The 71,252-nt window shown below is 49.5% G+C and overlaps 2 protein-coding genes, 1 long non-coding RNA gene and 2 pseudogenes across 3 annotated transcripts; 1 reads left to right on the top strand and 4 right to left on the bottom strand.

The window, feature by feature from the left end:
* Positions 1–14,651: 14,651 nt before the first annotated feature.
* Btnl4 (butyrophilin-like 4) lies at positions 14,652–28,143 on the bottom strand. Its single transcript, NM_001166354.2, is given in 11 exon segments — positions 14,652–15,382; positions 15,701–15,727; positions 18,945–18,971; positions 20,564–20,590; positions 20,672–20,692; positions 20,900–21,100; positions 21,214–21,495; positions 22,798–23,148; positions 24,268–24,362; positions 25,296–25,482; positions 27,761–28,143. Coding segments are annotated over 9 exon segments (1,617 nt in total). The 5' UTR covers positions 24,353–24,362; positions 25,296–25,482; positions 27,761–28,143; the 3' UTR covers positions 14,652–14,786.
* Positions 27,756–43,863, bottom strand: Cyp21a1-ps (cytochrome P450, family 21, subfamily a, polypeptide 1, pseudogene; annotated as a pseudogene).
* LOC147998534 (uncharacterized) lies at positions 35,839–43,212 on the top strand. The gene is made up of 2 exons (XR_015645582.1): positions 35,839–36,239; positions 41,671–43,212. It is a non-coding gene; the product is annotated as an uncharacterized LOC147998534 (long non-coding RNA).
* On the bottom strand, positions 47,789–62,104 carry C4b (complement C4B). The gene is given in 41 exon segments (NM_001002805.2): positions 47,789–48,033; positions 48,168–48,300; positions 48,573–48,656; positions 48,746–48,844; positions 48,920–49,009; positions 49,124–49,226; positions 49,787–49,861; positions 49,985–50,075; positions 50,206–50,386; positions 50,469–50,562; positions 51,504–51,563; positions 52,079–52,246; positions 52,323–52,555; positions 52,740–52,911; positions 53,004–53,120; positions 53,242–53,398; positions 53,508–53,583; positions 53,739–53,948; positions 54,062–54,151; positions 54,237–54,288; positions 54,800–55,003; positions 55,128–55,267; positions 55,456–55,526; positions 55,618–55,729; positions 55,832–56,026; positions 56,278–56,352; positions 56,705–56,831; positions 57,133–57,291; positions 57,966–58,151; positions 58,249–58,434; positions 58,572–58,748; positions 58,835–58,950; positions 59,268–59,400; positions 59,494–59,599; positions 60,139–60,235; positions 60,342–60,424; positions 60,639–60,727; positions 60,807–60,877; positions 61,081–61,282; positions 61,705–61,897; positions 62,003–62,104. Coding segments are annotated over 41 exon segments (5,214 nt in total). The 5' UTR covers positions 62,068–62,104; the 3' UTR covers positions 47,789–47,891.
* On the bottom strand, positions 62,794–65,300 carry Stk19-ps (serine/threonine kinase 19 pseudogene; annotated as a pseudogene).

Here is a 71,252-nt window from a genome sequence, read left to right as displayed (position 1 = left end):
ATCCTTATAGAGCTCAAGGCCCAGGCTACCCCAATCTCAGTACATCAATATCCTATGTCCCAAGTGTCATGCCCAACCTTGACCGTCAAGGAAGACACGATCAGCAAAGATCTTCTTCAAGCAGTTTTACTCAGGAACCTTGATACAGTCTTCTGACCCCGGGAAATCCCTGCACCACACTTAAATAGCTAGCACTATCCAATCCTAGCAAGCCACGTGGGGACAGCAGATAGGTTGTACTATGAGGAAGCGACCAGGCCAAGCAGGAACAGCCAAATAAGGACTTGTTTTTCTCAAGGACTTGTTTTTCTCAATGAGTGGAAGGTGGAAACCGGACTTGTTTTTTTCAAGGAGTGGAAGGTGGAAACCGGCGCCATCCCCAGGGCGCGGGACCTCACAGCTTCCTACAGTTCCCCCTTTTTGTTTTATTGGCACCCAGATGACACTGGCATATACTGAGTGCAGCGACCCCCCCCCCTCCCGTCTTAGGATCGTCCCTTCGTGTACCAGTCATAGGATTACCTTGTCATCCTCAAGGCTCCATGTCTTAGGTGAGAAGGGAAGTTACCTGTTACTGAGTAGGGTCATTCGTTATGTTCAGGGACGATGGAATGTGCCAGGGGAAACAGGGCCCAGTAGAGTAAGGGTGGCTATATATCTTATATGACTGTTAGCCACACCTGGGGGGGAACTGTCCTGCCTCAATGACTGGAAATGCCTGCACGACCATGGCCGCATGCCGCCTCTATATGAACCTCATCCTGCACAAACACCAGAGGCTAACTAGGGAGACCAGTAGCAAGAGCCCATTAGGGCTCCCATACCCACCCACTCCCTCAGATGATTCACAGCAGCAGCAATCCAAGATGACAATCCCGTAGCCAGTCCAGCATCCGCTCGTGTGGAATTCACGGTCACAATGGCTACACGTAGCTGATCCATTAAAAAATCGAATTCTCCAGTCCAATTACCCAAAAGATAACTTAACAACTGCTTAGACAAATTAAAGGAGTGGGCTTAACGGTCACGACATATCGGCATGGGTCTCGGGAACACCGATAGTATCCCCCACCGGGGCTCAATTTGGACCAGCACTTGGGTCACACCGAGAAGTGTCAGCAACAGCAGGATCTTCGTTCTTGTTGCACCTCCTGGTCAATCTTTTAGGGACCCACAACGGATCTGGCGGATTGTCCCATGCTACGTCTCGCCAGCAAGAATGACGCGGCACACACAGGACCCTTCTGCAGAAAAGCTTTAATGCGTCTTGAGAGGGAGAGCATACGCTTACAATGCGGAGACCCTGAGTGAGGAATAACCATCCCTTATATAGGAAACTATCCTCGCCTAGGACGTGTCACTCTCTGACTGGTCGCTGCCAATTATGCCAGATGACATACCAAAGCGTACATGTCCCTTTGAGTAGGGAAGTTACCAGGCACCTGCGTATTGCCCTTTTTACTAGGTGCGTCCTGCCGGATGCCGGCGCCATCTGTAACAGAGTATGTGAGGGCAGCTCCTCACATCTCCCCCTTTTCTGTTTTTTAAGCAAATAGGACACCCAGATATAGGAGGGCGAAGACAGAGGTCATATCCTCGCACAAAGTTGGGGAACCTGTACAAGAGAGATACCCTTAGGCTGTTGTTGGGACCCAGAGCACTCCCGACCCGTCGCACTGCCATTTTTCGAGGGAGGGAAAACTGGGGCAGAAACCCTCATATAATATGACATGCCTTCCAGGGAGCATATTTGGTAGAACTTCCCTGTGCGATGCTAAGTTCATCACCCCTCATGGGCTGCTCAAGCCGGACACTCTAATCCTGTGCAATGAATCGAGGTTCTAGGAGTGCAAGAGCTGTCCAGCCGGCGACCTATTGCTTGAAAATGGTCAACCAGATATCGGCTGATGCTCCTTGTTCAAGGGCTACAAGCGCCTGGGCGATCACTACTTTGTCCTTTCTTGTTTGAGATCTCAATTTGCAAAGCAACCAGAGGAGTAACACTAATCCACAGCAGAGGATCACTCCAAAAAGTCCCACTCCCACCCATTCCTTGAAATAAGAGACTGCTGAGGTGATCCAGGACGACAATCCCTCCGTCAAAGACAGGTCCAGTCGGGTAGACTTTACTTGAATGATGGCCGCTCTCAGCTCCCGAAGCGTCTGTTCAAACTCCGAGGTCCAATTCTGTAACAGATGCTGTGAAAGACTCTTAGACAGATTAGCAGCTCGGGTAAATTTGTCATATTATATGGAGGTGACACAAAGGCCTGGGAGTTTTTGCTCACAGCCAAGCTGAGCCAGTTGCCATAGAATGTCTAATTGCTCTTGGACCAGATCTATACGTTGGTTGACAAGCATAAGGCCTCCATCTATCTGAGTATTGACTGAGGCCTGTCTGTCCAGAGCCACAGAGACGATAAATCATTGATAGTTTGGGTTGTCTGTACTGAATTTGACAAAGCCAATGCCGAGGCAGTAACCAAGGCAGCAACTGCTGTCGTAGCAATAATGCCAACAATAATTGCAGAAATACCAAAATCTCTTTTTCCTCTAAATAATGTCATGGTCCCCGGGGTATCAACAGGGATCGGGATAAAGCGAGGCATGCGGGTAACTACTGCAATAGGGTATTGACTGGCATCCCAACACAGGGCATAAACGTCCCTTTTCGCCCTTTCCTCCAAGTAGCATCGCCATGGGCGTAAGATCAGTGCAGCTACCATTAACGCCACAAAGCATCCATTGATCAAAAGGATTATTATTGGACCGTCTAGGATCAATGGTGGTGAAGTTCACTCTGCCTCCCAAATTAGGGGAGAAGGAAAAAAGATTCTGGACTGCCCAGGCAGAGTCCCGGGACTGGCAACCAGTCCAAGGCAAAGTAAATTCTTCATCCTGGGTCCCTCTACAAAAGGGTGCCAACTTTGGTTGACGGAGAGGGCAGGTGGAGGAGTTAATGTAAGGCCACCAACCATAGAGAACTGTGGCATTAGCCACAATGTCCTCCTCACCAGTTCCCCATGTGGCCTCCCTTAACCAAGCAGAAGATTGATTACACAACATAATGCAAGTGCGATCAAAAGATGTTTTGTTGAATATGCCAAAACAAAGGCTGCCCTTAAGGGGAATAGTCCTATTTTCTTTTAGTCGTTCAACCTGTGGATTCTCAGGTAAATAGACCAACCCTAACTCCTTGTTAGTGGTACATCACTGGCATCGGGAGTGAAAAGGTTGACATTATTCCCCACCGTAGCTCGCCCTGCACTGTTGCTGGCGTCCATGGAAGAAGAGTGAGGAGGTGCAGGAGGCCCAGTCCCTTCTTGATCACTTGCTGTGATGCTCCGAGTAAGTCGTCCTGGGATCCATATGGGATTTTCATTGTCCTGTGGAAAAACACAGACAGCTCCCCTGGATCTTATTAAAACAGGATCCGGGCCTTTCCATTCATTTGTTAATACATCCTTCCATTTGACTAATTCTTTTGTCCTCTTGGGCTCTGAGCAATGTAGCTCAGCTGCTGTTTGTCCAGTTTCATCAAGATTTAAAAAATTTAAGGTAAAAAGGGCCAGAGCAGTGGCCACTCGGGGTGTTGGGGGGAGTTCTATCATAATTCCCCTTCTTTGTTTTATTAAATATGATTTGAGCGTCCGATGAGCACGCTCTATGATTCCCTGTCCTGGAGGGTTGTAGGGCAGGCCCCTCAGGTGGGTAACCTGCATCTGAGCACAAAACTGACAGAATTTTTGAGATGTGTAGGCTGGGCCATTGTCAGTTTTTACACATTTTGGCTTTCCCCAAGCACTCCATGCTTCAAGGCAGTGCTGAATGACATGTGTTGTTTTTTCTCCTGTAAGTGAGGTGGCATGTAGAATGCCAGAACATGTGTCTATAGATACATGCACATATTGCAATTTTCCAAAAGTAGAATTATGAGTAACATCCATTTGCCAGATTTGCAATGGCTGTATTCCTCTCGGGTTGACCCCGATGTGAGGAACTGGGAGGAACTGGCAGCACTGTTGGCATTGGGTGACTATATCACGTGCCTCTTTTCTAGTTATAGAGAAGCGGCGGCGTAAAGTTTCTGAGGTGACATGGAAATTGCCATGAAAGGCTTTAGCGGCCTCTAGAGGAGAGGCCAGGGCCACAGCTATCATTTTTGTGGCTTTGTCAGCCAAATCATTCTCTGAACTCATTGGGCCAGGGAGTCCAGAGTGGGCCTGTATATGAGTAATGTATACAGGGAATCTTCTATTTAATAGGATAATTTGGATTTTTCGGAAAATATCTGCCACCTTACTAGTGGTTTTAATTATACCGGCGGGTTCAAGAATACTAACAGCATTAACCAATAGGAGGAATATGAAACAATATTTAGAGGAACCTGGAATTTTTCAAGGACCTCCATGACCACTAGGCATTCTACCACTTGGGGTGAGGTTTCAAAATATTGTCGTGAGAATACTTGGGAGTTTACCACATATGCTCCCACCCCTGTTTTTGACCCATCCATATACACTGTTATCCCCTCCTTTAATGGTCTGTGGGATGTGACGCAAGGGAAAACAACAGGTTGTGATCTTGCAAAACACAATAGGGGGTGTTTAGGATAATGATTATCTATCTTCCCTGTAAAGGATGTGAGCAGCACTGCCCAATCATCAGAGGTAGTGGCTAGAGTTTGGACCTGGTAGGATGTATATGGCATAATCAAGGATTGGAGTGGAGTTCCAAAATGACAGATGGCAGCTTTTAGGCCCTTAATAGCCAGATGTGCTACTGCGGCTGGATACCAATCAATAATCTTCACAGGGGAAGCATGTGGATGGATCCATAACAGTGGACCTTGTTGCCATAAAACTGCAGTGGGTAAATCCTTGGTATCTAGTACACAGAGTGAAAAAGGTAGAGACCAATCAATGCATTGCAATTGGGCCTGTTTTATGGCATCTTCTACTTTTAGTAAGGCCTTGGTTGCAGCGGGAGTTAGCACACGAGGGGAGGTGATGTGGCTGTCCCCTTCCAATATTTCGAGCAAAGGTTTTAATTCCACGGTATAATCTTATCAGGGAAAATAATGGATCCTAGAAAATGACCTGTGTCAGCGATTTGGACCTTTTCTGTAGCAATATGTAAGTCCCATTGTTTAAGGGTTTTTTGTAATAAGGAATAGGCTTGTTGAGTAATTCTAAGTCTTTTATGACACGTCAATATATCATCCATGTAATGGTTTAACAGTAAATTTGGATAGGTCTCCCTGACTGGTTTGAGGGCTTCCTGAACATATGACTGACATATCGTAGGGCTGTTGGCCATGCCCTGAGATAGGACCTTCCACTGGTATCTTTTATCAGGTTCAGTATGATTAATTGATGGGACAGTAAAAGCAAACCTGGGCCTACCAGGGGGGTAAAGCAGAATAGAGAAAAAACAATCCTTGATATCTATTATTACCAAATTCCAATCTTTTTGTAGGGCCGAGAGTATAGGAAGGCCCCGCTGAATGGGTCCAAGGGATTCCATTGATCGTTAATGGCCCTCAAGTCATGGAGTAGTCGCCATTTTCCTGATTTTTTCCTTATTACAAAAATTGGGGTGTTCCAAGGAGAGGTGGAGGGCTCCAAATGTCCCAATCTTAATTGTTCATCCACCAGTCCTTTAGCTGCCTGTAATTTCTCAGAGGTTAATGGCCATTGGGGAACCCACACCGTGTCCTCCGTCCTCCATGGTATGGGTTGTGCTGCCCCAATGGTGCCGTTGGCGATCGGTTCAATGAGACGACCCTGTTCTAATCGCCCTAGGCCTTTCCCTTCCTTATAGCCCATCCTTGACATCATGTGGGCCACTTGTGGGGGGTATTCATTAGATAAGGTCAGTCCCATGGTCTGCATAACATCCCTCCCCCAAAGATTAACAGGTAGGGGAAGTACATAAGGAATAAATTGTCCCTGTCGGCCATCGGCAGTTATCCAAGTTAGAGTGGCAGAGCTGATCATAGGGCACGACTGGTAGCCTAATCCTTGTAGCGAGTGAGAAGATTTTGTGGTAGGCCATGATTGAGGCCACCATTTTGAGGAAATTATACTTTTATCAGCCCCAGTATCCAGTATGCCTTCGAATTTCTTTCCATTAATTCCTAAGCTCAATTTTGGGCGGTTGTTAAGGTGAACCACCAAATATGCAGAATCATGACCAGTGGATCACATGGGCCCCTTGGTATCCTGTATCATGGCCTGGGAGCAAGGAAGGAGTAATAACTGTGCTATTCTATCTCCTTTACTTATGGAAAAAACCCCATCGGGACTTGAACAAAGAATCTGAACATCAAGAGAGCACTGAGCTTCAACAAGGCCTGGATGGACTATCAGTCCTTGTAGGGCGAGAGATCCTCTCCCAAGGACAAGGCCTATGGTTCCCGGGGGTAGAGGCCCCACAGTCTGAGCAGGAATTGGCTGAATGCCCATCTGGGGCATTAGAAAGAAGTCGGAGGCGGCACACAGGTCCAATTTTGTGTCGCCTCTTGGGGGACCTCCTCTGCCGGGGTCGTGGCCCTGTGAAAGCGGTTCCCATATCTTTGAGGGCCCTGGGACCGGGGGCCCACCAGGCTGTCGGAGAGGATAAAAGAGGAAGCCTGCGTTGCACTGGGCCCATGATTTGCATCTGCTGATTAATAACTCGTAAATCATGCAACAGTCTCCATTTCCCTGACTTCTTTTTAACCACAAATATTGGGGTATTCCAAGGTGACCGTGAGTTTACTATCTGGCCCTTAGCCTGTGCTAATCAGTCATCTTAAACAGTTTAAAGCAGCTAGTAGAAGGACTGAGTCTAAGCCTCATATCCTTACATGAGTTGTATGGGCTCACTGCCTATCTAAGGAGCAATATTAATTTCAATTTTTTCTCAATATACAAAGTTTATATCAATGAAAAACTTAACCTCTATCGATATATGAATTCTGCATGAATGTAAAAAATTATAACATCAATTTGTGTCAATTATAAAGATTTCTATCAGTGAAGATTATGGCTGCACAATGTTTGTTTAAGAATAAAATTAATGGGATTGGGGATTTAGCTCAGTGGTAGAGCACTTGCCTAGCAAGCGCAAGGCCCTGGGTTCACTCCCCAACTCCGAAAAACAGAAAAGGAAAAAAAAGTATAAAATTAATAATCCATCCCACATGTTTCCTTCCTGTTCAAAATTATGATGATTGTCCAGTAATGCCTTAAAATGATAACCTATCTATAATTTATAAAATAATCATAACCAGACATTCAAACTCAAGGGATCAGGATGAGGACTCTCCACAACTTCCTCCTGCTGAAAAGGGTGACAAGAAATTCTCTAAAGGGGTGCAGAGGGGAGGAAAATGAGGAAAACTTGTTAGACATAAGAAGGGTAGCGTTAGCACCTGTTATCCAGACTCTGCATATTTGAAAGGTCCAGAGCTTGACTGAAGTTCCCACCGGATCTGTGGGAAAGGTTGGATGAGGGAGATGACCTGGAATAGCAATAATCCTAAAACTGCTCTGGAAGGAAGTCTCTGGACAGCACAGGAAGCAGGGGACTGAATCAGCGGGTCAGTTCAGCATCTGAGCTCATGAATCTTGTCAGAGCTGTCATTCTACAATCTATGAACCCCACAGCTAAAGTTTTAGACCCACTAAGATATTCCTATGGATAGGATTCACAGGTCAGTTAAGGATGACATTTTGTTCTTTGTTTGAGCAGGTGAAAGACAGATGTCTTTTTCAAGAGTTAATCTTCTCAGTAACCAATTGTAATAAGTCTTCACTCATGGCCTGTGATGGATGGCATGATGAACCCTTGCCTGTCCTGTTGGGTTTTCTTGATCTTTCATGGGTTTCAGGGAGTCACACCTGTCATATCAGATCCACATCACTCTGGTAGGGGTCCAGAGCCTATTCCCCTTCCCGTCACACAGATGGAAACCTTTCTTCTACAATAACCTGTCCTTGGTTCAGTAACAGGAACACATTGAACAGTTAGCTTGATCTCTCTCCCAGAGGAGTATAATATAACCACCAAACGCATAACCATGCTCATTTTGATAAATAAAACAATTTCTTTAAAGACAGGGTTTTTTCTGGGGAGTCCTGGTTGTACTGGAACTCTCTCTGTGCAGACTATGATGGCCTCAAACTTAAAGATCAAACTCTCTCTAGGGATTTGAGGCAGAAGCCACCACTGCCCAGTCAAAACCACATCTGGTTTTTGAATTTGGATTCCTGTATTTATCTATTTACTTTACACCCTCACCAAAGTTTATACTCCTGGCTATACCCCAAGTCCTTCACACCCCACCTACCATCCCCCCTCCACACACTTTATCCTCCTACCTTTCTCTTCAGAAGTGTGGAGGCCTCCCATGGGTATCAACAGGCCTTGGTAGCAAGTTGCAGTAAGTCTCCTTTTCCTATTGAGGGTACAACAGGCAGAGCAGTAGGATGTAGTGTCCCAAAAGCAGGCAGCAGAGACAGCCCATGCTCCTGCTGCAGAAGTCCCACATACAGACCAAGCTACACAACTGTCACATGTTTGCCTAGGGTCAATCCTGCACATGATCCCTGGTTGGCTGATCAGTCTGTGTGAGCCCCTGTATGTCACGACCACCTCGGCTGGCAAGGAAGACGCAACACGGTTGGATTCTTCTCAACAGCCTTTACTGCAGGACACCTTCATTGTTGACACGGTGGACCACGATTGGCAAAGTCGCTCACCTTATATACACAACAGTATGCTAATAATCTCTCAGGGATTGGTGGGGCACGGGTCACCCCACTATCACCCCACTGTCATTCCACTATCACCCCACTACTTGTCCTCCAGGGATTGGCAGAGAACGAATCACCTCACTAGCAAGGTACCGCCCACTCATTAGCATATTACCGGCCAACTGATACCAGGTGCATGCGCAGTACTATTGTTCACCACAGGAGGGCGCTGGATCATACAGCTGCCCTGACAAGGGGACAAGCCTGCGCATGCGCGGTAAGTTGTTTACATTCAGACGGGGCTGGCTGTCGGCGTCATCTTTGTTTTGCCGTGCCACTCCCTACATCCCCCCGTTGTTTGTTTAATAAAATGACTGGTCTAGATCTGGGTGTCACGTCAATCTTGTCATTGCTCCTGACTTAGGTCGTTCCTGACGATGACTCGGCCTTACCCGTCGCTGGGTTACCCTATCGCCACCGGGCCCCGTGTCTTGGGTTGGTCCGAGCTCGAGGAAAGTTGCCCGTCCCTGGATACAATGACTCCACATGACTGTGACAAAAATGATCTAGGGCGAACTCTTGATCTTTCAAAGAGGCCAGCCATATATTGGGAGAAGCACCATGTTCTATAGTGGTCATAGCCTGGTAAACAACCTCTTTGTGTCTGGCATGTTCTCTTTTAAACGGCCAATAAGCCAGAGATCTATTCCGCATCCCAGGAGGACAATAGCTTCCCAGGCAAACATGCCCGCCCACTCCTTAAAAAGGGAGAAAGTATTGGTAATCCATGAGGTAAAATCTTCAACTATGATGGAGTCCAACCTCGTGCTATTGAGGACAGCAATCTGCATCACCAATTGTCTTGATAGTTGCTCTGCTTTCATGGACCAGTATCCTTTCAGGTAATTTGAGATTTCTTTGCTCTGTTGAAAATGCTGAGAAAAGTTAGCTCGCAAAGGAATAATGCATAAACCTCTAAGGGTGGAAACGCAAGACAGCCTTGTCATATGATACAGTGCTTCAATTTGTTTTTGAACTACATCTATCCTTTGATTAGCTAATAGAAAGCCAGATGCCAAATGGGTACATTGCTCACACTAGAGCTTATAACTGGCATGGGTACTGGCCAGGATCTGGCAATAGCCCACAAGATGAGTGAATCAGCCTGGATTACCATTCCCAGTAATAGTAGGGTTCGTAGTCTCATCTTCAGGAAGAGCAGAAGGCAATCTTCGAGTCAAGTGCTCAGGTACCCAAATTGGATTTTCTTTTTTTTTTTTTGTAAAGATTTATTCATTTATTATGTGTATGTGAGTACACTGTCTCTGTCTTCAGATACACCAGAAGAGGGCATCAGACCCCATTACAGATGGTTGTGAGCCACCATGTGGTTGCTGGGAATTGAACTCAGGACCTCTGGAAGAGCAGTCAGTGCTCTTAACCACTGAGCCATCTCTCCAGTCCCCCAAATTGGATTTTCTTGATTCTGCGGAAAAACACAAACAGCTCCCCTAGATCTCGAAATCATGGGATCTGGGCCACGCCATTCATCAGTTAAGACATCCTTTCACTTTACTTCTGCATTAGTTATAGGTGTAGTAGTAGCATGGCAATCCACAGCAGAGCGGCCATGCGCATCCAGAATTAAGAAATTTAGAGTAAAAAGAGCTAAAGAACATTGTTCTTTTGGTGTTTGGCTGCTGGCAATTCCCTCTTTTTGTTTTTGTATAAGCTCTTTTAAGGTACGATGTACACTTTCCACAATTCCTTGACCCTGAGGATTGTATGGTAATCCTGTAGTATGACCAACCTGCATTGTCTGGCAAAATGCCTGAAAGGACTTTGCAGTGTAGGCAGGCCCGTTGTCTGTCTTGAGACTATCAGGCTTTCCCCAGGCTGCCCATGCCTCGAAGCAATGACTAATGGCATTACAAGCCTTTTCACCAGTCATCAGAGTAGCGTGTACAATACTGGAACACGTATCAACAGAAACATGAGCATATTTTAAATTTCTAAATTGAGATATGTGTGTGACATCCATCTGCCAAAGTTTTTGCGGGATCAGACCACGAGGGTTAATCCCCACATGAGGAGGGTGGTGAAATTGAACACAATTCTGGCAACGTAACACCACATCACGAGCTGTAGCCCTAGAGATGTTAAATTTTTGTTGAAGAGTAAGGCAGGAACATGAAACTTTTGATGAAATTCTCTAGCGAGATCAACCGGACCAGTATGAAAAATAAACTCTCTACGAGTACTAGCAGGCACCAGGGCGTTATTACTGGTCATGGCACCAGGCAAATTTGTATAGGCTTGAATATGTTGTATGACAAATTTATTTTTTCTGGCCCAAATCAAATTTTGTAATTCTAAAAGAATTTGACATACGGTACTAGTCGACCAAATTGGCCCTGCAATTTCAAGTGAGCGCACCGCATTAACTACATAAGCAGAGTCAGAAAATAAATTAAAAGAATCATGAAATCTTTTGAAAACTTCCAATACAATTTTACATTCTGTAATTTGGGGGGTGCCTGGACTATATTGAATTAATACTGGTTCTTTAGAATCAACCATATAGGCACCTACACCTGTTTTGGAGCCATCTGTATAAATATCTAAGGCTCCCGGCAAAGGCTCTGAGGCAGTGACCTTAGGAAAGATCACTGGGTGTTCAGTAAAAAATTGTGGCAAAGGATCCTTAGGATAATGATTGTCAAACTAAACACCTTGTCACCTGTTGAGTCCAATAATCATAGTCAAAGATTTTTCTAAGAGAGACAGCCATCAGTTCCATTTCCTTAGAAGCTGTGAAGCTCCTGGTGTCTTTAGGATCAGCTAGTATAAACTTTAGCCAGCCCCCTGGGGAGCTTGCCCAGCCGACTTAGGCTTCTAGCTACAGATGCAGGCTCCAAAAGCCAATTGAAACTTTTTATTTACATTAAGCTACATCAATGGGTGAATCAACCAGCATTTAAAATTTTAACCTTTTCTTTTAAACATGAAACACAAAACATTCAAGCAACGAGAAGCAAAACCCAGACATAAATTGACAGACATGGACAGCTTGGTGCACCAAGGACAGACAACAGACACAGAGGGGAAAAACTAGATGTTGTCCCACCAAAGGGACCCAGATTCCAATAGGAGCCAGCAGAGAGGTAGGATTTCCCCTTTCCCACCACCTCCACAGTGACCATCCACTCGAGTGGAGTTGATATGGACAATGGATTGTCTCAATTCCTGGACTAGTCCATCAATGTGTTGAGACCAAATTCCTGTAAGATACTGAGATATATTACGGGATATCTGAGCAGCACGACTGACATTCACAAATGGTATGGAAGTGAAACACAGTCCTGAATATTTCCACTCACAACCCAATTACATTAACTCCATCGAGCTGTGCATGGGCGTTGAGATGTCCTTGGGGGTAGGGGGTAGGAAAAATGAAACAAATGCTGTAGCTGATGTGTCCTGACTGGTCCCAGCTGAAAGTCCTTGAGACCAGGAATCCAAGTAGGCACACTCTGTACAATACTCAAGACAAAAGTTTAGAATCAAGATATCTTTTTGTTTGATTCTCCTGAATAAATTTTTCAGGCGATCTACCTCTATCAAATCTGATCAGTATGACTCTGTGAGGTTTCCAGAGCCTAATCACACTTCTTAAAAGCACAAAGACAAAATCTTTCTCCCAAAATACTGTGTTCCTTTTATCTCCTTTTCTTTTCTTTTTTTCTTTTGAGACCTTTTCTCCCTCTGACATACTTCTTGTTGCTCTGCAAGGACCCTCTGACCTGTCCTAACGGCTGTAATGGCTTCCCACACAAAGAAAAAAATAAACAAAATTACCAGCCTTGCCCACAAAGGATCCATAACTTTCGGTTTCTTCACAGTGGCTCTCCACCTAGGCCCATATCTTTCTTCCTCATATCTGGCTACCTCTTCCTCTAATTCCTCCCCCTCCGACTCTGACAACTCTTGCTCAGAGTCACTGCCAGCCAGTTCTAAGGCTTCTAATTCTTTTAATGGATACAAAGTATCCTCTCCAGATGACTTGTACTTCGTCCTCGGGGCATACCTATTTTTTCCTCCAGCGGCTTTCTTCCGCCTTTTGTATCTCTTTCACTTTTGTTTTAGTAACCTTTTCCTTTTTGCGCGCTCCTAATTTCTCACTCTGCTCCATTTCTGACATGCTCTCTTCCAAAAAGGGGCATGCCTCTCGAAGCTTACCTTTTAATTTACCTTCTCGCAGTTCTGAATCTGCTTCAGCACACTGAAGGTTCCCCTCGGCACCGGCGATGTTGGTTTCCGGGTTTCGGCACCACTTGTGGCGCGCCCAACGTCTCGTCAGTAAGAATGATGCGAGGCAACAGGATTCTTCTGCGAACAAGCCTTTACTGAACAGCTCTCTTGAACAGGGACAGGGGACCACGAATAACAAAGTCGCTCGCCTTATATACACAACAGTATGCTAATAATCTCTCAGGGATTGGTGGGGCACGGGTCACCCCACTATCACCCCACTGTCATCCCACTATCACCCCACTACTTGTCCTCCAGGGATTGGCGGAGAACAAATCACCTCACCAGCATGGTACCGCCCCCTCATTAGCATATTACCGGCCAACTGACACCAGGTGCAAAACCGGCGCATGCGCAGTACTATTGTTCACCACAGGAGGGCGCCGGATCATACAGCTGCCCTGACGAGGGCACAAGCCTGCGCATGCGCGGTAAGTTGTTTACATTCAGACAGGGCTGGCTGTCGGCGCCATCTTTGTTTTGCCAAGCCGCTCCCTACACCTGTAGGTTCCTGTTAATTGATTTTGTGGGTCTTCTTATGGTCTCCTTAACCCTTGTGGCTCCTCCCATCCTTCCTGTCCATCATCTACGTGATTCTCACAAGCTCAGCCTAACACTGAGCTGTGATCTCTACATCTGCTTCCGTCCTTTGCTGGGTGAGACCTCACTGATGACAGCTGTGCTGGGCTCCTTCTGCCAGTACAGGAGAATATCATTCACAAGCCATCAGTAATAGAAGGGTGGGCTCCTATAATGACTGGGGTCTCAAGCTGGGCCAGTCACTGGTTGGCTAATCCCTCTAATGCCATTCCATCTTTACATCTTGTAGGCAGGACACATTGTCTAAGCTTCCTTACTCCAGGTCTAAGGTTTTGTGGCTGGGTTGGTGTTCTAATCCCTTCCCGGGAAGTCTTACCTTGTTATAGCAAGAGGCTGTTTCAGGTTTGACAACCCCTACTGCTAGGAATCTTAGCTAAGATCAGTGTGAAAAAATCCTGAGATGTTCTAATGCCCTTAATTTCTAGCTCATCCCAGAAATTTCCTTGTTCCCCGACCCCATTCCAGCTGTCCAATTCCCCTGCACACTCCTCCTCCTCTTCCCCTGCAAAGACCCCAGAGCTCTTCCTTCTCTCTGGACTTCCTACCCCCACACATTTCCACCACACTCACCTCAACCTCCATTGTTCCTAAATCCATAGTGGCACCCCCACAGCTACCCACAATTCAGCAGGGAGGCAGGGAGACCTTGGTCAGCCTGTGAACTCAATTAGAAGACACTGGGGTCCACATGAAATGATGTTCAGGTCCAGATGTTATGCAACCATGAAACCAATTGTTCCAGGACACCATTTTTACTTTTAAAATGATCACTAAAATTATAAAATAACTCTTTTATTAACAGTCAGCTGAAAGTCTCTATACCACTAGAAATACACTTTAGTGTCTGCTTATATTTTATCACAACAGCTCACTTCTATCCTGTTGTACCCAAGGCAGCCATACAGACTATACAAATGAGAGAAAACCACTATATTCCAATAAATCTTTATTAATAGATACTGAAAATTGAGACAATTTTTACACACCAGAATGTACAATTTGCTATTTTACATGAAATGTAAACATTTAATCTAAAATCACATTAAATATGAAAATACTTTACCCTCCCACATGGAGTCACATTGACAACTTAGGCAGTAATCCACACTATGGGAACAGAGTGTCCCTGACACGCTAGAGGAATGGAGTTTCTTCCCCCTCTTTGCCCTCCTCTTGTTCCTCCCCTTTCTCTCCCTCTTCTCCCTCCTGCCCCTCAGACACACAGGCCATGGAGCTGACAGTCATCGAGACATTTCCAGACATAAGCCGAAAGTATGGAAGGAGAGTCCCAGAGAGGGAAGCCTTGTGGAAGGAGAAAATGTGGGACATGTCACTCATGTTATAGAAGGAGATGTCCCCTTCATCGTAGTCCACAAACACCCCCACACTCTGCGGAGCTTGCCTGATGGATAAGGAAGCCCTCCCACGGTCAACATAGGCAAAATACCCACAACTAGACTGCCCCACTGTCCAAAACCCCTTCTCTGGACTCTCAAAATAAAAGCCTTTCCTCTCCACACCCTCCCTACAGACCCCCAGAATCCATTTGCTGCCTTCTCCGTTTGCCAGCTTCACCTCCCAGTAATATCTTCCAGAAGAGATGCCTTTGGTGCCTAGCACACTGAAGAGGCCATCCAAGCACACAATGGTGTCCTTCCGGGTCACTCTCATCCTATCCTGGGAGATGACAAGGGTGGGGTGGGCAGAGCCTGGATCCAGAGTGAAAGTCCCTGGAGAGAGAGTTACCAATCATGAGAGGTCCTGTCCAGTACGCTGAAAAAGCTATGGCTACCCCTCTCCCATCTCAAAACATCTTAGCATCTTCTAGGGCATTAAGTCCCTCACATGAGAGCCTTGTGACTCAAACCCAGGTCTTGCAAGCAGAGGGAGGGAAGAAAAGTTCAATTAGGGTGACAAAATAACAAGGCATTTAAGAAGGAGACCAGCTTAGTAACTGCCACCTCTGCCATCCATCGACACCTGGGAGACCACAGAGAAGAGGAGAGACCAGAGCCATGGGAACCACAGGAGAACACAGAGTCACTCACAGGTCTGGAAGTGTTCTTTGCGCCAATCTACAAGAGAAATACAGATCGTGTGAGGGGGTTAAGAGATTACCCATTTATCTGGACAGCAACCGTCAGAAACACAGACTTTCTGGGCTTCTGAAGTAGGGGTTATGGGGACAATCTCTCTCTCTCTCTCTCTCTCTCTCTCTCTCTCTCTCTCTCTCTCTCTCTCTCACACACACACACGCACACACACACACAGAGGCAGAGGGAGAGAGATATACACATTAAAATCATACATACATACATACATACATACATACATACATACATACATACACACATAAACAGAGAGAGAAAGAAAGATGTGAGACACACAAAAACACACATATACACACATAAATGCATACAAAAACAGAGAGACAGACAGAAATAAAACACCCATATATACTCACACAGAGTGAGGGAGAGATGCACACATATAAACCCAGATACACACACACACACACACACACACACACACAAACACACATCTGCTGTAGCCCGTCCAAACAGGGGGGCTTAATCTCCATCCCTAATAAAGGCAGAGAAGCCTCCTCTCACTGCACCTTGTCAGACCCAGACACAACCATCTTGGAAGCTACACATCCTTGAATCAGAACTTTCCAACAATGGAAGGGGGGAATGGTTATGAAGAAGAAGACCTGTGAGTTTGAGAGCAACTATGCTATATGAGGAGTTAGAGAAAAGTCTGAGCTACACAGTAAGACCCTGTCTGAGAAAACAGCATCATGAATTGTGCTCTAGAGTACAGAACCTGCAAGGCCCAGTGTTTGGTCTTACAGAACAACAAGCAAACGAAAGTCCAAGGCGACTTGATGCTCTTTGAGAAGGCATTGCTTCTGTTCCCAGACACTCATGGACGCCCATGACCGTCTGTTCCTGAAGTTCCAGACACAGACACACAAGCCCAGAGTCCAAGGCATACACATGACACATAGACACACATTCAAGAAAAATACTCACTCACAGAATAAAAAGACAGACACAGACAGACAGATGGATAGACAAATATCTCCTTTTTAAAAATAAGGGAGATGATACTTCTGAGCAGTGCTAACTTGCATTGGGGTCCCCTAATACAGCGATAACAGGACATTGAGTGGGATGTCAAGCTGATCACACATGCGTCAGCAAGACCCTAACCACCTGGAGGCACTGGACGCCAGAATCCAGGGTCCCTGAAGAAGAATCAAAAGGGACCACAATGCCAAGCACCACTCGGGGATGGAAGGTGTGATTTGTGTGTGTGTGACAGAGAGAAAGAGAGAGAGGGAGAGGGCAAGGGCGAGGGAGAGGGAGGGAGGGAGGGAGGGAGTGGGAGAGAAAAAGAGAGAGAGAGAGAGAGAGAGAGAGAGAGAGGCAGAAAGACAATCAGATAGACAGAGAGACAGAGACAGAATAGAGAGATGGAGGTGGGAGGAAGGAGGGAGAGGGTGTGAGAAATAAGTGGAAGAGAGAGAGAGAGGAGAAGGGAAAGATGTACAGAGAAGGGGTATGAGAAAGAGGCTGAGAAGTAAGGGGAGAGAAGGAAAGGGAAGGGTAGATGGAGACAGAGATTGTGAGAGAGAGAGAGAGAGAAAGAGAGAGACAGAGACAGAGAGAGACAGAGACAGAGAGACAGAGAGACAGAGACAGAGAGAGATTGAGAGAGACAAAGAGACAGAGAGACAGAGACAAAGAGAGACAGAGACAGAAGCAGAGATGTAGGTAACACCAGGAGATCAGAGGACAATAAAGGAAAGGAACACATAACTGAGACAAAGACACAGGAACCCCAACATTAAGGAGGACACAAAACCAAAGACTATCTTACAGAGACCATGTTCCCAAACCTCATAGACTGACGTGGAATCTTCTGAAACAGCACTTCTGATCCACAAGGACATCATGGCCTCCTTCACAGTCTCTGCTAGCAGCTGAACTCCCCACTAACCCTGCACCTACAAGATGTCCACTGATCCAGATGGCAGCAGACTGGACCAGGCTGATGCTGACAATGACTTACCCTGCCAGGTGCCCAGGATGTATCCTGTGGCTCTAAAGAGGAATTGGAATTCCTGCACTATTCTATGGAGGCTCCTTCAGTGACAGGGACAGGGGAACACTTAGATCATCCTGGGGCAGCAGGGATGGGAACTGAGAGAGAAGAGGAGGATGACAGAAGCTGAAGAAAGAGAGATCAGAGGAAAGATGTCAGAGCTGTGCACCCTCCTGCTGGGGAGATGAACAAATGTCTTGTCACATACAGAGAGAGTGCCAATGACAGACCAAAGGGAAGATTCCACTCAGGTACAGCTTGTGGGAACAAAGAATCAAGGAGCTCAATTAGATCCTTATGGAAACACCAGCTATGGAGGAGAAAATGCAATCCTTAAGGGGAAAAACCCTTCCACCAATAGCCATTAAATGCCCACACACTTACTTGGGGGAGGACATGATCAGCAGACCTTCCCCTGGCCACCACAGTCATAACTCATGCAGAGGGTGACTGAGAACTTGGCAGCTAATGGTGCTGGTACCGAGGTTAAGCATGACTTCCATAAGCTGTAATCTCTACACTCAGGATAACATACGCACAAAGGTACAAGGGGAGAGACAGACAGACAGACAGACACACACACAGAGAGAGATAGACACACAGACAGAGAATGGAAGAAAAAAGGAATCTTTGAAAGAGGTTTTGTCCTCTCTCCTAATGGACCCTGTCCTGTGCAGGTCTCCTTGGAGCAGTCACAGCCTCTGACAGCTCAAGACGATGACAACTACTTCCTGCTGGCTTCAATGTCAGCTCGAAACAAGGTAGGCTCATCTGGGGACAAGGAACCTGAATAGGGAAAGTGCTTCCATAGCACTGACCTAGAGGCAAGCATGTGGGACCTTGTCTTGACTGCTGACTGATATGGGAGAACCCAGCCCATGTGGGCACTGCCATCCCTTGGCAGGTGGTTTTAGGATTTGGGAGAAAAGAAACTGAGCAAGCCACAGGAAGCAATCTGCTGAGCAGCACTCCTCCATGGCTCCTGCCTCATCTCCTGCCTCCAGGTTCCTGCCTGTTGGGTTCCTGCCTTGACTTGCTGTGTTGATAGACTGGAAATGAGAATCAAGTAAACTCTTTCCTCCTTGAGGAAATGCTCTGGTCTTGGTGTTTTATTATAGCAGGAGAACCCCTAACTAAGACCCGAGCTCAGGCCAGAGGGAACACTCTATAATAGCCACATACCTGCATACAGATGCGCCTTCCTCCAGGCTGTAAATGAACACACTCTGGTGAGAACCCATTCAAAATAGCCCCATTCAGAGAGTTTGTGAAACCTTCCTCCATCCATTCTAAAATGAGTCTATGCCTAGGAACAGAGAGAACCCTGAGAACCTGACTCCTGAGAGTTGCAGGGACAACAGAGTGTTGTGGAAAATTCCCAGAAAAACAGATCAGAAAGATGTCATTGTGAGCTAAAATCTCCCATTGCCCCCTGTTCTGTATGGCTTTTTAAATTTTGTTTTTTTGAAATGTGTTTATCTTACATATATGATTGCTCTATGTGCATGTACACCTGCACAACAGAAGAGGACATCCAATGATATTACAGATGGTTGTGAGCCACCATGTGCTTGCTGGGAATTGAACTCAGGACCTCAGGATGTACACATAGTGCTCTTAACCTTTGAGCTATCTCTGCAGCCCTTCTGTGCGGCTGTCAGCTGTAAAATAGCTACATCTAATTCAAAAAGAAAAACAATGATAGGCGTAGTTTTCACATTACTATTCTAAACTTATTCAGTGTCACTGTTAAGCAAAATATTGCAACACAAGTAAATATCTTAGACAAGAAATTAAAGTTATTCCATAATCATCAGAAAACATTACTACATCAGCTCTTTTTTAAAAGAGCTATTTGGAAGTGTGTTGAAGAATAGAATGTGTACTAGTGTGGATATATAATGAATTTTTGGAGAAATTCCCAGTGTTCCTTGGGTAAAACATCTTTAAAGCCAGGTACAGCTATACCAGAGCACCAACATTCCAATCTCCTTCCTGTTGAGGACAGACACCCAAGTCTCTGCCCATCACCTTCATCAACACCTTCAGGAGCGTTTGTCAGTGTTCAAAGCTAGAGTCATGTGAGAGCAGGGAGCCTCAAATGAGAAGATGGTTCCAATAGACTGGCTGTAGGAAAGCAGTGAGGTATTTTCTTGATTGATTGATTGATTGATTGATTGATGATTGATTGATGATTGATTGATTTACACACAAGGAGCCTGCCACTGTGGGCAGTGCCACATCTATACAGGTGATCCTGTACAGGGCCAGCAAGAAACTTGAAGAAGCCATTGGGAACAAGCAAGGAACCAGCCTTGCCCTGTGGTCTCTGCTTCAGTTCCTGATCCAAGTCCCTGTGCTAGGTCCTGAGTTGAGTCTGAGACAAGGTTTTCCCCAATAGCAAACTATGATTCAAAAATGTGTATGACAAATATAACATCCCCTCTCCTAATTACCTTAGTGTATTACAGCAAGAGAAACCTAACTAACATACATCCTTTAAAGACATCTTACTGCTGCCGTTTGCTCAGACAGAAGCTGTGTCAGGTGCAGACAGAGGTCTAGAGGTACTGAAACCTGAGGCACCAATATATTTGGCAGGAATTGGTTGAATTAAGACCTAGGGACCAGGACAAACCAAAGAGTCACATATTTTCCAGCTCTGGGCAGAGAACAGGTGTCTAAATACCAGGCTTCCACCTCCCAGAACCTTCCACTTCTGTCCTCAGGAAGGAACCCATACTGCCTAGAATTAAGGAGAGGGCACTCAGGAATGATGGGACACTGGGACAGTCACTCACCTCGATTGTAGGCAGCTTTCCTCCGATCTGGAAAGCAACACACAGGAGTCAAGAAAATGGCTGGGCTCGAGAGGGCACTAGAGGGCTCAGAAGGAAAACAAGACTCACCAAGCTCCTCCCTGAGTGCACCTGAAAAACATCGAGGAGAGAGGGTCTGTACACTTGGGAGGAAGAAACGAAACACAGTGTGGGTGCCTGACACTCTGGACTGCAGACCACCCGAACCAAAGGACTACACCCCTTCACTCTGGGGATGTTAGGCCACCTATCCTGATCCCAGAACACCAGGCCCTCCTGGGGACTCTGAATCTGTCCTTCGCAGCTGTGGTGACTCACTAGCAGTCCTGAGAGCATCCTCCTTTGTCATCTGTGACTCATCCTTCTCAAGCTGAAAATGGCTCCATTTCCACTGCAACCTCAGCCTTGCAGAATGTGCTCTCATGAGAAGACAGCTTGTGAGTAACAATAGAACTTGCATCATTTTCAGGATCTCAGAAATATCTGCCTTCCAGGGAGAGGCCTGAGGGAAGAAGGGCTCTGGGGCCCAGGCAGAGAGCCAGTGATTAGTGAAGCTGAAGAAAGACAGACCAGCACCTTCCAGGAAGACCATACACTTCCCAGTCCCTGTACAAGTGAGGGACAGCTCTCACCTGGGATGACCATGGCCATGGCTTTCTCCTGACCCAAGATGGGATTGAAGGTGGAGCAGGTCACATTCCTCACAGAGCTGTCTCTCAGCACCAGTGAGGTCTCTGTGCTGAACAGCCCTTCAGCATCTTCATGGAGGGTCTCTGAGGATGCTGGGAGATCCTCTCCTCTGGAGTCTCTCCAGTGCACCTGGGGCTCCGGGTACCACCCTGAAGTCATGCACACAACACACACTCCACCTTCTTCTGGACCTTTGATGTACACTTCAGGGACAGAGCCCATCGCTGCAGGACAGATGTGAACACACAAGAAGCCATTTAGATTGAGGGACCCTGGGACAAATTCTGTGACTCACAGGATCCTTTCACAGGGCAGATGGGAATTGAAGAGGAAAGGCTTTCCTGGATTAGGCCTAGGCTGCTCCCCTGTTGCCTGACAGAGGAAAGATAAGAGAGCCCACTGTGAGGAACAGAACAAAGGAGTAGGAGGCAGTGCTGACGCTAAGGTCCTGTTCCCCAGATGGTTCGTGATCAATCAGTAAAGGAAGCCATGGGCCAATTCCCAGTCAGAAGGTAGAGGCAGGAATTCTGGATCCCTAGAGGTAGGAGAGAGACACAGGGAAGAGTAAGGAGTTCACCATGATTTGAGGTGAGAACCAGGCAAACATGTGACATCTCAAACAGGAATAGCCATACAGCTGCTCTACCTCGTGGGTGGTCAGGGGAGTTTAGCAACCAAAGAATGGGGCAGTTGGGAGAGACAGATAAGAAAAATTAGTATGGTGAAGATATTCCTGGCAGAAGAGAGTAGTGTCCAGTAATTGTCCCAGAAGACAGGTCGTAAAGGAACAAACGGTGTGTGTGTGTGTTTTGTCCCAAGATTGAAGGGAGGCCGGGTGGGGCCTGGTAGTGCAGTCCACTTCCTGGAGAAAGGTGAGTAGAGTGGAAGGACTACACACTACTCACAGGCATCACTTTTAACAATGCAAAATCCTGAGAAATCTGAAGGATGTTGAACACAGGAGCCCTGAGATGGAAACTAGTGCTCCATGTGTCCACTCTCCACACATCTGTGACCATCATGGCAGGCTCACACCCAGCTCTCCTCTCCAGGGAAGTCAGACCCTGAGCTTCCTTCCTTCCTCTCCTCAACCACTTGCCTTTAGCATTGACCATCACTTGTCACTGACAACTCCCTCAGCCACTCTGATTTTCCTGCCAACACCTCTAAAATATACATTTCAACTGCTGGTATTTTCATAACACTGACATAATCCCCAATTCACAGAACTAGACACAGCACATTTTAGGACAATCCACGTATACAATATAGGTAGAATTTATCCATGGACAAACTTACTACCTGTTTCTCACCTCAAAATGGGAAATTAAAAATAAGTAGAGATTAAAATGAGAGACCTGAGCATGCATGTGAGCCCAGCACAACAGACAAGCTCAAGGACAGTCTGGCAAACATGAGAACTTCTCTCAAAGCATAAAAGAAAGGAAGGGCTGGGTGATGTGATCTGTGTTTCCTCCCACACACAGGTCACCCAAGGTTTTTAGAACAGGGATCAGTTAACCCACCTGCCACCTTCAGTTCCAAGATGGCCTCCTCATGGAAGTGTCCCTGTTTGAAGTGGCAGACGTATATCCCACTATCTGACATCTGGACATTCTGGATCCTCACAGCAGCCTTGCCTTCATGGAACTGGTCCTTCACCAATGAGGTGCGCTGTGAATACCCAGGCAACTGCCCTTCCTTCTGCTCCTCTTGGTCCCGATAGACAAATACTGCTTCTGAGAATCTGGTGCGGAACCACCTCAGCTCCTCCATGTTCTCCACACTCATGACTGGAAACACGGAGCAGGGAAGGATGGCTTCCCCACCCAGTGTGGCGACAATGGGGTCTGAGGGACCAAAGACCAGGAAATCCTCTGTGGACACAGATGTAGCAGTGAGAGGCTGGAGGGACACAGGGCAGTGCACAGAACACACTCTGAAGAAGAATATCATGACAGGAGAACACGAGGGGTAGATTGCTCTAGGCATTGTGCATCAGGCATTCATGAGTAACTTAACCAATGTAGGAATGGACAAGTTACCTTTGGACACAGCAGTGCCCTCCATAAATGATGCAAAAAAAAAAACTCTGCTACCTATGACCCTGGCCCCAGACCCTTCCATGAAGGAATCCCTTCTGGAATCTTTCTCCAGCTTGCATTTACTTCCTCACCAGGCAGCTGAATCGTCACTGAGAATTCTAATGTCAGTGTGTTGTGGTAGGTTCAAAATCATAAACCTATAAAGATCTCTACCGATGCTCACACCATATAGGTGTGAAACAGGGGTACTGAGTGGTCTCAAACAAGACCCAGGAAAGTTCCCATAACCAATGCTAAATTCCATTATCAGCCAATTTCTTCATCAACTGAATAAAGAAAATATTAAAACAGAGAACCGAGGATGAAGAGATGACTGAAAAACTAAGATCCCAGAGATTCCTGCAGAGGACACAGGTTCAAATCCCAGCCCAAACAGGGGGGGTTCATGACACTCAGTGTCACTCTTCTGGATTCTGGGGGCATCATATATGTTACATGGACACGCATTCTGGGGTGATTTCTCTGAACGAGCCACCTACACTCCAGGTGCCCCAGTGACTTCCTGGTACAGAAGAAAGATTGAGTGCCTCTCCCTGGGGCCTTGGCCATGTAAACCCCAAGGACTTTGTCACAGGGACTGTGGCCCCACAAGCTCCTTGTCACTGCGCACTGCTCCACTTGTGTCTAGCACACTGCTGCCACTAGAGAATCCAGGACACAGGAGTGCTCTCTCCCAACCCCAAGTTCTGACCCTTACATGGACACAAAGAATCTGCCTGCTCTGCTCATGGGTCAATGCTGACTTTGTCTCCCACCAAGGTACCCCAGGCCATCGGGGTTCCCCCAACTCAGTCCTCCTCTACCCAGCTCCTGCACATCTGAGCTGCAGAGCTCCTGGCACATCCTAGCCACTGTAGGGAGACACGGGAAGGGAGAGCACGACAGACTCACTTGCGGTTACCAAGCTAGTCATCTGTGTAAGGACCAACAGGCACAAGATATGGAAGAGCAGAGAGGGCTTGCAACAATTTTCCATGTCCGCTGAGCTGAAGAGAGAAACCAGAGTGGTAGATAAACACCCTGGGGCAGGCAGCAGAAGGCAAAATCAAGCCAGATGTTGGACCCCCTCATCAGAGACTGCATTGCTGAGGGTGCAAATCAATCCACAGGACTGACTTATCTGTGCACACAGGGTGAAGGCTCCCCACAAGCCAACACTGACAAATGGCCCAACATGGGCTGCTCTCAGCCCTGCAGAAGACTGGGAGGCTGGGGACATCAAGTCATCTGAGAAGAAGCTATTACTTTATTCCCCACCCAGTCCCAGCTCTAGAGCAACCAAGCTCTACACAGAAATATAGGCCCTTCCTGTCCCATGGCCTTGGGGAGAGCCCAGTATAGACACCATGACTCCAACTCCCCCTTAGCCACATACTGCCTGTGACCCCAACACATGGAGCCTGGGCCCAGCCCCATCCTCAGGAATACCTTGGACCCTGTATTCTATGGCTCCACACCTGTGACCAGCCCCTTACGGGCAGATCAGAGACACAGATCTCTGAGAAGGCTGACATGGCCATCACAAAAGCCTTGTTCTGGATCTTGGTTGTGGAGTTTGTCTACACTTCTGTTCCAGCCCAGCCTGAGCCATGGTTCCTGAAATGACTTTACATGACAGGCATCATACACACATGTCCCACAACACAGGTTTATCCTCATAGTCTCTGTTGGTAAAGACCAAGCTGGGTGTACACAGGGTTCTAAAGAACAAGAACTTCATTAAAGAACAGCTTCTTCCCAAACCACCTGCTGCTTGGAAGGAGAAGGGGTGGGGAGGGAGCCTAAGGGAGAAGGGAAACAGAGGCTCTCTGAGCTGTCTCCATGCTCACCCACCAGGAAGGTGACCTTTTGGGACTCACTCAACCTAATCTTCTCTCTGCTTCTTCTGCAGGCCCCAGTTGTCTTCAATGCCCACCTACCTGCTTCTCTTGGCTCTCAGCTTTGAAAGGCCGTGACTTCATCAGGAACAGCTCAGGGCAAAGGTAACACAGCAAACCCCAAATCTTCCTCTCACACCTCAGCCCTGCTCCAAGAGGCTCTCACAGCTCTAAGCTTGGCTCTTCTCAAAGTCAGCAGTGGGTCTCCACATCTCCAGAATCATGGTTTCTAGAGCAGAGGACAAGAGTACAGCATTACCCAAGTTGTCACCACCACTCCTGAGACAATGACAAAGGTGACAATGAGGATGACCAAAACAGGCTCACACACGGACCAGGGCACGGCAATGGTCACGCCTATTCAAGCAGCGCCCTTTGAGCCAACAGAGCGATTACAGTTTCAGCCACTGAAAGCAAAAGTTCCAGCAGTGTGAACAGGGTGTGTTCCTTCTGTACGTGGTGTTCTAGGGGGAAGAGGTGAAGGTTCACCTCACCACCCCAACCGCAATCCCACCCTGGCCACTTCCCACGCTGTCCAATGGAAAGAATCCTAAGACCCCCATTTATGGAAATTTTAAAAGATGACAGAAAGAAGACAAGAGATCTTTACTGAATCTGTTTTCAGCATCAGGAGCGGCTCACATCTGCACACCCCAGACTTATGTCAACTCCTGTCACAGCTCCAAACCCACATGGTGTCATGAGCCCAGGTCTAGCTCCAGTAACTGCTGAGGTGAGGGGCAGGTGCTTTGTCTTCCTTAAACATGTAGTTCCTACCACAGTCCCTGCCTCATCTGCAGCCCAGCCCAACCCCAGCTCCTAACATCACAGACTCAGCAGAAACCTTCGAGGGACCTTGGACTCCAGGGGCCTGTCTGTAAACAAACCTTATCTCCTTCTCAGTCCCCAGCCCATGTCTCCCAAAGGGGAGGACCAGTTAAGGCAGTCACCAGGAGCTGACAGAGAGACTTAGTGGACACTGAGGAAACCAGTATGGGATGCCCATTGTGTCTTCTCCCAGGGCATCACAGTCACAGGCAGCTGCATCGACAGTAAGTGCTAATAAAGAAGGCAGCGATGACTGCTCTTATAGTCACATGATCCTGACTCTGTACACTAACCCTAACCATAACCCATCCTAAGGGTCCTAACCATAACCATAACCTGGACCTGAACCATAAGTGTTCTAACCCAAACCCTACCATCCCGAACACCAGCACCATAACCCTAAAACTGACCATAACCCTCCCCCTAACCCTAACACTAACCCTAGCAAAGCTACCCTCTATCCATAGCCATAGCTTCTCTAAGGTAGAGGCTAGACCATCAGGAACTCAAGGGCATCCTTAGCTACATAGTGAGTTCAAAGTCAGCCTGAGCTATGTGAACCCTGTCTCAAACCCTGGAGTCTGAGTGACACAGCACACGTCTTTACACCAGCAATGGTGGAGTGCATGAATCACTGTATCTTTTAGTCCAGCCTGGGCTACTCATCCAGTTCCAGGACACCTCTGTAGTGGGCTCCTCACTCAAAAAGAAAAAAAAGACCATGGGTTCGGTCCCCAGCTCCTAAATAAGGAAAGAAAAGAAAAAAAGGAAAAAGAAAGAAGGAAAGAGATAGAGAGTGAAGAAGAGAGGAAGGAAGGGAGGGAAGAGTCACCAGCAAAACAATGGGTGACACCACAATTAAGTAGATAGAAAGCATTAGCTACCGAGCCTGACATCCTGAGTTGGATTGTAGATCCACATGAGGGTAAGAACAGACCTGACCGCCATCCTGTGACCTCCGTGAGTGAGACAAGGCAGGGCACACTGGTTCCTATTTGATTGTACTCACACAAATGCCCACACTATACACCCAAGAGTAAATGAAGAATCCTCTTCAAAGATTCATTTCTGTTCAGTGTGGGTGGCTGTTTTTGCCTGCATGTGCTTATGGGCATCTCATGTGTGCCTGGGGCTCAGGATCAGTAGGGGGCATTAGAGGAGGTGAAATGGAGCTACGGGGGTTTGTGCACAGTTGTATGGGTGCTGGGAACTGAACCCACGTCCTCTGCATGAGCAGCAAACACTCTTATCCACTGAGCCCACTCTCCAGTCCCATGAAGAATTGTTTGCATTGGGACAAGTAAAAGGCTTTTCTCAAGTGCTCTCTTTTTCTGGTGATGTTTGATTGCTATCATTTGTAGCATGAAGAGAAAACAACGAATATGGTACTGGGGTAGTTCTGGCAAACTGGTGTTGGTGTAGACACAGGGTCACTAGGATATGACTCTTGGTAGTCAGTTTGATGATATATGGAAGAAGAAGGAGAAGGGTAAGGGAAAGGAGGAGGAGGGGGAGGGGAGAAGGAGGGGAAGGGGAGGGGGAGAAGGAGGAGGGGGAGGGGGGAGAAGGAGAAGGAGGAGGAAAGGAGGAGGAGGAAGAAGAGGGGGGAGGAGGAGGAGAAGGAGGAGGAGGGGGAGAAGGAGGAGGAGGAGGAGGAAAACTGTGTCCCAACCCCTTACCATCTAGTATCTGGGGTCAGCCAGTGAAGTCCACCCACTTTTGGATCAAGGCCTCCTCAATGGTTTTGTTAGAGTTCAGCACCACCGCATCTGAGGAGAAACGGCAGTGTCAGAAGGGAAGAAGGGCTCACACAAAGACAGAAGACTGGCTTACCTTGTAGCCCCAAGCGATCCTGTAGATGGGCCCAAGTTTCTGAGCCAGGCCAAACAGGTGGAGGGGAAGATTAGTGTCAACAACGGGGCTGGGTGTACCTGGAAGAGAATGGGGGACAAGGGACACGAAGAAGGGCACCAAGACAAGAATCTGGTCAAGGCAACAATTTTATTTTTCCCCAAGGCTGAATTTATACCATAACATGGGTAACAGAGGGAGGGGGGAAGTGTGAAACATTTACGCAGGCCAAGGACACAGAATTCGTGTGATCAGGGAGTAGGCTGATGTTGACAGGATGTTGGAAAGGTCACAGGTTTGTCATATTATTAGTCAGCAGGAGAACTTTATCATATTATTATTTATCTTGACCACCAGATTTGTATTAGTCTTCTGCAGCTGGCTGGGGATTTTCCATGAACCCAGTCATACTTAATTCTAACCATAATAATAACATCAATAATGGAGGGCTTCAACGGCATCTCTCCCAACATCTCCCCCTTCCTTATAGTCAAATGAAAAGGTGGCCAAACAGCCATGCTGTCCTCAAATGAGCCCCTCGGGAACTGCATCTGTCTTAGGTTGGAGTGATATTTGTCACATGGCCAAGAGAACCTTGTGGCCAGGGTCCATCAAGGGATAAGGCAGCAGCTAATGGCATTCCTCCTGTCTTGGGCCCTTTATTAGTGAATATATCACTCTTTTACCCAACATTGACTGTCCAGCTCAGCACGCAGGGGTGACAATTCATTGATTGTTCAGCAAAGGCATCAGGACAGCAGGCAGAAAAGAATGTTGGCCTCATTTGGCTAAAGGACAAAAATGTCCTTGCCTGGTCTGGGAGGAGATGTGTAGGTGAGCTTGGCCCTCACCAAAGGCATCCTCCATAGCTAGCCTATGATAATATACCTGAATAGGTTTTGCTGCTATATTCTCTACCTGTTGTCTAACAAAGCTGCTTAAATGATTAAATGTCCAAGGGCCAAAAGATATAAGCAAAAGAAGGCCTACTAGGGGGTCCAACAGAGACCAATTTTGATACCAGTTCTCAGCTTTTTCTCTTCCTCATTTTCTCTTTTTTAAGCCTTCTCTGACCTGTTTTCATGCTCTCTTTAACCATATTCTATGACACAGGAAGTATCCAAGCACTGCCTTTTCTCTCACAAACCAGAATTCAACTCAAAGTTGGGAAATTAAAGGTAAAAAGCCAATCAGAAAGAAGCACACTTGTTATCACGTATGGTTTATGTAAAAGAGGGGCCCAGACAATTGTTCTTTCTGATTAACCTCTGACTCTTAAAGACAGTGTGGGGTCAAAATTAAAATATTCAGATATACTTAAAACTCTGCTCTATTTTGGATAGACGTGGAAGTTTAAAAATTGAATGAATTTATATGATTGTAAATGTTTACCGTGAAATATCACAGAAGGGATGCCACCAGGCAGGGAATTACAATTTTAACTGATATTAAACATCTTAAATAACTTGGAGAAACCTCAGCATTGAATTATAACCATCAGGAAAAAAAATTAAAGACATAAATAGGTATCCCATGCATGTTATGTCAGAAATAAGCAATTCGGTACATACAGTATCAATGACTGAAAGTTAAATAATATGTTGATACAAAGAAATAAAGATAACATGTTGATTGACATTGTTGAAATTCCCAAAATTAATTCCAATAGACAATTCAATTTGGGTTCCTGCAACAATCATAATTTCATTATCCAAAAAGCTAAACCCTACGAAATGTATCACATTGTAGAAAAATACATATCTCAGCTGTCGTGGAGTGGGTGGCAGAGCTTGTCGCGCCCACCTCGTCTGGCAAGGAAGACGCAACACCGTCGGATCCTTGTCAACAACCTTTATTGCAGGACACCTTCATTGCTGATACGGGGACCCCAAGCAGCAAAAGCGCTCACCTTATATACACAAACAGGCTGGGACTATGTTAATTGTCTTTCAGGGATTGGTGGAGCACGAATCACCCCACTATCACCCCACTATCACCCCTGCTACTTGTCCTCCAGGGATTGGCGGAGAATGAATCACCTCACTAGCATGGTACCGCCCCCTCATTAGCATATTACCGGCCAACTGACACCAGGTGCAAAACCTGCACATGCACAGTACTGTTGTTCACCACTGGAGGGCGCCCTACATCGCCCCCTTTTTTGTTTAATAAAATGACTGGTCTAGATCTGGGTGTCAGGTCAATCTTGTCATTGCTCCTGTCTTAGGTCGTTCTCATCCAAACTCGGCCTTATCCGTCATAGAGTTACCCTATCACCACTGGGCTCCATGTCTTAGGTTGGTCCGAGCTCAAAGAAAGTTGCCCGTCTCTGGATACAATGACTCCACATGACAGTGACAAAAATGATCTACGGCGAACTCTTTTTTTTGGGGGGGGGGTTTCTTTTTTTTTTTTTTTTTTTTTGGAGCTGGGGACCGTAGGGCGAACTCTTAATCTTTCAAAGAAGCCAGCCATATGTTGGGAGAAGCACCATGCTCTATAGCGGTCATAGCCTGGTAAACAACCTCTTTGTGTCTGGCATGTTCTCTTTTTAAACGGCCAATAACCCAGAGACCTACTCCGCATCCCAGGAGGACAATAGCTCCCCAGGCAAACATGCCCGCCCACTCCTTAAAAAGGGAGAAAGCATTGGTAATCCATGAGGTCAAATCTTCAACTGTGATGGGGTCCAACCTAGTGCTGTTGAGGACAGCAATCTGCATCAGCAAGTGTCTTGATAGTTGCTCTGTTTTCATGGACCAGTTTCCTTTCAGATAATTCGAGATTTCTTTGCTCTGTTGAAAATGCTAAGAAAAGTTAGCTCGCAAAGGAATAATGCATAAACTCTAAAGGAGGAAACGCAAGACAGCTGCGTCATATGACACAGTGCTTCAATTTGTTCTTGATAATGATTGTCAAACTCTCAATCAAAACTGCAGCGTAATATGGCCCAATCATCTATCAAGGCACACAATGTTTCTATCTGAGCTGTTGTATATGGTATAATAATTTTCTTGGGAAAAATACCTAAATGCTGAATACAAGATTTTACGCCTAATACAGCAAGCTGTGCAACAGCAGAAGGGTAATATTCAAGGGTCTTATTAATCCCATCTCTTTCCACACCTCTGGGCAAAAGGAAGTAGCTTTTGTAGGCTTCACCATCCTTTTATGTTGAGGGTTATACGGAGGTACTGTTGGTATAACTGCTTTCTTGCCTAATTATCTGCCTCGTTGCCATGTGCACTAGCATGTGGCCAGTCTGGATCATATCTCTCCCTCTCACACTGAGCAGCCTCTTCCTCGAGATCAGCCTCATCATCCCAAAATCCAGTCTCCAAAACACCGAGTCTATCCTTCATGCGACAAGGTTTGACTGCCAATTCCTACATATGAACGCATGATGGTGCAGTCTCCAATACCCCAACAAAGAGACATTGTCTTAAAATCTTTTTGAAGCCTGGTTTCTAGGATAAGATTTCCAAAAAAAATCATCCCAATTTAGACCTGTTTCCCTAGATTGGTTCATGCCACATGTTGTCTAGAATGACTCCATCCAAATTTACCAGTTTTATGTCAACTTTCTGTTACCAATGTTACATTTTTTAACCATATCCAATAACTTAAAAGCCAATAGTCCACAACCAAGGCATGTAGAGAATATTTATACATTTAAAACCAATCAGAAAACAAAATTGAAGTGGCTACACATACCTTAGCTACAGGTGCAAGGCTCCAAGGGCTGATTGAAACTGCTTTTTTAAGAGAAGCACCTTGTCACCTGCTAAATCTCCTTGAGACCAGGAATCCAAGTAGGCACACTCTATACAATTCTCAAGACAAAAGTTTATCTTTTTGTTTGATTCTTCTGAATAAATTTTCAGGCAGTCTACCTCTATCAAATCTGATCAGTATGACTCTGTGAGGTTTCCAGAGCCTAGTCACACCTTTTAAAAACACAAAGACAAAATCTTTCTCCCAAAATACTGTGTTCCTTTTATCTCCTTTTCTTTTCTTTTTTTCTTTCGAGACCTTTTCTCCCTCCAACATACTTTCGTGTTGCTCTGCAAGGACCCTATGACCTGTCCTAACGGCTTCCTCACATCTTTTATCCTCCAAGCAGGCAGGGACCATTCGCCAAAGAGGTTTTGGTCCGGGCTTAAGCTTGCTGTCTGTGGCTTCTCTATCCCACACAAAGAAAAAAAGAAACAAAATTACAAGCCCTACCCACAAAGGATCAATTGGAAACAACATTGCCGTAGTTCCCAAACCTTTCCACCTCTATACCAAGGCTTTCAGCTTCACAAACCTCTCGGCCTCTATACCAAGACTTTCAACTTCACTAACCTCTCGGCCTCTATACCAAGGCTTTCAACTTCACTAACCTCTCGGCCTCTATACCAAGGCTTTCAACTTCTCTGCTTACCTCCAGAGAACTTTCTTCATCGTCTCTGCTTACCTCCAGAGAACCTTATCTTCCCTTATCCGAGAATTTATCGATGTCGCCGTCCTGAATCTGAAGACTTCTGGATCCACGAGAATATTCTCGGGTCACCGTACGGGGCCACCAGTTGTTGCGCCCACCTCGTCCAGCAAGGAAGACGCAACACCGTCGGATCCTTGTCAACAGCCTTTATTGCAGGACACCTTCATTGCTGATACGGGGACCCCAAGCAGCAAAAGCGCTCGCCTTATATACACAACAGGCTGTGGTCGTACTACTTGTCCTTCAGGGATTGGCGGAGCATGAATCACCCCACTATCACCCCTGCTACTTGTCTTGGCAGAGAATGAATCACCTCACTAGCATGGTACCGCCCCCTCATTAGCATATTACCGGCCAACTGACACCAGGTGCAAAACCTGCGCATGCGCAGTGCCGTTGTTTACCACTGGAGGGCGCCCTACAAGAGCTTCCAGTTCTTCTTGTGCGACGGCAATGGACTCGAAACGGTGCAGTTCTTTGAGCAAGCAGCCCCTCTCGGTGGAGTGCAGGCTGTAGATGAAGTCACATGTGTGCCCTGTGCCGTGTTCAGTGCCTCCGTGGGCTCCTTCTTGGGGTCAGTGCCCAGAAGCCAGGAGTAAAAATGCATAGGCTCTTTTAACAATTTTATGGTAAATATAATCTCTGTATCAGCACCTGATTGAAACATTCTAAGTCCCCAAGTATATCCACGTGTCCAATCCTGGTTTCAAACCGTGGAGGTAAATTTAATATTTAGGGCGATGCACCATCCCCTTGTTTTAGAATTAAAACCTTCACAATGGGAATCTGGGACATGCATATTAGTAGGATGGGAGGTATTATAAGTCAAAACAACAAGGTGTATTAGGTGATAAAATTCTTAAAAACAAAAGAAAGGGGCCCAGGCAAGAAAGCTAGGGTGTGGCCTGGTGAGAGCTGGTGGAACAACCAGATCAGGTGACAAATAGCATTCAGTCACACAGCTAAATGAGGAAGCTTTCCTGGGATGAAAAGGCCATTGCAAAAATGAGCGCAAGCTTTGTGCCTGTGAAACAGAAAGGCGAGCAGAGGGGCAGCTGGTCTGTTCCTGGCTGTCTCTCTGGACTTAGATTTTGCTTAAGGAGTACCTCCCTTCAGTGTCAGCTCCGTGGCTCTGCCTCTCAAGAGACCCAGCCTCCAAACGTCACTAGGCTTCCAGTAAGAACTCTTAACAAAAGGATGGAGAGATAGTTAGGACCTGGGTACTAGATGCCAAGTGGCTGACAAAAGAATTGTATGTCTCGTCCGCTTTAGGGGGGACGTTTCTTCCAGGCTGTCAGACATGCCTGGCAACCTTGAGTCAAAAGACCAGGAGAAAATAGCATCTGAGTATTGAAGGAGGCTCGGCGGGGGGGGGGGGGTGATCCGTTTGAAGCCTCGGGTATCAGAGATTACGCTATAGTCAGAGATGACTGGCTATAAGGACTCTTTCTGCTGCCATTCCTGAGGCAGGTGTACACAGTTGAGCGGGACTTCCTGACTCTTATATCCAATATAGAGTTTGCTAACACTGGAATATTGATCTTTAATAGAACTACAGCCCTCCCAGGACTGCAGTAGTAGCCCTTCGCCAAGCTGTCTCACTGGGTTAGAGGTCCATGGAAAAGAAAACATTGATCCTGACCTTGGCCACAGCCTCCAGTTGGAGTAAGCTGAAGAGCCGGTGCCAAGACTTTCTCCTGTTATCATCCTAGAGTAAGTAAAGCCTGTTCTGTCTGGCAAAACAAAGTTCCTCGAAGTTTGCTGCAGACTCTTTCTGAAACTACTTTAGGGGATCCCTGCCCCCCAACCTGGGGCATTTTGACCACAGGGGCAGGAACTGACTGCTGCGGGAATAGGATCAGAGGCACTCTTTATGTCAATGATGACTAACGGGGAAGATGACTTAATGTTGGAGACAGACTCCTCTCTTGGAATAGGGCCAGCAGATAAGACAGGCTCCCTTAATGAACGCTCTCCTTCTGTGAGCAAGTGTTGACGGTCTGGCCACTGAAGGCAGAGACTGGAATTTTTTTTCAGGGCCAAAAGTCTCATCTTTAGAAGCTGTGACTTCTAAGCAACAGGGAGATCCTTTCTTCAGGATCCAAGGCAAAGCTTTCAGGTTCTTGTTTGTGCCTACTTCAGACAGGGTCACTCGCTAACATGGAGTCCTTCATGCACATGTGTGATGAACTGTTAGCAGCAGCTAGGCTGGACAAGGGAAGCAAAGGGAGGGGCATCTCTCCTTGGGGAGGAGGCTCAAGAGAGAAAGACAAAACTCCCAGGCAGAAACAAATTATTTCCAAGTTGAGGACCAAGTAAAACTCTTTGACAAACAAAACAAACAGTTCCGTGATTTCAAACACAGTCTTCAGGCCAAGTCCAAAAACGAAACAAAAGCCAAAAAGACACTCGACAATACCACAGAAAACAAACTAGACAAACAAGACCAAGACAAGGCATCCTATAAGCGATTTCCACAGATGCCTGATACCTTCAGTAAGTGGCCCAAACTGCAGCTTAACCTTAGCTGCTTCCAGGATGAGGCGGACCATCTGATCCCACCTCCCAACGGGATTCTAGAGTTTCCTCTAGATTCCTTTCTTCTCCTAGAGCATCCTTCAGGGCCTGTGGCCTGTGACAACTAGCACATCTGCCTGTCACAGCTATAAGCCCTTCATGGGACCCATAGCAACCACCAAGGGGAGTCTAACCCCTGGGAGGGGGACTCGAACCCCCCTCTGAAGGGACTTGAACCCTTCAGACAGCAGACACAGAACACAAAACACAGATTTACTCGAGCTTACCTCCGATCTCTTTGCCAATTGTGGTCTGGGAGGAGTGCAGTTCCCAGCTGATGCACCAAAATGTTGTAAGACCCCGTAATGGCCTTACCTCAGGAGCGCCACCCACAGAGCACAGATTGACAAAGTGACTGCTGCAATAGCATGAGGGTGTAAGGTTTTTAATCCACATACATGGGGTTGCTCATCCACGCAGGGAGAGGCAACCTTGAACCCAAAAAGCACACAATTTTTATTCATTACAGAGGGAAGACTTCAGCAACAAGGTTAGCCGATCCCCTAAACATTCACTAATTCTGCACTATCTTTTGTATCAATTGTTTCCTCCTGGGGCAACAATGGACAAATATTTCCTACAAAGTATAAGAATTTCTTTAAATCTTTTTTCTTAACCCTATTCTTCTCGTCCTGAGTGACTCCCTGAGTCCTGTCACAAAAGGTGACTGTAGAATGCTTGTCCCATCACTCACCACTAAGATCTGCGTCGTCAGGGGAGAAACACACACCAAGCCTCTGAACCAAGGTCGGGAAGTCCATGGTTGCCAGAAGCGGGGGAGCAAAGACTCCGAGGGGAGAGCAAAGGCTCCGACAAACAAGGAAGACAGGCCTGCCTATTCACGGGGGACGACTGTGGGGAGCGGGTGTATCGGTAATCCCAAGATGGCGCCCGGGACTGCTGCGAGTCTTACGACTAGCACCTTAAAGTAAGCCATGCCCCCTCGTGAGAGCTGCGCAGGCGCACCATGACGATAGATCAGGCCATGTGACGTGGACCTATGAACGGAGGTTACACAGACTGGACGGTTGAGGCGGAGTTGAGGGAGGTTATGAGGGAGTGCGCTCGGGGGCTGGAGAGAGATTGTTGCTGCTTGCATGCTAAAAGGTTCCTGAATAAACTGACTGCTTTGAGAAGAACGTCGTGGTATCGCTCCTTTCCTGCTGGTCGGGGTTGGAAGCAACAAGTGGTGGCCCGTACGGGGATATTCATTCAGAACTCATCGCAGTCAGGGTGGCTAGCCGGTAAGTTTCCAGGTAAGTGGGACAAGTTAAGTTCTCGGATTGAGACAATAAGGTTCCAGGTTTTGGGACGAGGGTTAAGTTCTCGGATTAAGACAGTAAGGTTCCCGGTTTTGGGACAAGTTACACCAAGCGCAATGGGGAACTTGACCTCCGCTCAGACAGTTCGCCAAGCCCTCAAGGATTTGTTGAAAGCGAAAGGAATCAGGCTAAAGGAAGACACAGTGGAGAATTTTTTAAAAGCAGTGGACCAGGTTGCTCCATGGTTTCCTGTAACATGACACCTGACGATGCCCAGTTGGGGAAAATTAGGGAAAGACTTGAGGTTTGCCGAGGAGCAGGGGGTTTTACCAAAAGGAGTAATGCCAGTATGGAAATTAGTGAAAAATTGTATAGGAGACAAGGAAAGATATGGTGCAGAGCAAAAAAAGGGCAATGAGGTGTTAAGTCAGGTTAGAGAGGAACGCTCCCAAAGATCGGAGACCGAGGGAACTTCTAGCGAGGGAGATAAGTCAAAGACGATCTGGAGAGCATTGCAGACAGCTTAGAGAAAGTAAAGCTGAAGGTAGAGCCATCAGCTCCTGTAGGGAGCGGCGCGGTAAAACAAAGATGGCGCCGACATCCAGTCCCATCTGGTAGTAAACAACTTATCGTGCATGCGCAGGCTTGTCCCCTTGCCAGGGCGGCTGTAGGATCCGGCGCCCTCCTGTGGTACACAACAGTACTGCGCATACGTGGGTTTGCACCTGGCGTCAGTCTGGCCGGGGCGGTACCATGCTGTTGGGGTGATTCGTGCTTCGCCAATCCCTGGAGGACAAGTAGCAGGGGTGATAGTGGGGTGATTCATGCTCCGCCAATCCCTGAAGGACAAGTAGTACGACCACAGCCTGTTGTGTATATAAGGCGAGCGCCTTTGCCGCTCGAGGTCCCCGTATCAACAATGAGGTGGTCCTGCAATAAAGGCTGTTGAGAAGAATCCGACCGTGTTGTGTCTTCCTTGCTGGCCGAGGTGGGCACAACAAGCTCCGGGGCCGCCTCATCCACCGCTGTACGCTCCGGGCGGGACAGAGGGATGTAGTCTACACCCGGAAACCTGGAGGGAACTGCGAGCCCAATGCTTCCCTGTATTTCAGGATGCGCAGGGCAATCGCACACATGAGCCACTGGACTGGAAGATCGTCCAAAGACTGGCCGAAGGAGTTTCCGCATACAGTGTTACCGCTGCTTATGTAGTGGCGCAGTTAGAATCCTTACATTGCTTTTGTATGACTCCTAGCAATTGGCAGAATCTGGCTCGTGCCTGTCTGACATCAGGCCAGTATTTGGACTAGAAAGCATACTTTCCTGAGTTTGCCGCCGAGCAGGCTGTGGTCAACGCTCGTAACGGGCAGCAAGCTTGGGATCAGGACATGTTGCTAGGACAAGGGAGATTTGCAGCAGCTCAGATCAATTATCCTCTTCAAGTATATGAACAAATCAACACCATAGGGACCAGGGCATGGAAATCCCTTCCTAATAGAGGAGAGGTGAGCGGAAAATTGACTAAGATCATCCAGGGACCCTCTGAGCCCTTTGCAGATTACGTGGCTTGTATAGTGGAGGCGGGAGGCTGGGTCTTTGGGGATCCTGATACCACCATGCCACTGTTGAAATGGCTTATCTTTGAGCAGTGTAATAAAGAGTGCAGACAAGCTATTACTCCATATAAGGGAAAAGGCTTAGAGGTGTGGATGAAGCTCTGCAGGGACTTGGGGGGGCCTTTGTCTAATTCAGGGTTGGCTGCTGCCATCATGCAGATGTCCCAAGGACAGAATGGCCAAAAGAATAATAACTGCTTTAAATGTGGGCAGCCTGGCCATATGAGGCGCCAATGCCCACAGCTAAAAGGAAAAGGGGATCAACAGCCTAAGATGCCTGGACTATGCCCCAAATGCAGAAAAGGTAATCACTGGGCCAATGAGTGCCAGTCGGTTAAGGACATTCACGGGTAGACACTTAATACTGGTGCCTGGCCAAAAAACTTGAGGAGGGGCCCCCAACCCAAGGCCCGCAAATATATGGGGCGGTGTCAGAAGGATGGCCCAACCTGAATCCTCCGATGCACTGGGGCCACCCCGGAGAGCAACAAAAGGAAGTGCAGGACTTGACCTTAGTTCCACCACCAGACTCATATTAACCCCCCGAATGGGAACTCAATTAGTGGATACAGATTTTCAGGGCCCTTTACCTGCTGATACAGTGGGATTGATTTTAGGAAGAAACTCTGTTACCATGCAAGGGTTAATAGTTCATCCCAGGATGATTGATCCAGATTTTACCGGACAGGTTAAAATAATGGTGTCTTCCCCTAGAGGTATCGTTGTGATATCTCCAGGGGATAGGATAGCTCAATTGCTCCTTTTATCTAGCTATCACTCTAAATTTCCTGCTAAAGATTTGGAACGAGGAAGTAAGGGCTTTGGCTCAACCAGGGTCTCTAACAACTTTTGTTCCTTGGACCTTGACACTCGACCACTGTTAAAACTGTCTATTGAAGGGAAATCCATATCCCGCCTCCTAGATACTGGTGCTGATCGTAGTATCATCAGCATCAAGGATTGGTCCACTGGGTAGCCAAGACAACAGTCAGAGCAAACACTGAGAGGACTAGGATATGCTCAGATGCCAGAAATGAGCTCTCATATCCTACATTGGAAGGATGACGAGGGACATTCTGGTGAGTTTCAACCATATGTATTGGCCATTCCAGTGTCCTTATGGAGTCGGGACCTGATGAAAGAAATGGGCTTTATTTTAACCAATGAAGGGAGCTACAGCACACAGGCCCAGGATATGATGATGGGAATGGGCTATGTCCCTGGAAGGGGGCTAGGCCACTGTTTACAGGGCAAAGCCTCCCCTGTGACGGTCCGCAAAAAGACTGATCGTGGCGGGCTGGGTTTTTCATAGGGGCCACTGAGGAGGCTTTATCCATTACATGGAAAACTGAGGATCCGGTGTGGGTTCCTCAGTGGCCACTTCCCTCAGAAAAGTTGAATGCTGTCCAGGAATTGGTACAAGAACAGCTAGAATTGGGCCATATACTTCCTTCTACTTCCCCCTGGAATACTCCTACATTTGTTATAAAGAAAAAATCAGGAAAATGGAGACTTTTACATGACCTGAGAGAAATAAATAGACAAATGGTTTTGATGGTCTCGGTACAGAGAGGGCTACCATTCCCATCTACTTTGCCCAAAAATTGGCCTATAATAGTTTGAGATATTAAAGATTGTTTTTTCTCAATTCCTTTGCATCAGAATGATATGGTTAGGTTTGCCTTCACTGTTCCTTCTCAAAATCATGAAGAGCCTGATAAAAGGTTTGAGTGAACGGTTCTGCTACAGGGTATGGCAAATAGTCCTACTATGTGTCAACTATATGTTGATACAGCCTTAAAAGGGGTTAGACAGAGATTTCCTATGGTGAAATGTTATCATTACATGGATGACATCCTTATTGCGGCTCCCAGAGAGGAGTTGCTTGATGAAGCGTATAGCTTCGTGGTTACACAGCTACAGGAAAGGAACTTAGTTGTGGCCCCGGAAAAGGTACAAAAGGGCTTAGTAGTAAACTATTTAGGGGCAAAAATAACTGCAGATTCAGTGACCCCACAAAAGATCCACATTCATACTGATAAGTTATGTACCTTAAATGATTTTCAAAAATTATCGGGTTCAAAAACATTCAGTGGGTTCGACCTTATTTGTCTTTAACCAATAAACAATTGCAGCCACTATATGACCTTTTGCCAGGCGATACTGACTTGAATTCTCCCAAACATCTTACTGACGCTGCCAGAGCAGCTTTGAGTTTGGTGGAGGAGGGCATTAAAGTTGCTGCTTTGAAGCACCGAGATGAGTCACAGCCTATTGTATTGTGTATCCTGCCAACAGAATTACAGCCAACAGGGGTCTTATGGCAAGGGGCTCCCTTGCTTTGGATACATCCAAAGATCTCCCCAGCTAAAACGCTTGTTCATTATCCCACCTCGGTGGCCCAATTAGCTTTGCTTGGTATTCAGCAATGTGTACAATTTTTTGGCATCCCGCCAGGAACTTTAACAGTTCCTTATAATGTTAAACAGTTAAAAGTGTTGTCAGACACAGTAGATGATTGGGCTACTGTAAGGTGCAGTTTTCAAGGTAACATTGATAGTCGTTTTCCCAAGGACCCAATATTGCAATTGATTACAGCTCATCCTGTGATTTTTTTCCTCATATTACTTCTAAACATCCCTTAACAGATGCTCTGCTCATCTTTACAGATGGTTCCAAGACGGGTTGTGGAGCATATGTAGTTCCAGGAGCAGCACCAGTTACTATACTATTTCCCCCTGCATCACCCCAAATTATTGAGTTACAAATTGTGATTAAGGTGTTTGAATTATTTCCAGGCCCTTTTAATTTGATCTCTGATAGCCAATATGTTGTTAATATGTTACAATGTTTGGAGGTGGTGGGCAAAGTTAATTTAACATCTACCATTGGAAAATTGGTTCTAGCATTACAAGACTTAATTTTGCGTAGGTCTTCACCTTTTTTTGCACAACATATCCATGCTCATACCAGGTTGCCTGGACCCCTAGCTGAGAGGAATGATATTGTAGATAAAGCCTCAAAGGCATGCATGGCCTTTTTCATTGCTTCACCTGTTGCATTGGCTCAAGATTTTCATTCACATTTTCATGTTAATTCAAAGACCCTGTCATCCCTTTAATATTTCTCAAGCGGAAGCAAGGGATATTGCAAAAATGTGCCAAACATGTGCGCCATTATTGCCTCAGACTGGAGTGGGAGTCAATCCACACGGGTTGTGCCCTCTACACCTATGGCAAATGGATGTTACCCACTTTCCAGAATTTGGAAAGTTAAAATATCTTCATGTTTCCATTGATACAGCTTCTGGAGTTGTTTTTGCCTCTCTGCATACAGGAGAGAAGGCACGTCACGTGATTGCACATTGCTTTGAAGCTTGGAGTGCCTGGGGGCAGCCTAAAGAATTGAAAACTGATAATGGGCCAACTTATACTTCTGCCTCTTTTGTGTCCTTTTGTAAAATGATGGGTGTTCGATTGACCCATGGATTACCCTATAACCCTCAGGGTCAGGGCATTATTGAACAACCCTATCTCACCCTAAAAGAATGTTTAATTAAACAAAAGGGGGGAATTGCCTCCGCTGGCTCCAACCCTAGGGAAAGATTAGCCATTGCTCTCTTTACCTTGAATTTTTTAAATGAAGATAAGCAGGGTCAGGTTGCAGCCGAGCGTCACGTCAACCCTGATGTTTCTCCTAAGGGCATGGTGATGTGGAAGGATGTTTTAACTGGTTGTTGGAAGGGCCCTGACCCAGTGTTGGTCTGGGCAAGAGGGTCTGTTTGTGTGTCTCCTCAGGATCATCGGCAGCTGCTGTGGGTCCCGGAGAGGCTGACCAGAGTGGTCCAAGATGAACGAAAGGAGGATACTATGAATGTTCCTGTTGTTGCCGATGCTTCCTGCGGTGATGGCTGAAGACCTACGCTGAGGACTTTTATCTGTATTTCCCAAACCCCTGCCATTGACACATTCGGCACAAGTGTTTCCCCGGTTTTTCTCTTCTAATGCTTTGTTACAGTTACCCTTTTTGCCATGGGATGGAGAAATAGCACCTATCAATGATTCATTGCAGCTTCAGCTGAAATGATAATCAATCAGCTGCATGGTGTGACATGCCTATCAATAGTTCTACCAAAACTAATGCCACATGGATTCGAAGGGTGTCACCTGCCAGTATTTCCAAAGGCAATGATACCATGCCTTCCCAACTTAGATGGGCTCCCTTTTGCAAGGGTACCCGTGAGTCACTTCCGCCATGGACTGGGTGTCAGGATAGAAAGGCAACATGGGCTGTAAAGAAGTATTTTACCTTTTCTCCTTATATTAGCACAGCCCATAATGGCTCATTTTCAGGGTATAATTGGACTTATCAGAATCCTGCTCAGGCAGTAGCTAGTAATCCTTTCAATGTGTGGTTGTTATGTGGAGTGAATGGTATTTACACAGATATCTCTCCTCTGAGCAGGTTAGTGGGAAGGGGTTGGGGTAATGTAAGCTTTCATTGGAATGGATCTATAGGGTTTGAAACCTCTGTTTCTCAACTTGCTTATGGGCTTAATGTTTCCTTTAAGGCTACGCCTGTCTGTATATGGCCTCCTTTTGTGTTTATTGTACTGGTTCGGGAGCTTAGACAATCTATCGTCCATATCAATTCCACCCGTGTGGACGTATCTTTAGCTGGAGGACTGGACGGTTGGATCACCACAGCTGCCTCTCGGCTAAAAGAATGGGCAGAACTCACTGGACTCGCCCTGTGCCTGATTCTTAGGTGCGTCCTGGCCTTTTGGTGCATTTGCCGTATGCGGTTTCATCAACGAAGACCTCAAGCCTTAATGATTCAAGCTTTTGCAGCAGTGGAGACAGGACAGTCTCCTTAAGTGTGGCTTGGTATGCTAGAGAAGTAGTCAATGACGGGTAAAACTCCCTGGGCGTGTCACCAACCTAAGACAGGGATCAAACCTAAGCTGTTTGTCTCCCGATGATGGGTAAGGGGCATTGCTGCAGGGGGCAACCTAAGACAGGCATTCTCTCTGCCAAAAACATAAAGAAGGGGGAGATATAGGGAGCAGGTGCAGCGGCAATCCCAAGATGGCGTCCAGGACTTCTGCCGAGTCTTATGACTAGCACCTGAAAGTAAGCCACGCCCCATCGTGAGAGCTGCGCAGGTGCACCATGATAGATCAGGCCATGTGACGTGGACCTATGAACGGAGGTTACGCAGACTGGACGGTTGAGGCGGAGTTGAGGGAGGTTATAAGGGAGGGCGCTCAGAGGGCTGGAGAGAGACATTGTTGCTGTTTGCATGCTAAAAGGTTCCTGAATAAACTGCTTTGAGAAGAACGTCGTGGTGTCGCTCCTTTCCTGCTGGTCGTGGTTGGAAGTGACAGACGACGTTCTCCTCCAGAAGACCTCCAAACAGCTTCACGCTGGGCGCCATTAATCAATGAGGGCAGCTGAGGGTACCTGGAAGAGAATGGGGTACAAGGGATATGAAGAAGGACGCCAAGACAAGAGTCTGGTCAAGGCAACAATTTTATATTTCCCCAAGGCTGAATTTATACCATAACATGGGTAACAGAGGGAGGGGGGAAGTGTGAAACATTTACGCAGGCCAAGGACACAGTATTCGTGTGGTCAGGGAACCGGCTGATGTTGACAGGATGTCAGAAAGGTCACAGGTTTGTCATATTATTAGTCAGCAGGAGAACTTTATCATATTATTATTTATCTTGACCACCAGATTTGTATTAATCTTCTGCAGCTGGCTGGGGATTTTCTATGAACCCAGTCATACTTAATTCTAACCATAAAAATAACATCAATAATGGAGGGCTTCAAGTGCATCGCTCCCAAGAGTTTAGGCCGTAGAAAGTGCAGAAACCCCGGGGGGCAGAGGCGGGAGGCGGAGTTTCCAGAGCTTCCACTGACCCCACAGCCAGCGGGTGCCAGCTAGCAGCAGCAGCAGCAGCCCAGGTAGCAGCATGGCCCAACGCTTGTGCAGGACACTGGTATGGCCTTTTATAGCCCCAGCTCCAGCCCTCTCTTCTCTTGTGGCTCTGACCCTTAGCTTCAGGTCCCTTCCCACTTGTCCCACACACGGAGCAGTGTGTTTTCAAATTGGCACCATCAGCCTTGGAAAGTCCATGGATCAAAGATGGGACCATCCATCAAGAAGAAGGAAGGGATGTAAAACCCTGACCTTTCCCTATCACGATCCACTTCCTAACTCCATGTTAGCCATCAGCCATGTGGGCCAAGAGGTCCACCCGAGTCGACCCCTCCCGCCATACCTCACCTTGGACCGGCTGAGTGGAGTGGATTTGTTCTAGAGAAAAGAAATGAATGACCGTCTCTGCACAATACACCTTTTGAGTTTACCTATAGTCCCTGCAAGTATCATATTGCTAACTGTTACCACTAGTTACTTTATTTTTGTGAGGCTAGGCCAGCCCTCCACTGCCAGCTGCACTCACAGCCCTATGCCCTCTTTTGTTAGCTTTGATACAGAGCATCACTAAGTTGCCCAGGGTGCCTTGAACTCACAGTGTAGCTCAGGCAGGCTGAAATTTTGAAACTTCCTTCAGGCAGGCTGAAACTTTGAAACTTCCTCCAGCCGCTCTAATGGCCCAGAAGGCAGACATGAGTCACGTGGTTCCCTGTGTAATTCTTTGTTGTTCTTCCCTTTGGTTTGAGGCTTTGGATGAGGGTGAGGCAGGGGTGAGAACAGCAGAGGGAGTTACGTGTGGGTATATATTTGTGCTCGTGTGTGGAAACCAAAGGTCAACCTCAGGTGGTTTGTCCAAGGAAAATGACCTCTGAGTTTTCATTTTCCTGAACAACCCTGGCCACTGAGCCCCAGGGATGTTCCTGCCTCTGCCTCACCATTTCTGGAATGGTAAACATGTAACCACTGGAGAGGTGGCTCAGTGGTTAAGAGCACTGGCTGTTCTTGCTGAGGATCTAGGTTCAGTTCCCAGCACCTACTTGGCAGCTCACTACCTTCTCTAACGCCAGTACCGAAGTTCCAGTGCCCTCTTCTGGCTGCAGAGGGGTACTGCATGTATATGGTGCACATACACGCATGCAGACAAAACACAGGGGCGGGGGGGTTCTTTGGTTGTTTAGTTTTACATTTACTTATTATATTTCATGTTGTATGTATGTGCAAAAGTAAACAAACATACAAAAATTTATGTTCCACCACAACCACAGCCAGACTTTCATCGTGGTTGTCGTCGTCGTCTTCTTCTTCTTCTTCTTCTTCTTCTTCTTCTTCTTCTTCTTCTTCTTCTTCTTCTTCTTCTTCTTCTTCTTCTTCTTCTCTTCTTCTTCCTCTTCCTCTTCCTCTTCCTCTTCTTCTTCCTCTTCTTCTTCTTTTCTTCCTTCTCCTCCTCCTCCTCTTCCTCCCCCTCCCCCTCCTCCTCTTCCTCCCCCTCCCCCTCTTCCTCTTCCTCCCCCTTCTTCTCTCTCTCTCTCTCTCTCTCTCTCTCTCTCTCTCTCTCTCTCTTATATAGGTCTCGATATATAACTCTGACTGGTCTTGATGTAGCCAAGGGTGACCTTAATGTGACCCCTCTGTTTCCAACTCTAAGTGCTGGGATGACAGACCTATACTACAATGCCTGGCCTAGTGCCATTACCTATATGGCCTCTTTCAGTGTCAGAAACGTGGACAGCTAGGTGTGGTGGCGCTTGCCTATCTCAGCACTTTGAGGCAGTAGCAGGAGGGCTGAGTCTGTCAGCTTGGGCTGCACAGCAAGACCGTATCTCAGAAGAAACAAGGCTCTGTGTTAGTATTTGCCTCACATTGAGAGGCCCTGGGCTGGGTTCTACCCCAGCACCACACAAAAAGCGTTCAGAAGACAAGGCGCCCCGTTTTGGAGCAAACCACAGGCTACACCATTCACCATAGCCCCTGTCCTTTAATGGAGATGCTTGGGTCAAGGCTGAATGACTAGTGCATGTGTAGAGCGGCAGAGAGGAACAACCAGCCTTCGGCAGGCACCCAGGGTTCCACAGGTTACCAGTTCAGGGAGAAGATGGCTCCCATCATGATAAAGGCAGTCTCCCAACCCAGGCCTCCCCAGGAGGGAGCTGGGCAGAGACAGCTGGTTCAGAAGTTAGAACTCTTAGAGATGGGGTTTCCCCAGACCAGATCAGGGACCCTTGATAAGGGGGCAGTTGGAAGTCTCCTGGAGTATCCGGGAAGAGACTATTCCAATTAGGGTGGCAGAACTTAAGGAGATGGGTGAGAAGTCCCCCAACTTCCCATCCCCAACTTCATAGACAGACCCCAGGACCAGGGGGCCCCCCTCTACTCCAAAACTCACGCAAAGCACAGCAGTACAGCTGGAGGCTCAAGATGAGAATCCAACTGTGCTAGCCACAGTCGGGTGAGCAAAAAGTTGACAGACCCTTGTGGCAGAGGCTCAGGCCCAGCCTGGGTCCCAGCCTTGCCAAGCAGGACGTAAAAAGGAGGTATTTCTAGGGTGGGGCAGTAACAGCAGCACCCTCTTTATGGGTGACCCTCCAGACCCAGGTTACAGTGAATCCCTGCTCTGGTGACTGGTTCGGGGGAGGCAGGTGTAAGTCTCAGGACCTTGAAAGCAGGGGACCTGAGGTTCTAAAACACCCAGGAATCTAGAACTCCCCACAGTTCCCCGCACGAGGGGCTCTGTTTGCTGGGATGACCTAGAAAGCTGGTGTTTGTGGGAGTCCCTCCAAAAATGCATCTGCTTGCCTCACCGTGCCCCCCACGCCTCCAGCAGTACATCCCAAACATGCTCTGTCCTGTCCCCACCCTTGTACATTTCCCTTTCTCTGCTTCCAGCGACCTTCCAAACGTCCTTGCCCTCTTTGCCCAACTATTCCACCTTCCAAACACAGACCCACACGTGTGCTCGCTGTACCTGTAATTCCAGGGAACCTGAGGATCACGAGTTCAAAGGCCAGGGTTGACATAAGACCTGTCTCAAAAAGTCAAAACAAACAAATAAACAAACCATTCAGGGATATGATGCGGTTGGCAGAGTGCTTGCCTGGTGTGCACAAAGCCCTGGGTTCAATTCCTAGCACTGCAAAATCCCTTGGTGTGGTGATGTTTGCTACAATCTAAGCACTCAGATATCGAGGTTCTACACCAAGTCTGAGGCCAGCCCGGGATGCATGAGACCCTGCTTAACAAAACAAAGCAGACATGGGGAGTATTCGCACTCCTCTGGTCCTTCCCTCAATGATGTCCTACCTCCTCAGGGCACAGGAACTACCTGGTCCCATTCTATTGCCCAGTATGGGCTTCTGGGATAAGAGGCTATGGTTCTGGTTCTGGAACCAATCACTGAGCAGAACAGAGAACAAGATGGGTTGTGGATCCCTGTGGAATGTCAAATGGCAGATTCGTCTGACCTCAGGAAATTTCCTTGGAAGAAGGAGGTCACCCTTGAATAACCAAAGGGGCCACCAAGGTCGGGGGAGGTAGGCAGACAGGGTGGGGAGGGTTGGCCCTGTGAGCTGTGTTCCCCTTGAATATTCAGGAAAAATACGGTCAACCTTTGTCCTGTTTAAATCACCATCAGACCTAAAGTTTGCACAACTCCAGAAAATTGCCTAATGGCCCCATTAACAAGGTCACTAGGCTTGCATCAGGCCTTGACACAGTTCAAGCCACTGGACCCCAGGACTCCGATGACACAAGTCACAGACAACAGTGGCTTAAAGATGAGAGGTGCCCCTGAGGTGAGGTTCACTGACTGTGACACCCAGAACAGGCCTCTGTGGCACTGGCTACTGGGCCCCAAGATTGCCTGAGTCCCAGGAAGACCTTAGGGAGGGTTCAGTCTTCACAGCCCAAGGCTCTGGCCTGTAACCCCTGGGTGGGTGGCAGGCTGCGGCGCCGACAGACAGACACCGGGGACACTTTACTGTCAAAAGTTTTATTTTATTTACCCTGTTAAGCAGGCCCTGCTTCGTGAGAGGCCCTGACCCTGGGGCTGAGCTCAGGGATCCAGAGTCCGACGCCCTCAAACCTGGCACCCCTGGCTTCTGTACTCCTGCAGGAAGTCATTGAGCTGGCCACAGGCTGCCCGCTGACGGGTGCTCCTGCACAGGCGCTCAGATGGCATCTCCTCGATCCAACTGTTTGAGTCCAGCAAGTACTGGGGGCTGCGGGTGACATGGCAGTGTCAGGACAGGTACTCAAGGACTTGGCTTTGGACAGGCAGAGCTGGGTGCCTAGGATTTGTCCCCAAAGGAAGGCCATAGTTAAGGGAGGGGAAGGGATGGATTGGGTAACTCACTCTCCCTTGAGGTCACTGGTGACTCCGTCCATCCCCATGATTAAGTACTCTTTGCTAGGCTCCAAACGAAGGCGGCAAGAAGCCCGGACCAGAAAGTTGCGGGTCTGACCTATGGAGGCCTTGGCATCCTTTGCTGAGGGAACAAAGAGACAGAGCCATCAGAGGAGAAGAAACTCAGGGCTGGGAGAAACCCAGGGCAGGACTCTGTAGATCCTGTGGTTTAACCCACTCTGCTCACAACAGCATTTGTTTGAGCAAGCCCAGGTTCCTAAAGACCAGGGACTGGGGAAACGGGAGGATGGGGGTTCATATTCAGATTTTGAGTTTTCCCAATTCCAAGAGGCCCCACACCCAGACCTCAGCCTCTGCCACTCCCCAGTCTGCCCGCCCACTTCTCCTTCCTACTGAAATGCAGGACTTGGGTGATCTTGGTCTCAAAGAGGCGGAAGGCAGATCTGCTGTCTTCTCGGAGAACCTTAACCTGGAAGCCTGGGAGGGACAGGGAAGGGGAAGGCAGTCAGGGCAAAGCAGGGAGGCCACAGGTGGGCCTGGAGAGAACGGAGGCCAAGGGGACTGACCATACTCCACTCGGGGATAATAGCAGGCGAACTTCATCCGGTAACCATCCTTGTCCTCCACCCCTCGCTCCAGTGACCTTCGCTGTCGAGGACACTTCCCTGCAGTCAAGGGTCAGATGAGAGCAGCTCGACCACCCTGCCCTTTCCCTCAGCCCCACCCGGGTCTCATCTCACCTTCAGCGCACTGGCAGACGTCTGCAGAGCACAAGGTGGAGAGGAGCTTGCTCTTGGTGGGTCCAGCATAGAACACAGAGCACTTGTGATCTAGACAAGGCAGCAAGAGATGAGGGCCTTGTGGAGCCCAGGCCTCCCCTGCCCGCCCCACCATTTCCCTGATGAGAGGACTGACCCCCACCATCTTGCTTCCCAAGTGCTCACCAGGGCTGTAGTAGTCATACAGGACAGCACTGGCTGGCTGCACCAGCCCCACGGCCACCTCCTGCAAAGCTCCAAAGCCCACACACTCCCGGGTGGTCGGGACCTGGTGCCAGGATGGAAGGCTGCTCAGGGCCACAGGACTGGCTGCCGTCACCTGCCTTGCCTCAGCTTGCTTACCATGACCTTATCTCTCGCACCCTTCATGTTCTGTCATCTTCCTGCCACTGGACTCTAAAACCTGGTCCCCAAGGTTTCTGGTGACTTCACTGTCAATCCGGTGACCTTGTCCCAGTCCTTCACTGCTGGAGGATCTCTGTGGAGCCTCACTACGGGCACACATTCCTGAGGGATCCTCCTTTGAATCAACCCTGCCTCCCTGGCTCCCCCTCCTTCCCCAGCAGCACAGGCCTGTGCAGGCCCTTGTTCCCCTGCCAGTGTCCACGGTGGTCTCTAATTCCCCATGGCTCCCCATAAACCCTGCCAAGCTAAGCTCACAGCCCCAGCCTTGAATGGGAGGACCTGTGAGTTCTTTAAGGCTCTCAGCCTCCCAGCCACCTCCTCATGCCTCACCCTCCTCACCTTCTACAACCTCTGACCCCTACCACATAGACTCAAGAACCCAGTGCCATGATGTCCCCTCCTGTAGAACTTCTCTCCACTCACCGAGTCAAAGTACAGTAGGACGTGGGGCCCGTCGGTCTCAAAGTGACTCACGTAACGGTCAGAGAGGGAGGTCAGCTACAGGGACAGAGAGGGAGTCACGGGTCAGGGACCCTGGTCATTGTATGACTGGGTTCGATACTTGAAGTGACTATAAAGTGGGAACAGGGCTCTTAAGGAGGAGGCCGTGGGTGGCTGTACCTTCTCCAGGTCAGCCCTCAGGGCTTGGAATCCACTCAGGAGGGTGATGTCAGCAATGGCCATCCCAGACAGCCCCAGGTTACCGTTCCGCCTATAGGGAGGGAAGAGGGGCTGGCTATACAGACTCTCTGACTGCCACGCCTCCAAACCTGGCCCTGCTTCTTCCCAACACCCTTCTGCCCCAGAGCTCCTGGCACCCACCACATGCACTTGGCACCCACCAGATGCACACGGTGTACTGCACTCTGGACTCCTGCTCATCCGCAGCCTTGGGGGCCTCCCTCCTGCGGCGGCTCCGACGACCCTCAAACAGCTGCAGGGGTGTCACAGGCTGCGAGTGGACACTGGGGTCATCTGCGGCTGGCATATCATAGTCGTATTCATAGTCTTCGTTGGCCTCCCCTGTGCAGAGCAGTGGTGAGGAGGTGACCAGACCATGTCAGCCATGCAGGGGTCGGTCAAGGGTCCCTGACCCTGGCCTTACTTGTATATTCCACATAGCCTGTGACTGTCACTTCTATCCGAAGGTCTTGGCATGTTGTGTTCTTCATGTCCAGGACATTGTAGGTACGAAGGATCTGACTCAGTCGGAGACCAGGCAAGAACACACAACGTATATGTCACAGGCTTGAGGGGGTCTCCTGGGATTTACTTCTCCCTTCCCCCATCCCCAGCCCCAGTGAACAGCCCAGCGCATCTACAGCGCTGGGTAAGGTGCCCCAGCGAGGAGGCGGGGTGGCCCGAGAGCCCAGCCTGCCAGAAGCCGCAGTGCTCCTGGCCTCTCTCACAGCCTGGGCTCACACTGATCCTCTGGACTCCACTTCATGCTGAAAGGGACGCATTTCCCCAGGCTGCCGGCCTCACAGCCATGGGGGCAGTGATCAGAAGGTTAGCGTGACAGAAGGCAAGAATCACCTGGGCAAGAGGAGGGAGGCTACCAAGGCATCTCTAGAGAGACAGCCTCATAGGTAGAGCTGGCTCCCTGGTCAAATGAGGCATATAGGAAGAAACGGGGCATGGGGACCCATGTCTGAGGTACTCGGGACAAGAGACAGCCTGGGCTGAGAACTGGGCTGTGAAGCTGCAGGTGACAGCAGATATCCAGAAATGGAGGGAAACCAGCCCAGAGCAAAGATGGCGGCTCAGGAAAGGCACAGGGGACAGCAAGGCAGAGAGGGCCTCCTCCTCCCTAACACAAAGCTCCACCCACAAAGTCCCAGTCAAGGCCCAGATCCCCACCCCACTTCACCCACCCCCCACTCCCATCCCTGCACCCCACACCTCCCACTCCACCCCTTCCCACCTTGCTGTTCTACCATACGCGACCTGGTACCACCATGTCCAGCACCCCGTCCCCACACCAGCACCCTTTACCCCTTACACGCACTGCCCACTGCACCCTGCTGCCCTCCACCCCAACTCTAGCCTGCTGCCCCACCCTCTGCTCCCACCCCACCCCATCACCCTCTCCCACCCACCCCTGCACCCCACTCTCCCCCCTGCACCAGACTCCCCTCACCTTTAAGGTGCCTTTGCTATTTCCTCCCACTTTCACATTGATGGTGCTGCCCAGGGAGAACTTCCAGGAGGGAGAAGAAAGCCGGTCAGAGGGCACCCGGGAGCAGGCCGGGTGTGCCCCCCAACCCACACACACACCCTCTGTCCCAGAATTGGCTACAGTATCAATCTTGATGCCAAGACCAGAGTTTCTCAACCTGTGGGTCGTGACCCCCTTTGGGAGTCATCTATCAGATATCCTGTATATCAGATGTTTCTATTACAATTCATAACAGTAGCAGAACTGCAGTTATCAAGTAGCAGTGACATACTTTCACGGTAGGGCATCACCACAACATGAGGAACTATATTAAAGGGTACAGCATTAGGGAAGGTGAGAACCAGTGCCCTGTGTGGACTCTAGAGACACACTGTTGTATGGGTGAGGGAACATAACCCTGGAGGTTTGACCACACGACCAGAAGAAAGGCAGTCTTCCCACGGCACCCTCAATGCTGGACTGGGCGTTGGAAAGAGGCTTCTGACCTGGCCCTGATACCCCCAGCCACCCCACGAGGGAGGGAAGGAGGAGGTCACCTTCAGCTCCTCCTCCAGGCCCTTGACTTGGTGGTTGTTCAGCTGTAGCAGGTGGGACTTGTACCCATTGCGGCCCATGGAGCTGAGAGTCACATTGAGTGCCTTCTCCTCGGTGGTGTGTGAAGCGATCCAGTATGCAGACAGGGCATCCAGGGCGACCACAGTGTCCTAAGGAGGTCAGGGCGAGAGTCGGGCACTTGGTCTAGGAACCACCTACCCGGAGCTGCCCTGTGGCTGCCCCTACCTGGGTACTTCGGAATCCCCCTTGGAAGCTTCCCTGGTGTGTGAGCCAGGTTGCCGCCTTGTCAGCCATTTCTCCCTTCCCCTCCCGCAGCAGCAGATGTAGCAGGCCGTAGGCTGTGGTTTCGATCCACAGGGCTGGGGCCTGGGGCACAGGTTCTGAGGGATTACGAGGGGCTGCGGTGGATGACACAACGTTGTCCTGAGAGCCAATGGCTAAGCCCCAGTAGAGGTTTTCTGGAAGGGAGGGAAATGCAACACGGATTGAATGAGGAGACTGCAGCTGAGCCTCCAGGCTCTCTGGCGCCCCCTGTCAGCGCCCCGCTCCCACACCCTTTCTCTTCAGGCCTTTTCAGTCTCTGCTCAGGAATCCCAAGGGCCCCAAATCCCTGGTGCTCTGCCAGGGCGCCCTCGCCCTCACCCCCTGTTTCCTCAGCCATGGCCATCAGGCTGTTGTGGGCAACATTCCGCAGGTCCTCCGAGGCCTTGGTCAGTGTCAGGGCATAGGCTGTGATGGCGGATGCGTGTGCACCCAGGAGCCCAGCACTTGCCTTCTGCCCCAAGAACGAGTTTGCCTTCATGATGGAGGCTTCCTAGAACAGAGCAGAGGCCTGAGCCTGTGTGCCTGGGCTCCCAGAGCGAGGACGGTCGGGCAGGAAGGGCAGACAGACCCGGGCTTCCTTACCACCCTCTTCTTCAGCTGCTGCGAGTTCTCGTCTTGGAAGACGGCCAGCCCGTGGTGAAGGGCGATGACCACAAAGGCGGTCAGTGCCACTGTCTCGTCGGTCCCCACCAAGCCCCCCTAGAGAGGAGAGAAAGAGAGACAGAGACAGAGAGACAGAGAGACAGAGAGAGACTGTCAGGCCAGAGTTGTGAGTCCATCTCACTGCTGACATCCTCGCGGTGCCTCTGGCGTGTTCTACCTGCATGCCTCTTTGAATGACCGGACACGGGTCGTGGAATGAGCCATCGTCCAGCTGCTGGCCCAGCAGCCACCCGGCGGTCTCTTGCAGCTTCTCGGGGGAGTCACCAATCTGTTCCTGGGCCAGACTCAGAATCTTCAGCACAAAGGCCGTGAGCCTGGAGCAGAAGGGAGTTTGGTGGGGTGGGAAACAATGCTAGTCTCTCCGGAGACCTGGCTTGTGGCCTTTTACTCTCTGGCTGCCCTGAACAGGGTCCCTAGACTCACCAGGTGCTGCTGTCCCGGTCTAACCACGCCCCAAAGGAGCCATCTTTCTTCCTAAACTGCTGGATCCGCATGTGGCCTGGGAAAGAGGACAGTCAAGGTTCTGACTCTCCTGCTGTCTGTTTCCTGGCTGCACTCCCAGCGCCCCACCACCACCCCTACCCCAGCTTCACTCACTAGGCTCCTGCCTGCCCTTCTTGCCCTCCCTGGCTCTGATGCTGGCTTTCCCTTAACCTTTCTGGATCAGATCCACAGCATGGTCCTTTGTCTCAGGGGGCAGTTTGCTCCACTGCTCGGTCCTGTCCAGGTAGCGGGAAGCAGTCAGGGTAGGGGCCAAAAGGACCATGGTTTGTTCTGCGCAGCCCGTGGGGAGCTTCAGGAGGGAGGCCACTCCCCCTGGGGACAAGGCGCCTTCAGAGCCCAAAGTCTCCAAGGGTTCGGAGGCTAAAGGACAGAGATGTTGAAGATGAGACTGAGTCTAAAGACTCAGATGACTAGAAGAGGGCTCCACCGGCTTCAGGTGAACACAGGCGCTCAGGTGTGGACCGGACACCCACCTGTAACCCTGACGAAGCTGCTGAAATCTCCATCAGGAATGACATTGGGGTCTGAGCTGCCAGGGATTTCCAAACTCCGACCAAGGTTATCTGGGGTGAGGAGAGGAGCTTGTGGCCCAGCCCCTGTGCCCCATAACTCCCTTAGTATATAGGTGGTGGGGCAGGGGGCACTCACTTAGGGGGTCGAGGTTGTAGACTATCTCTTCTCTGTGGATGGCCCCTTCCTTCTGTCTCAATTAAAAAATGGAGTGGGAGATTAGCCAGGGCTACACCCTCCCATCCTGGGTAGACCCCCCTGGGACTTGGCATGTGAACTTCATAGCTGGAAACAGGGACACAGCTCACTTCTCTACCTCGTACAAGGTCCTGGACTTAACCTCCATGACCACCAAAATAAAATAAAACAGAGTAAACAGTTTCAGAGACAGCTGGGTGTGACAGCGAGTGCCTGTAGCACCAGTAATTCAGAAGGCAAAGGCAGGGGGATTACTGGATGATGAAGGTCAGCCTGGACTGCAGAATGAGTTTGAGGCAAGCCTGGGCTACATAGGCAAGCTCTGTCTCAATATAAGTAAGCAATTTCTGGGACACGAGCTTATCAATGCACTAGGTTTGAGCACTGATACAAGGCCTGGCCAACGGAATGCTAAATGGCTGGGAGCCAGGGTTGAGGGAGGTGTTGAGGGGGAAGGGGTGTTGAGAAGGAGGGGAATGCTAGATTACCCAACAGTCACTCACCTCAATTTGGAGAATCTTAGACACAGCATCCCCTATATCAAAAGACCCCCGAGCCACCACTTTCAGGGGCATGCTGGCAGCAGCTGTGGGTACCACAGAGAAGGCCACAGGCCGGGCGGAGCCTGCAGGCACTGATACCTGCTGGGCCAGCAATCCACCACCAGCCAGGCACAGCCCCTCCACTGGGGACACATGGACACTCACCTGGGGACAGGAAAACAGGGATGGCCACGGAGCCCTCATGGGATCAGGACCACTGCCTGACCTGCTCCTGGCTGCAACCCCTCCCTCCCCCCTCCACCCTGGATACTCCCCCGTGGGGTCTTACAGTCACGTCCTCACTCAGATAGTTGTAGAGAACGGGCCGTAATTCAAGCTGCTCGAAGCGCCGGACAGAGATGGGCAGGCGCAGGTGCAGGTGGAATTCTCGGAACACTCGCACGCGAGTTGGCTTGGCTACACACAGGCCTGTGGACAGGGAGATGGGGCACAGGACAGAGATGGAGCCACGGGGCCATGGAGAGGAAGGGCCAGTGAAGATTTTCCGAGATCCAAGGGCTTCGCGCCCCCCCCCTACCCCCGTCCCCCCGCACAGGGAGCAGAAGGCTGAGCAGGGTCACCGGGAATGAGAAGATGTCTGGACAGTGCCACCTCACCTTTGCTTTTGGACAGGCTCACACCATGAATCTCCCATGTGGTCAGAGAGTCAGGGAGCCACACAGTCAACCTGTGGAGGGGAAATGCAGAGTCACCCTGTCACCCCCAGGACTGTCCCCAGACCCAGTCCAGAGGCAAGATCGGGCACGCCAGGCCCTCACAGTTTGGAGCGGTCCACAGGTTCCACTTTCCAGAGCCAGTTCTCTGGGAAGAAGCTGCGCACAAGAATGTCATCTTCATCTATCAGATCCTCCTCCTGCATCACGTTCTGGGCTGGGGACAGTGGGGACGGACAGACGGACAGACGGTGAGGAGGGAATGATTTTGCCCTACTCAGGCATCAGCACCCATCCCTCAGCTTCAGCGGCTGCTCACCTCGGGCGAGGCCCGCCTGGCTCCTGGTCTGGTTCCTGCGGAGGTCCTCAGCAAACTTGCAACAGGACAAGAAGGGCTCCCGGCAGGCCGGCTGAGGCACTCGGGCTGCCCGCTGCTCGCAGGTGCGTGCCATGGGCAGCTTGGTCATCCCATCCTGGCAGCAGCGCTTGGTGTCTGGAGAGGAATACTGGCCCACTGCCGGCCAGCGGAGGCTAGGCAAGCGGCAGGGACTGAAACCTCAGCCCCACTCGACCCCACCAACCCCTAGAGCCATGCTTGGAGAGCAGTCAGCAAGCCGGTGGACTGCACCAGCCAGCCTCCTCCAGCCCTAGGCTTCCTCACCCTCAACACCACAACTGGCTGAGGGGGTTGCAGAGGACAGAGAAGCAGATCCCACCCTGGCCCCAGACATGGTTCCCAGTGTTCCATGGGCACCCACAACATACACTTCTCGCTAATAGCCTTCTGGAAGTTAACATTTCTCTTTTGCCGACTTATCTTCTCCTTGGGACAGCTCAAGTCTGGTAGAGGGCAAGAGAGTAGGCAAGCCACAGGAAGTACATCTTGCCTCCTTCCCCATCCCTCAGCCCCACACACACATAAACACACTCAGATACTCACAGATATACACACACATTCAGATACTCACAGACACACACACACTCAGAGACATACAGAGACACACAGACATACACACACACACTCAGAGACATACAGACACACACACAGATACACAGACACACAGGCATGCACACACAGACATACAGAGACACACACAGAGATATACACAGAGACACATAGACATACACACACACACACACATACACACACGGCCTTTCCTCCTTTGTCTGTCCCCACTCACTCCGTCCTTACCCTCTTTGGTCTGAGTTAGTCGATCACCGTCAGAAAAGGCCAAACCAGCAGTCTGGAACACCTGAAGGGCATCGTCCCCACCTCCAGGACCACAGCCAAGGTTATAACTGTTCATTACTTCAAAGACCTAGCAGGATAAGGCAAGAGATGCTGGGAGATGTGAGCAACTGAAAAGCAGGATCTGCCGCTCGCTTGGCTGAGGGAATTAGGGTAGGGCCCAAAGATGAGAGATGGGAGTGGAGAGACCAGGGAGTCTAGGGCCCAGGGGAAGACTGGGGAAAGCCTATAGGGACTGAGACTGGAGAACTAAGCCCCAGAGCTTAAGCTCAGAGGAGAGGGAGGGGGAGGGGGAGAGGGAGAGAGAGGGGAAGACAGAGAGGAGGGAGAGAGGTGGGAGGAGAGGGATGCATGATGAAGGTTTGACAAACCTTGCTCATGTCGAGGGGTTTGTGAGACCGGCCACCCACAGCATACAGAGCTGTGTCCACAGCTCCCAGTGCCACCAGGGCTTCGGAGTCAGTTTGAAGTTGGAGCTTCATGCTCTCCCCATTTCGATACTCCTTGGCACCGTCCACCTTCAATTCCAGCTGGCAGAGATGGGGAGAAACGGCCAATCAGCACATGGGGAGTGGGCTGGGGACATGAGTCAGTAGTTGAAGTATGCGCCATCCAAGCACGAGGATTGAACCCCCAGAAGCCAGGTGGGCATGAGGGTATGCCTGTACTTCCAGCCTGGAAAGGTGGAGACAGGGGGATCCTGACAGCAAGGTGGTCAGCAAGACGAGGCTTATCAGTGAGCATTAGGCTTGATTGACAAAAACTGACCCAATGACTAACGCTGAAGAGAGAGCCAGATGATCCCCAGCTCACTACAAGGATATGCATGTGTGCATGTGAATGCATGCGGTATGCAGAATATGCATGCAAACATGTCCACCTCACACGCAGGAAAATGAAAAACAGTCAACTCTCACCTCCAGCCCCATGCACACTCAGTGGCTAAACCAATCATCCTGTTCTCCTCTTAACCCCTGGATGCACATGCACACTTGGACACACACACATATGCACAGACACAAGCACACATGCACATGTGCAGACGAGCACATAAGCACATGTCCCCCCACACACATACAAGCAGAGATGCTTTCGAGCACTCACACACACATGCATGCACACACACATGCAAATGAACATGTACACACACACACACACACACACGCACACACATACACACACAGCCCACACCACCTCTCCATACCTTGCCCTCACAGTCCCCAGGCTGGACATTGATGAGCAGGGAGTTGGCCACTGGGAGTCCTTGGTGATAGAAGTAGGCCACAAAGTAGAAAGAGGGAGCCAGGTGATGGTCCACCAAGACAGAGATGGAGGTCAGGGTCGTCCTGGGCTCCCGACTCATGGCCATGATCTGGCCTCTGGAGATGATCTGAGCAGGGGGCAGGGGCAGTGAGTGGCTTCCTGTTTGGTATACACCCTGCCCCCAATCCTACACCTAGAGCTCCTATACCCCAAGTCCCACATACCATGTAGTAGTAATGAGAGAAGGTAGGCACAGGGATGCCCACGGTTCGAAGGTTCAGGATGAAGGTGTCCCCCACACGAGGGGACCGAAGGTCTAGTGGCTCAATGGACAGAAAGCCAGGGCCTCTTGAAGGTGGGGCTTGCACAGTGAGCTTGGCTACAGCTGGGTAGAGGGAACCGGCAGATACCTGGCGAGAAAGGCATGAAGACCTATGACCAAGGACCCAGATATGTCATCCCTTCTCCCGAGCTCGGCCAGAGGCACCCAGGAAACAACTTGCATGCCCTCCCTGTCCCCAAGCCCATCTACACAGAGAAGCACTACCAAGAGTCGAAGTTCTGTGATGGTTGGCGGGACATGGATAGAAAAGCTGACTTGGCCAATCCCGTTGGTGTTCTGTTGAAAGTCAAGGACTTTCGAGTCGGACCCAGATAACAATGTGGCAGAGACTTTGACAGGAACATCAGAGGCTTCAGAGCCTGACATTTCTCGAACCAGGGCCTAGAGGAGTCAGTCAAAAAGAGTCAGTCATCAAGACTGTGTGGCCCACACGCTCTCCCCTCCGGCCACGCCCTTCCAAGAAGAACCTGCAGCAGGAAGGGGGCCCCGGGCACAAGATGCTGCTTGGTGTGGCTGAGATCCAAGGAGAAGGCAGATGACACGAAGGGCCAGGATGTGAGCTCTGCTTCCTCCATCTCTCCTCCTGAAAGACAGAGAAGGCAGGGAGGTGGAGGGCGTGGCCCAGGGAAAAGGAGACAAGAGCCGTTCATCTCCATCATGTCTATCTGATAGTGAACCCGAGAAGAGTGACTGGGAACAGTTAAGTAAAGGGAGACAGGAAACGACAGGACCCTTTCCTGGGTCTGTGTTTAGTTGTGAGCCTGAGAGGAGGTGGCAGAGGTCAGTGCACGGGCAGTGAGGACGGGAGGAGCAGGCTGATGGTGTCATTTGTATCTTTAAGCTGCCCCCTCACATCCTCGAGAGCAAGGGTTGAGGTGCCAGCAGAGGGAAGCCACCCACCTGGAGACTCAATGACAGCTACAGCAGCGTAGAGCCGCAGCCCCTCCAGGTCTCCGATCTCAGTATTCACTTTACCCAGGGCAGCCTGGAACTGGTCCCTTGAGATGGAGATGTGAGTCTGGCCTTCCACCAACTAAGATGAAGGAAAAAGGCCGTGAGTGGGGCCGGCATCTCACCTGTCTCCCCCTCTGTCACCCCCTCATCACACCCCTCACCACTACCCTACCTTGGTCTGGGTCTCTAGGCCCCGAAGGAAAGTCTTCTTCCCCTGCTCATCCATGAGTGCGAAGCGGGTATATGCCACGCCCTGCACGGGCTTCCCGTAGACGTATCTGTTGCCACGGGGTGGGGGGAGGTAGAGAAGAGGGGGCTAGAGCTGAGGGCTGGGGCGATAACTCACTTGCTAAAGTGTTGCCATGCAAGCACAAAGACCTGAGTTCGATGCCCCAGGATCCCTGTGGAAATGCCCGGAGGTGTGGCAGCATCCGCTTGTAATCCCAGCAGTGGGAGCACAGAGACAGGAGGGTTCTGAGGGCTACCTGGCCAGCCAACTTAACCACTCAGTGAGTTCCACAGCAGTGAGAGACTGTGTCCCAAAGGAGGACACCTAAGGTCATCCTCTGGCCTCCACATACACACTTATGGCCCTGCACACACAGACACATGTGTGCACACCTTTAATCCCAGCACTCAGGAGGCAGAGGCAGATGGATCTCTGTGAATTCAAGCCAGACAGGACTACATGATGAGTATACAGTGGGCGTGAGACTGTCTCAAGAAAACAAAACCCTCAAATAAAAGAGGAAGAAAGAGAAGGAAAGCCAAAGATAGCAGGAAGCTGGGCTTTGCAAAGGACCAGGGGGTGGTTTACCTGGCCTGGATGTCTAACTGGATTTCTTCACGGTAGCTAGGCACTGTCAGGATATATGGCTTCCAAGGAGTAAGCTTCACCTCAAAGTTGGGAAGGACTGAATAAGAGTGAAGAGATGGATGGGCCAGGTACTAGAGACCAGGTCGTCCACCCGCAGGCCTACCCACCTCACCCTCTCCCTACCCCATGCTTTCAGCACTAACCATATTTCTTCACTTCAAAGTGGGTGCTTCTGTTGGACTCGAGGCCATCTGAGAACCTAGCTGAGATCTTCCAGGTCCCCGGCCTGAGAATGGACAAGGTAGAGAGTTGAGCTACCCACCCATAGACAGCTATGGCCTGAGTCCTCCAGAAGAAAGCTGTGCTTTGAACAGAGGTTTGGGGGGTGGGTCAGAACATCTGGAATGTGTCTCTGTCTGTCAGAGGTGGTGGACAGTGCCAAGGGAAGCAGGACTTGGGGTGCTGCAGATAAAGGGGTACCCTGAGGTGGGGGAGCTCACTCTGAGATGTCTGGAATTATGAAGTCATCTGTGAAGATGGATGTGGGGGCAAATACCACCTTCTTGCGTACACGGAGGCCATGGGAGTTCTGCAAGGGGAGTTGGTGTGGTCAGGGAGGAGGTCACATTCGTGCACAGGGCTGGGAAGGTCAGAGGTCAGACACTCACCTCTACTGTGACCGTGAGGGTGTCCGTAGATGGACGCATCTTTTGATCCAGTGCAAAGACCCGATAACGTACTATAAGGAGGATGGGGAGGGGGATCAGAGGTGAATGGGCAAAGGGACTGGGACAGCTGCAGGAAGACAATAGGGACTAAACTGCTAAGCAAGACTTCAGGGTGGCCCTGTATGTGGAGTCACCTTACATAGAGGTGACCAAACACGCTCTGAGCAGCCTGAGAGCTACAGAGCAAAGGCCCCTCCCGAGGCTGATGGCTCACCCCGCTGCCCAGGGTTATAGATAGGCTGATCGGTCTGCACAAAGATGTGGCCTCGTCGGGAAGAGAAAAGCAGGTTGACCCCCTGAGTCTCGGTGGCTTTGGGTGCTGTGTTCTTTAGCCACGGAGAGTAAGCCACCAGCTGGATGTGGGGGGCTCTGCGTAGGTCAAAGAGGCCACAATTCCTCACATCTTCCAGTGGGACCTGTCAAGAGAGAAGGAAAGGATCAGACGGCAAAAGAACCCGATACAGAGCCCCAGGTAGGGACAGCAAGGCCATAGTGCTGGAGGAGAGGCAGGAGGTCACCGAGGGAGATAGGGCTTGAAAACACAACAGAAGGGCCAGGCACAATGGAGCACAGCTGTAATCCCAACTCTTGGGAGGCCACAATAGGGTCACTGAGCGAACCCTGTCTCAAAAGCAAAACTAAACAATAAAATAAAAGACAACAGGCAAACCAGGTGTACTTGTAAATCTTAGCACTTCGGAGGCTGAGGCAAGAGGACAGCCATGAGTTCAAAGCCAGCCTATGTCGCATAGCAAGCTCCTGTCTGTAATTAAGGAAACAGCCAATGGGGTGTAGCAGAGAGGCCTGAGGAAACAGCAGGGGTGTGGGCACTGGTTACCTCAAGTCTGAGAAGCACAAAGTCATTTCCCGAGCTGAGCTTAAAGTCCTTCTTTGGGGAGCAGGGACCGCTTGTTGGGTTTCTGAGGTACACTGAGCCTTTCACCTCCTGTCCTGCAGGGGCATCCAGGAGCTGCACCCCTACTGACAGGGGGGTCCCCAAATTAACCACAGAAGGGGAGAACAGGAGCAACCTATGAGAGCAGTGAGGTGCATCTTCAGACCCAGCCTAACCCTAACCCTGCCACCCTCCTCTCCCTCACTCCTGACCCCCCAAATGCCACTTCCTTCCCCAGGACCTGGGCTTCTGCAGAGAGGAGGCGAAGAAGCTGAATGCCCAGGCCAGGCCCCAGAGGAGCCGCATGGTTGGAGGATCCAGGAGAGGTCAGCCCGTCTAGTCTGACAGTCTGCTCCCTTCTGGTCAACCTAGGGTTGGGGCAGAGTTTGACTCTGGACCTTGCCCCTCCCCTCGCCCCATGAGTCGGGAAATCACGTGATGGCCAAGAAACATAACTGGCCCCAGGCCCAAAGCAAGGGAGGCAACCCAAACGTCAGGGTCTCTGAAGAAATCTTGGCCCCAAAATGCATCTTGTGCTTCCTTGTTTATTCCCAGTACCAACCAGGTTCCTCCCTCCCGTGTGTGTGTGTGTGTGTGTGTGTGTGTGTGTGTGTGTGTGTGTGTGTGTGTGTGTGTATGTGTGTGTGTGTATGTGTGTGTGTGTATATGTGTGTGTGTGTGTGTGTGTGTGTGTACACATGTGCATGTGCTTGCCCATGTACAAGTGTATACAGCTCCAACATGGCGCATGGACAGGACAGGGCAGGACAGGACAGGGCAGGCAGGTAAAGTTCCTAGCAAAACTAGAATGGACTCCGGACCCTTGCCTCATAGTCAAGACAGTCTGCTTCGTATAGGCTCTAACAGGAAGCCTGTAGTTCAGAAGTGGGGTACACTTTCACCCCACAGGGAAATTGGCCTTAGTAAGCCTTGTTCTCTCTGTAAACTATGAGGAAACTCAGGCCTAAGTTGGGCTTCACCCTCTCCACAGGCATCAGCACACACCACACTGAACAAAGCACCGGGAAGAAGTGCAGGCACAAGTATTTTATTTGGCAATTTCAGTCTGACGTGAAGGGCAGAGTTTTCTGCTTCCTTCTCCAGTGTCTCCAGCCATCTTCTTATCCCCTTGGCTCGGCTCCTGGCTCCACACCCACGGAAGGAACCAAGGGCTGCAGTGCCCACAGCCCAGCTCAGGTGGGAGCCTCAGCTTGCAGCAGCAGAGCCTTGCGCCCTCTGTGGTGACTTGTACAGCCACCCTGGGGTGGCACGTCCGGGAACCTCGCTCAGTCCCTGGGGCGGCACGTCCGGGAACCTCGCTCAGTGAGCTGAAGAATCCAAGAGCTGACTCCTCACGTATCTGGCAGGCGAAGGAGGGTTCCAGAAGTGGTGGGGACACTGTGTAACAGAAAGACAAGACTGGAGCCAACTGCCTCAGCCTGAGGGTGAAAAATACTCAGAATTTAGTACAGTGTTGTGGAACTCACCACAAAGACTGAGAGAAACTGGGCTTCACTGAAGCATGACTTAGGGAAGCCAACCCTGGTCCCTGCAGTTTCCCAGGTCTCAGGACTAGACTCACCAGTCCACCAGCTGTGCCCCAATGAGGTCATGCACATGGTAGGCAAGACCTAGCCGCACTGCTGAAGGGGCCCTGCAGCCCAGGAGCTCCGACAGGGGAAGCTCCCGGTACTTGGCCTTCCGCACCATGCTCAGTACAGCCTGGCGTCCTGGAGGAGAGGATCCAGGAAAAGGAAGAGGTGAGTCAAACATGGAGACCTAAGGACACCCCTAAAAACCCCCTCCAAAGGGCGTTGTTCAACCTGGGGTACCTTACCTTTAACAAAGCACTTAATGAATCTCCCAGCTCCGGGCACAGCCAGCCACCAGCTTCCAGCATCACGGACAGTGAGGACTCCAGCATTCACCAGGTGCCTGCAGGTGGTAGGCAGCCATGATGATGCCGCCTGGGCTTGGAGAACCCTCCCTTCCCAACCGCTGATGCGTGGACACTGAGCTTCCAGAAACACAAGCAACCCAAGCAGGGATCCACTTACCCTTCTGGTGCCACCACTGCTGCCTGGGTGTCCTTCTGTACTTTCTCTGTAATATCGTGTGTGTGGGTGTGCGCGCGTATGTGTGCGTATGTGCGTACATGTGTGTGTGCATGTGTGTGCATGCATGTGTGTGTGCTTGTATGTGTGCATGTGTGTACGTGCAGGCATGTGTGTGCATGTGTGTGCACGTGTGTGCGTCTGTGTACATGTGCATGTGTGCACACGTGTGCATGTGTACATGCATGTGTAGAGTATATTGTGTGAACAGGTACACAAGCATGTAGAGGCTACAGGTTTACATTAAGTATGTGCAATAACTATTGACTTTTTTTAAAACACATTTTGACTACATGTTTACCACATGCATACAGTACAGTGTCTGTGATGGCCAGCGAGGGTACTGGGTCCCCTGAAGTTGGAGTTATAGACTGTTAAGAGCCATTTTGTGGGTGCTGGGAATTGAACTTGGGTCCTCTAGAAGAGCAGCCAGTGCTCTTAAACACCGCGCTATTTTTCCCTTTTATTTTTCAAGACAGGGTTTCTCTGTGTAGCCCCGGCTGTCCTGGACCTTGCTCTGTAGATCAGGCTAACCCCAAACTCTGAGATTCGTCTGCCTCTGGAGCACTGGGATAAAAGGTGTGCACCACGCCTAGCTTGACCATATGCTGTGCTAGCGTCTCTCACTGACCATGAAGCTCATTGGTTTGCATACACCCCGCTAGCCAGTGAGCGTCAGGGATCCTCCTGCCTATGCCCCGACTTCCAGCACTGGGGTCCCAGGCACCTCGCTATGCTCAGCTATCGGGTGCTGGGACTGGAGCTCACTCAGGCCCCCATACTCACACAGCAGACTTTCCCAAGCAAGCCGGCTCCCCAGTCCTCTTGGTAAAGACTGCTTGTTGATAAAACAGCATCCTTGGGAAGCCCTCCCTGAGCACAGCCCCCAAAATGTGCCTGAGGAGTGGGGGTCATCTCTGGGCTCATCATGACCTGTGAACTCTCCCCACTCGGCCCCCACTACTTACTGGGGAGTTAGAAAGCAGGAGGCCAGCAGGAGTTAGTGTGGCACTAACATCCTTCTGTCCTGAGACCTTGCCTAGTACCTTCTCTTTAGAGGGGACCCTGCAGCCTTTGCCATTTTCTACCCTCAGAGCATCATCAGGCATGGCTCCGGCTAGGCCTTATATTGGGCAAGCCTCTGGTTCTTCTGATTTCTAGTCCAAGGCTCTCCCCAAGGCCTGCTCTCTTGCAGGGTGGAGTGCACTTCACTTTACTAAACAGAAACACAGCTCACTCAGAAGGAAAAGCCCTGCCAGAGGCCTGACTTATTGACCCCACCACATCTCACGTGATCTCCTGAAGCCGTAAGTCTGTGTCATCTGGTCCTGCTGGAAACTAAGGTCCCCACAGGCTGGGAGCACCAAGGCCAGGAACTTCTGCACTGCCCCAGTACATGGTCGGCCATCGCAGGCCTTGAGGACCTAGAACCAGGGTTGATGTCGGTGGCCAGCATGAGCCCCCCACCATCTCTCCAACCCTAAACATCGTATTCTTAAGGAGTGTTTAAAAGGGGTTGGAAGAACGGTACAGCTCAGAGGTGGGCAAGAGACTGGCTGGGCCCAGCAAGAGGCTACCCCAAGGCTGTATGAAGTGCTAGGCCAGGTGCTGGAGAGATGGCTCAGCCATCAGGCGAGGTCTTTCACGGGATCCCAACATCCTTGTCAGGAGCTTTCAGCGCCTGTAACGCCAGCTTCAGCAGCTCCAGCTCCCTCCGAGGCCTCGGCTGCAAACTGCACTCATGTGACATACACTCACAAAGGTGTACACACATACAAGTAAAATCAATCTATATGGGCTTGTTTTTAGTATATATTATTGTGTAATATATTTATACATCCACATATGCCCTCAGAAAGTCTTCACTAGGCTTCCTCGGCCTCTGCTGCCCTCTGGTGGCCAAAATGTGAATAGTTCCTAGAGGGTATGAGTTCAGTGATCTTGCACTTTGCTCAAGAAAGGCAACGTGGCCAGGTCATGGGGTCCAAGAAGAAGTCTATTTGTCCGTTACAGTCCTCCCACCGTGATTGTGGGAAGTTGAATGGCAGAACTCTGTGTGGTCAGAGATCCTTTCTAGCAGATGGACTCCCTTACTGCCTCGAGCTGGGCTCTGAGGACATGGAGGGCAGGCTGACCCAAGGCCATGAGAGACCACGCAGGAACACCCGCCCCACCATCACCACCATCGAGAGACCAGAGATTGGTGTCAACCAAACATACCAAGAAGAGCCCACAGTGAAGAGACTGGACTGTCCAGTCAGGCAGGGAGAGCCTTCTGGCTCCATAGCTCCCTGCACTGAGCAAGTGTTTGGAAAAAACTCAACAGAGTGGTCCAGGGTGGGGGGTGGGGGATGGGGGATGGAACTTGAAGACATTCACTGAGGGCCAAATGGTTTTGAGGCCTGTTTTGTTTTGTTGTGTATTTTATTTCTTCCTATCAATAACGCTGAGGAAATTCGTATATGCTTACGAATATTTAGACTTACACTTGCATCGTGTTTTTTTTTTAATGTGTTTTATTTTTTTTTTAAGATTTATTTATTCATTTATTATATATAAGTACACTGTAGCTGTCTTCAGATACACCAGAAGAGGGCATCGGATCTCTTTACAGATGGTTGTGAGCCACCATGTGGTTGCTGGGAATTGAACTCAGGACCTCTGGAAGAGCAGTCAGGTGCTCTTAACCGCTGAGCCATCTCTCCAGCCCCATGTGTTTTAATACATCCTCGTATTAGGTGCCTCGTATTACTTTCCATCCACAAAGAATAAATAACTCTGGCTGGAGAGATGGCTCAGGGGTTAAGAGCACCGACTGCTCTTCCAGAGGTCCTGAGTTCAAATCCCAGCAACCACATGGTGGCTCACAACCATCTGTAATGAGATCTGATGCCCTCTTCTGGTGTATCTGAAGATGGCGACAGTGTACTCAGATACACAAACGTTAAAAATAGATTTTAAATTTTTTTTAAAAAAAGGATAAATAGCTCATCTGTAGTGTCTTCAACGTTTGCCTCCTTCACCTGCTCATTTCTAGATCTAAAACAGAGGCTTTCACAGTCAAGCCATGACCTCATCTGTCCAGGAGAGACTGTTCAAGTCTATTCTTAGGGTGAGACAAATCTTCCTGGGAAGTTGATGACCCCCCCCAAAGCTTCCCGGCCATGGGTTTCCCAGGACAGTAACGGTCCCAAGGACCCTAGGGACTAACTCAAGCATCTCTCCCAACCCTTCACCCAATACAGACTCCCTGACCCAGGCTGGCCCCGCCTCCTGTGCCAGAGCCAAAAGGCACGACATTCAAAGGTTCTGGCTCAGTTCACTGACTTGAACGAAGCACACTCAGATTGAGAGACATTCAAAGGGACTGGCTCAGCTCACTGACTGAGGCAGGGGCATTGTCTGGTTGAGAGACACTCCATCCCACCTGGATCTCAGCCCTAAGGAATAGGGCATTTCCCTGAACCACTCTTCCTCCTCCTCCTCCTCCTCCTCCTCCTCCTTCTCCTCCTCCTCCTCCTCCTCCTCCTCCTCGGGCAGACTTTCCTGAGGACATCTATACAGTCAAAGGTAAACACCGTTGCAGTTTAGCTAATGTGACGGGAGTTGATTCTCCTCAGTAACTGCTGGCCAGGCAGTACAGGCTTGGCTCCTTTGTGCACAGAGGAGAAGGGAGCAAGCGGGGTGTGAAGACCAATCTCTACTGACAACTACACTGGGTGGTGAATCGCCCAGGAGACACACCTCTGCGAGAGTCCGTGAGGGTGTTTCCAAGGATCCGTAACTGAGAACAGAAGAGCCGTCCTGACGGTGGTCACCCTGTCCCATGAGCCAGGGCAGCCCGCAGAATAAATCAGAAAGAAGTGAGCCAAACCTCAGCACCCGTCTCCCTTCCTACCTGTGGGTAGGATGCGGCCAGCAGTTCCCGTTCCTGTTGTCTTCCTTCTCTGCTGGGACAGACTTTATTCCCTCAGGCCTTGAGCTGAAACAAAGCCTTCCTTCCTCGGGTTGCTCTGCTTGGTCAGGTATTTGGTTAGAACAAGAAAATCAGCCTGCAATGGCTGGGGGGAGAGCGGCTCTGAAGTGAAAAGCAGAGAGGGCTGGTCAGTGTCGAAGTGCCTGGGCCAGCAGTGCTAGCTGACCTTAGCATCCCGTCCCCCACAGAGACAGACGAGACGGAGCTCGCCTTCATGATGACTGCAGCTCAGAGGAATGGATCACGGGCCTTCGAGAGGTATTTCTAAGTTAACACACGTGCATTTACAAGAACAGCCTGTGGTCTGCCACAGTCTGCAGGTCACAGATGTTAGGTGATGGTCGGGCCGAACAGTAAACTGTCCTGGCAGCTTTGAGCTTCCTGAGTCTACACTTTAAAGGGATCTGGGTCACCGGAGGGACACACCCTTCTACTGCTGTAGTTGGTTGAGAACCAGGAGGGAAGGCAGAGTCCTGCGGTTCTCACTGTCCTGAGGGACCGGCGCCACTGGCAAGGTCAGCCCCAGAGCCACTGTCCCCTAGTGGCTACGTCTCAGCTCCTGAGGCCAGAGCAGGCAGGCACCTCATGTGAGGTGTGGGTGGGTCCCCTGTAAGGAATCTGGCTGTGGGGAAACTGGCAGCATAAAGCCTCTCTGAGGGGGGAAAAGGTCACTCAGGAACTCAGGAAGGGAATACTGCTCACTTCCGTTAATAAAAAGGGCAGATCCCAGTCATGAAAAAGACTCCAGGCCCCATAAAACATGGTCCTGAATAGCCATACCCCCCCCCCGAGTTCTTTCACACTAGCACATTATTCCCCAAAAATGAAGCCACTGGGTGTGGCTGAGGGATGAACTTAGAGATGCTTAACCTTTCCCACTCAGAGCCCATTTTACCCCCAAGACGTTTACACTACTGAGAGAGTGGAAGCATAGAAAATAGGTATATTTCGCCCAAATCAATTACCTACGGATGTTATGTCATTTACTTTAAAATAATTCTTCGGTGTGCATCTCATTTTACCACTATTAAAAGCAAAGTTCATCCATCCAGCACGGGCTACTTAATCCTGTCTTCATTTTTTTAATGCGTATGTCATGAGCATGCAGTGCCCACAGAGGCCAGAAGAGGGCATCAGATCCTCTGAAAATTGGAATTGCAGATGGTTGTGAGTCGACATATGGGTGCTGGGAACCCAGCCTGAGTCCTCTCAGCGGGTTAGGAACGTAGTGCCCCTAACCACTGGGCCTCCCCACCAACCCACTCCCACTCTACCCGTTAATCTAGTCTCTTCTGATACACAAGCCTGCAGCAGTCTAGAGAGAGGCATAACTTAGAACCCATGTGTACCAGGACAGGACACCTAAAGCCACATTTGTCCCAAGTAAAGAGATGGCATTAGACTGTTCAGTGTAGCAGCCATGAGCAGGATGGTCCTCCTTAAATCCATTTAAATTAAGGAAAACCGAGGGGGGGGTGCAACTCCGTGGTAGAGCCCTTTGCTATGGGCAGTGCCCTGAATTCTGTCCCCAGCACTGAAACAAAAGCCAATATAGACCGTGTGCCTCACAAGCCCAAGGTCCTAGGTTCAAACCTTAGTACCACATAAACCAGGAACGGCATTGCACACCTGTGATCCCAGGTCTGGGGAAGTAGTAAAAAGGATCTGAAATACAGCATCATCCTAAGCTACTTCTATAAGTTTGAAGCCAGCCGAGGCTATGTGAGCTCCCGTCTCAAAAGTAAATGTTTGAGAAATGGCTCAGAGTTGGCTGCTCTTCCAGAGAACCTAGGTTCAATTCCCAGCACCCACACAGCAACTCATAACCGTTTGTGGTTCCAATTTCAGGACCTGTGACACCCTCTTCTGGACTCTTCAGGCAGTAGGTGCACAAACAGGCACACAGGCAAAAGCCCATACACATAAAACTAAATTTACGAAGGTAATGTCGAATTGAGTGAGTATGGACTAGAAACATGGCTTCCTTATGCACACGGAGCCTCAAGTTTGCTTCCCAGCACCTCACAGTCCAGGCATGAATGTGCAGACCTGGAGTACCAGTGACTAGGAGCCAGAGGCAGGAGGATCGGTTCGAGGTCATACTCAGGTTCCTAAGTGTGAGGTCAGATACAAGAGAACCTGCCTCAAAAACGTTAAAATTCAAAACTCCATCTGCAATCATTTCCATTCCCTGGACAGAAAGTTTCACTGGGCAGGGACGGGGGATGGGGGAGGGAGAGCCTGGAAGGAGGGAGGGGCTGACCAGCTCCTGGGTCCTGCAGGAAAGGGTGCGGAAATGCCAGCTTTTGTCTGGTACCACTTCCTTTTCTGCTCACAATAAAACTGAATGGACTTTTTCGGAAGAGCCTTGATAATTTTCGATGCATTGAAAAGACTTCAGTTGAATTCCTGGGACTCAGGGGGAAGCCATGGGAGTGGTCAGGGAACTGTAAGCCAAACTTGCTTTGTTGGGAAGTAACCCTGGGAGGTGGGGCTTACAGTAAGATGCTAATGTTTGACCAGGAGAACGAGAGGCTGGGGGTTCACGAGTTCAAGGTCATGAACCACTGCCTGGGGAAACCAAGGGCACCCTTGCCTACAGAAGACTCTGTAAGGGTGGGGGAGACAACTCCGGTTAACAGAGCTTGCTGCTCAATAATAAGGACTGGAGTTTGAATCCCAGCACCCACACCCAGCAGCTCACAACTGCCTGTGACTCCAGCCCTACGCCATCCAACACCTTCTGAACTCCTCAGGCGCCCGCACTCACTGTGCATGCAGATGCGTGCCCGTAGACACTTAAAAACAGGAAACAGGTCTTTTTTAAAAATGCAATGGTCCATAAACATGTAAAACTCCATAGGCTGGTTCTACAGCAGAATGGAGATTACAAAGGAGGGACCATGAACCTGAAGGTAAGGCACAAATCAACTTGAAATGAAGAACAGAAAGAAAAGCAGTCTGGAAATGTCGGAGCCAGCACAGAATCATAAGGGAAGAGCAGAACAAGGTGCTCAGAGCCCCTGGGCTGCACATCTCACGAGAGTAGAGCGGAGACTGCCCTTCACTGGTATTTAATAGAGTAGGATGCGCTCAGTGCCGAGGGGGCGGGGCGGGCGGGGTGGGCGGGGCGGGGGCGGGGGCGGGGCGATGACACCCCCCCCCCCTTCACACTAAAGCATGATGGTCGAGTTCAAAAGCAACTAGACAGAAATTCTTGTTGGTATCAAGCAGCACCCCTAAAATGGACGCCTCCCAATAGAATAAGGTGTGTCTGTGTGTTATGAGATTTATATTTATATATTTGGTGTGGGGGTGGGGATGTGTTCCTGCGCACCGGGGAGGGGGTGCCTGCAGAGGCCAGCAGAGGGAGTCTGATCCTCTGAGGTTGGTGTTCCCGG

Source organism: Rattus norvegicus, chromosome 20, assembly GCF_021556685.1.
Source record: "Rattus norvegicus strain SHRSP/BbbUtx chromosome 20, alternate assembly SHRSP_T2T, whole genome shotgun sequence".
Classification (NCBI taxonomy): domain Eukaryota; kingdom Metazoa; phylum Chordata; class Mammalia; order Rodentia; family Muridae; genus Rattus; species Rattus norvegicus.
Note: the sequence above shows the minus strand (reverse complement) of the source record. Positions and strands in the feature narration are given on the sequence as shown.